General features: G+C 39.5%; 1 protein-coding gene and 1 pseudogene across 1 annotated transcript; both read right to left on the reverse strand.

Moving 5' to 3' along the window:
• Positions 1-3,546: 3,546 nt before the first annotated feature.
• LOC132043062 (ATP synthase subunit b', chloroplastic-like) lies at positions 3,547-4,475 on the reverse strand (annotated as a pseudogene).
• A 16,414-nt stretch (positions 4,476-20,889) lies between these two features.
• LOC132043063 (uncharacterized) lies at positions 20,890-26,394 on the reverse strand. Its single transcript, XM_059433545.1, has 5 exons — positions 25,867-26,394; positions 25,711-25,792; positions 24,848-24,947; positions 23,047-23,135; positions 20,890-21,541 (listed from the first exon to the last, which is right to left on the reverse strand). The coding sequence occupies exons 1-5, from the start codon at positions 26,027-26,029 to the stop codon at positions 21,337-21,339; spliced, it is 639 nt and encodes a 212-aa protein (XP_059289528.1). The 5' UTR covers positions 26,030-26,394; the 3' UTR covers positions 20,890-21,336.
• Positions 26,395-72,089: the final 45,695 nt, after the last annotated feature.

Here is a 72,089-nt window from a genome sequence, read left to right on the forward strand (position 1 = left end):
CTAGTTAGGTCGTGACAACCGAGCTTTGTCAAATTATAACTGAGCTCGGGCCGAGCCGATCCGAGAACGAGTCGGCTCTTTAATGTTTAGTTGTACATATGCTACACCATTAGAAAAAATAAATTTATAATAAATTGGTTGATTAAAAAAGATATAAGCATTACTACTATAAATTGGTAATTTGTACAATATTTGTTCTTTTTTTTTTTTTTTGAAATTTTAAATATAAGATATTAATTACATTTCGCCCCACCCATAAATTAGTCTTAAGTAACGATGTCTATGAAAAAATTATTTGCATCAAATTAGTTAAAGAAGTATAAAATTTAAGAATTCATTATAACAAATAATAATTACTAAATTGACATATTACTAACTTAATTAAGATTAATGGATGAATTTTAGTTTTGAAGTAGTCATAACATGACTAAAGCGAGCCAATCGAGCTGAATCGAGCCCGAGCTTTACCAAGCCGAGCTTTAACATAGTGGAGCTGAGCCGAGCCAAGCTCCGAGCCGGCCCGGCTTTGTGCCCAGGCCTAGCTACGAGTGAAAGGCTTTGAACAAGTTGTGCATTTGATATCGTATTACCGTAGCTCTAATACAAGTGTAGTATTTAACTGAAAATACTTGTTAGGAGACTTATGGGTTTCTTCTTAGTGAATGCGGATTTGCAACAACCACGACTTATGTCGTCAATGTTGGAAATTCTCACGAAGTGGGTGAATTCCCTTTGTCCACAGCCTAGACATCCTCTAGAAGATACAGACCATTTTTTTTTTTTTGTAAAACCTAGCCATTGTATTATGATGGAAAACTTATATTTCCAACATCTATAATGATGTATTTATACGTAATAGGTAGGATTTAGGAGAATGAAAATCCAATAAGTTAATAAGCATCCTTTATAGGTGAACTCAACAGCTATTTCCAACAATACATACAACTTTAAACTCTTTTCTTAACAGTGTGTGCGCCCACGTCGAGTATAAGCTTATGGGGAGTTTGAATCGTTCATTATTTATTCAACTGTCAACAACTTGAGTCTTGACGATGGTGCTACTTCTTGTTAAAGTAAACGTTAGAAGTTAACCATCAGCGAGTAGGAGATCAGTGACAAGTTAAGCACTTGCTTGTTTGGTTTGATAATTTAATTTGACTTATTCAGATAAGTGATTGTTAGGCAACTCCTAAAATGCAATACTAGTGACACAACGGCACTATCCTGTTAGTGAAATGCCAACAAGTTAAGATGGATCCAATCCAAAGGTGGATGTTTCTTTAATTAATTGTGAAACCCCGAAGGTCAATTGGCGCACGGTTCAAAATTCAGTGGATAATGGTTTATTCCTATATCCTTCTTCACTTAATATCAATCTTTTGTCAGTGTCAATGTTCGAACTCATAACGTGCACTCCTAACCCACATGCCATGTTGTGCTCCTACCAAGAGACCAAATTGGGCAAGCCCAAGGTGGAAAACGCCCAAGGTGGAAAACTTGTATCCTTCTTTTAGTTTTTTCTAATTTCAAATCAGATGAATATAGATTAATTCTTTTTATCAAATCAAGGAAAAGATGCAATTTGGGAAAAGAGAGAAAGCAATAGGACACTTGATGATAAAAAAAAATTGAGTGCACGTCACTGGCTATAATACTAATTTCAGCAATTAGAAACTCCTGCTCTGCAAGTAAACAAACACATGATATGGACTCCTCTTTAATAATGGTAAAGGCAAGAGTCCACAAGCAAAAACTCTTTAGTCCATTGACCACTACTTTAAGCGTTTACTTGCTTCAGTGCTAAAACACACATACTTTGCCTCACTCAAACTCCTTTAAACCACATACATTCATCTGTAAAACAATTATCTAGAAAGATCATATATTACGGTCCAGGAATGGAATTTCATATTTTTCCAATCTCTTGGAGCCAAGCTTATAGTCTTGATCTATATTACTAGGATCTTTCATTTACCTTAATGTGCCATGAGTGTAGATTCTTCGAGTAACACAAAATAGAAGAAATGAATGCATAGAATAGCCTTATATTAGTTGCATACTTGTAAACATATAGAATAGGCCATAACTAATTTTAACGCCTAATGCAACCATTGAGAGTGAAAGAACATTCAGCAATAGTCCATTCTGTTAAACTTGTTGGCTATGTTATCCTTCATTTTCTATATCTCAATCCTTTATACAACCATCAACATTTGTTCTCCTCGATTGATAATAGAAGCTGTCAAATTGTTTCTTTGTTCTATCATAGGAGAAGATTTACTATTAGAGTTATGGTATACCTTAATGCATCAGCAACACTAAAGTTATGGCTTGCCCAAAGTAATGCACATAATGTCAAGAAACAGTTGGTTTATCATTCCACAGTTTCCTTGAGTGCTATAACAAACATACATTGCTTCACTCAAACTCCTTCAAACAACATACATTCATTTGCACAACAATCATCTAGAAAAATCATATATTATGGTTCGGGAATTGAGTTTCAATATTTCCAATCTCTTGTAGCCAAGCTTATAGTCTTGATCTATATTAGTAGGATCCTTCATTTACCTTAACGTACCCTAGCCAAAGGGTGTGGGATGAGTATAGATTCTTCGAATAACACAAAATATAAGAAAAAAACTGCATAGCCTTATAGTAGATGCATACTTGTAAACATATAGCATAGGCCATGACTACTTTTAACCAGCTTAATACAACCATCGATAGTGAGAAACATTTAGCTATCGTCCATTCTGGTAAACTTTGTTGGCTATGTTACCCTCCATTTTCTATATCTCGATCAGTAATATAACCATCAACATTTGTTTTCCTCAATTGATCATAGAAGCTGTCAAATTGTTTACTGTTCTTTCATAGGAGAAGATTTACTACAAGAGTTATGGCATACCTTAATGCATTAGCAACACAAAACTTATGGCTTGCCCAAAGTAATACACAGAATGCACAAATGTCAAGAAACAGTGAAACAAAACAATAAGTATTCATCACAAATTGGTTTGCATTCTAACCTATTCAATAACACTCAAAAGTAAGACGCTGGAACAGACACCTGTGAACTATTATCTTAATTGCAGCTAAAGGAAGCAGCTCTTCCTATTTAACAGCTCAATATAAGAGAATAGTAAATCCAAGCAACTCCATTTATCTCCTCGACTAACCAATTTGAAATATCCACATTAGAAGTGTCAATGTGACCATTAATAAATAGTTCATTAGTATCCCACATCTTGACACATATCCGATGCATTTTCATCGCAGCTAAGATTAACTTAATTAAATAGAGAACCAGATGCCCTTGATGTAACATTTTCTAGATTTGAAGCTTGCACTTAACCTAAACATGTCTGTTTTTTTTCACCCTAAAATTTCCTTCTACTCCAATTTTTTTCCCTAGTTTTGAACTCCTTAATTGTCCACTACAATCTTGAGAAGTCAACCATAGACATAACACTACCAACTTTACATAACTTATTAAAAAATTTACCAATTTTAGCAGATCACAGCTAAAATAATATCAGAAGCTCCAATAAGATATACAACATTCAATAAAGATAAATTCACAATATAAGATATACCAAAGTATTTCACATTTATGCAAGTTTCAGCAAAATACAAATTTTCAAAGAAATGAATTACTCAGTTACTAACAGGAAGAACCTTCTTGACAATGTCATCACTAAGAGCAGCAATCTGAGAGTCAAGAGACTTAATAGTCTCTTCCTTTTGCTTATCCACACTAGCCAATGCTTCTTGCAACGCAGCCTCAACTTTCTTTCTCCCTTCACCAATCTTCTGTTCCACTTCCAACTATGTCTCTTTTTTCATCTTATTCAATGCTGCTGATATCTCTGCCCTTGCTGCCTTCATTATTGCTGCTGCTTGATCTTCAAGTTTCTTCACTTCAGATTAAGTGTCCTTCACACTGCTCAGTTTCTCCTTAATAGCACTATCTCTTTCATCCATGAATTTCCCTAATGGACTGAAGTAAATCTTGTCTAAAGCAAACATGAGTACAAGGAATTCAGTCATCATGATAGGGAGTGTCAAATTGAAGTCAAAGAGTGAAGCTTTTTCAATTTCTTCAACAAATGAAGGTGGTGCCATGGCAAAAGAAGTGGCAAGAATGACTGAAATGGACTTCAAATTTGATGGAGAGAAAGGGTTTGTGGGAATTTGGGGAGGGGTAGTTTTGCAATAGGGATTTATGGGAAGGAAAGTTTAGTTCTTGGTGATGAAGGAATAGTGGAAGAGGTGATTAGGGCTTTGGAGGAAGCCATGATCATGTTGGCCATGGCTAGTTTCTTGATTTTTTTTTATGCTATAGTATGAATACACTGGTTCTTTGATTTCTTTGGTTCAGTGAGAGAGAGGTTGTTGATATTTGATTTTTGTGGTGGAAGAAAGGAAGATCTCAGAAATGTTATCTCACTCCATGCCACACAGTCTTGATTGACACGGCTGAGATGGATTTCTTAATTCTCAGTTTCTTAGCAGAGGCAAGGGCGTGCAACTCACGTGTGCTCATTTAAAATAAAATAAATTTATAAAATAGGAAAATAATACTCCATCCGGTTTAAAAAAAGTGTCCACTTAGCCATTTGCGCACCCCTAAAGAAAATACTAACCCTTAGATAAACATAAATAATTTGACTAAACTGCCCCTAATTAAATAGGTATTGGATTTGGTACTTAACACTTAGTAAGGACAAATTTGAACAAGGTTAATTCTTTCTTGATTTAGTAAGTTAATACTTTTTTGGAATTAAAAAAATAAAGGCTAAGTGAACACTCTTTTTTGCGAGAGGGAGTAATTATATAGACCTGAATGAAAGGGGATGGATCCATCTTATATTTAGTGCTCCTATATGGAGCAACTTTCAATGGAGGCTTAATTAATTAATTTTTATGAAAATAGGAGAAATTATAGAATATACTTAAAAATGTGCTGATAAGATTCTAGACAGGAAACTCAAGAAATCAAATAAAATAAAGTGGAAATTAAAAGGATAGATTATAATTGGGGATGAGAGGATTAGATGATAGAAGCTAGACCCTTAGAGTAATGATTCTATGAACAAGATTGGGTATATGAAACCCAATCCCTTCCAATTAGAATTCAACCCTAGAACTAAACCATTTGAATTCAAAATAAGACTCAATTGATTCCACAAATGAGGTATCCTAGTATGAATTCAATGGAAATGCAATTCAATTAGCAACTAAGAAATCACACTTAGTAAGCAACCAAACTATATTAGATGACTAAACAATCTTGCAAACACTCAATTTTCATCAATATTCAATGTATGTATACTCTCCTTCCCACTCCTATTGGTCCTTGGATTGATATATCTATGGATTTCATATTGGGTCTTCCAAGAACCAAAAGGGGTCATGATAGCATCTTTGTTGTGGTAGATAGGTTCTCAAGAATGTCTCATTTCATATCATGATATAAATATGATGATGCATCTCATGCAGCTTCTATATTCGTGAATCATGTGCTTAAATTGCATGGAGTCCCCTACACTATTATTAGTGATAGGGATTCCAAGTTTCTTGGTCATTTTTGGAAGAGTCTTTGGGGTACACTTGGTACCAAGCTCATGTTCTCCACTTCTTACTACCCTCAAACGGATGGTAAAACTGAGGTAGTGAATAGGACTCTTGGGAGCATGCTTAGGTATATGATTAGAGGAAAACCCACTTCTTGGGAGGATCGTTTGCCTTTAATTGAGTTTGCTTATAATCGGTCCCTCCATCCCTCTATTGGCATGACCCCATTTGAGGTGTGTTATGGTTTTAACCCCTTGATTCCCTTAACCTTAACCCCTTTGTCTAGTGATGTTGTTGTGAGTTTATGATGAATTGAGAGTTGATATGAGTATCATAATTTGTTTGACTTACTAGTCTTAGTTGATGGAGTGTGATTCCATTGTGGGCTTTTGAACCCATTTTCCATTTATTTCATGAAGAATTGTTCATTTGTGGAGATCACTTGAATTTCTCTTGCCTTGATTTCAAATAATATAGGTTCTCTCTTAGGTTGAATTCAATTGGGAGGGTTTGGATTTCATATATCTAAGTTTACCTATAAATCCAATCCTAATTGGGTCTTATTTCTATCCTTCTATTCTCATCCCAATTTCTTCAATTCTCATCCCAATTTCTTGTTATTTTAGTTTTCGCGTATTTGTTGTTTGAATCTGTATCTTCCACAAGCCGGATCATTATCCTTTGGTATCAGAGCTTAGGCTAGAGTGTTGTTTCTACAATCCTCAATCCTAGGTTCTTCATAGTTGAACGGAAAAAAAATTCGAAAATTCCAAAAAAATCAAAAATTGTTCTTGTGATATTTATTGTTGGATTTGAAGGTATAATTGAGTTTGTTGATATCAAAAAACCCCTAAATCCAAAGTTTGAAGTTATTTGGTGAGTTTTGAAAAATCCACCATTGAAGGTTCATCCAAGCTTGAAGAACTCCAAATTGGGTTTAGTGATTAAGGGCAAATTGGAGCTAAATTGATAGTGGGCTTTGTTCTCTAAGTGAAGAGGAGCTTAGATCTGAAAATTGGAGCAAAAACAAGTTGATTTAGCCCTAGATTGCATTTGGGTGTTCTTGGTGTTCATAAGAACCTTCAAATATTCAAATTGGAGAAAAAGACCAAAAAAGAAGGTTTGATCCAAAAATGTTTCCAAGAATAAGTGGAAAGCTATTTGTCGGGCCAAAAAGGGTAAGTCCTAGGTCGTGTGGGCCCAAAAACGTCATTAGATCTAAGGAATTTAACCCAAACTTCAAGAAAAATGTGTGCAACACGAATTTACTAAAGAGAAGTACGCCTTCAAGTACGGGACGTACATTTTTGTACGCCACATACAATTGTCACGTACTTGGAAGCCAAAAATTGTGACATTCTATTTTTTGACAAACGAGATATGCCGTACAATTTTGTACGGGACGTATAATTTTGAAGACCAAGTCGTACAATTGGGCCTTGATCACATACATTTAGGGCGTACAACACACATACGGGACGTACTTTTCTAAGCTCAATCCGTACTTTTAAAGTACGGGATGTACAATCCAAGGTACTTGTGTTTTGATCTGAATTCGATTTCTTTCACCTCTAATTCACTTCTTTGATTCTCCTAACTAATTAGCAACTTGTAATCGATCTTACTTGTTGTTAACTAGTTCTTGAGTCCGTTAATTCGTTCGTGCTAATTCTTCTTAATTTTTTCCTTTTATTTCGTTGAAACATTATTGGCTTTTATCCGTTTGCTTTGAGTCATCCTTCATTCATTTGAACAAGAGTTCATTCTTCCACAAAGGATAAGAAACCGTGTGAATTTCAGAGGTCTAGTGATTCATCAACAACTTCGAAAGAGCACGGGAGTGTGGTAAGGATTGAGAGTTCAATACGAGTGACTTGAGGCTTTTATTACTGACGTCGTTTGCTAGTTTTGTACGTTATAATGTCTAATCAAGGAGATCGTACTCAAGAAGTGAAGGAACCGTCATACATGGACAGTTCATCGAACATGATCATTAGGCAATTGACGATATTGACCGTGAATGTGGGAGGGTTGAAGGAAAGGATAGAAAGTTTAGAGACGAAGGCGGTGCAAGTTGAGACCTCAAGTAGAATGGACACTCCCCATTCTCAAGTTGAAGGGGATTTAGGTAAGAACACGAAAACTACCCTGACTCTTACACCCAGGCAAGCACACGCCTTGTGCTATCCCCCTACTACATCTTCACCTACCCAAAAGGCTCTACAACACCAACCACCGGCCTTCCAAAACACCAACCGACAAACCTATCCCCAAGTATACCAAACAACCCAAAATGAGCCAACACCATAAAGAAATCCACAAAATATTCCACAAGCACGTACACAAAACAATCAACAAGATAATTTTCAAAACCAATACCAAAACTCATTGAATGAAGTGGAGTATAAGGAGATGCCACAAGAAAGGTGGTGGGATGAAACGCGTCAAGGAGGAGGACGCGGAGAGATGGCTAATCAGGGTAGAGGAAGACAAGGTGGCTTTGTAAGGTTCTAAGGCCATGAGGCTAGGTTCCAAGGTCATGAAGACCGAGAAAGATGGAAAGGCCATGAGGCGCGTGGGGATAATGATCGAAACTTGAATACCATCAAGGTAACACTTCCCAAGGCCAAGGGGGTAGTGATCCAGAAGAGTTCCTTGAATGGAAGTTGCAAAGTGAAAGGACATTCCTCACTAACAATGTGTCAGAGGCTTTGAAGACAAGGTATGCCCTCACCAAATTTGAGGGATATGCATCAACTTGGTGGGAGTCCAAGAAGCTAGAAAGAGCCCAACAACGTATCTTTGATCTTCCTACTTGGAATGACTTAATTGAGCTCATGGAGACGAGGTATTTGCCTTCTACATACTATCAAGAAGTCCTTAAGAAGGTGTATATGTTGAAACAAGGCTCCAATAGTGTTGAAGAGTACCTTAATGAATTTGAAAATTTTAGGATGAAGTCCAAAATATAAGAGCACTTGAACTATACTCTCATAAGATTTGTGGCTAACTTGAATCGAGAAATCTCCAAACCTATGAGGCTACAAACTTAAAGGAGTCTGGACGAAGCTTTTCATGATGTTTCCAAGGTTGAAGCGGATTTGAAAGAAGAGAGGGCATACAAGGCAAAGAACGCTACAACTTCAATATGAAGTAAAGGTAAAGAGAGAAATGGAAGAATTCCACTTGAGCTAAGCCCAAGTCCACCACTCAAACACCTCAAGCCAAGTTTGGCTACAAAGCCAAAAGAGGTTACAATGCTAAACCTAACTACCCTCATCCATCTACCGTTCAATGTTTCAAATACCAAGGTAGGGGACATATTGCAAGTGATTGTCCTAATAGAAGGAAGCTTGTGATCTTAGGAGGTGGGTACCAAACCAATGAGGAAAATGAGGGAAGGGTTGGTAGTGATGATGAGGAGAAAAAAAGTGAGCATGGGGGAGAATCCGAGAGTGATGTTGAAGAACGGATGGAGGAGAGGTTAAACTTTGCTATTGTATCTAGGATAGATATGGGGGCATTAGCTAGAGAAGAGAGTGACCAAAGGGAGAACCTATTTCATACTAGGTGTAAAATAATAGACAAGGTGTGCTCATTGATTATTGATGACAGGAGTTGTACCAATGCGGTAAGTCAATTCTTGGTTGAAGACATAAAACTCCCCACAAGAAAACATCCTAGTCCCTACAAACTCCAATGGTTCAATGAGTGTGGTGAAATGAGGGCAACCAAGCAAGCCATTATAAAGTTTAGCATTGGAAGGTATCAAGATGAGCTCTTGTGTGACGTGGTACCAATGCAAGCGTGTCACATTTTGCTTGGGAGACCTTGGAAATTTGATAGGGATGCTCAACATACTGTGAGATCCAACAAGTATACATTTGTACTTGGGGGTCGGAAATTTGTTCTTCCTCCATTAACCCCCTATCAAGTGAGTGAATATTATAGAATCATGAAGGAACTCCGAGAGAGGGTTCAATGAGAGAAAATGGAGAAGTGTGAGAAGGGAACATTGGTGGCTATTGGTGGAGAAGGGTCATCTCAAGATGGACCCAAGAGATGCATGTTGGCAAGGCCAAGCAATTATTTGAAAGTCATTGATGAGAGGCACTTCATGGTGTGACTTGTTAATAAAGATCTTCTTTTACATGCTAACCAAGCTATTAGCACTTTGCCTAGTATCATGTCTTCTCTTTTGCAGGAATATGATGATCTATTTCCGGAATAGATGCCCAAAGGATTGCCTCCATTGAGGGGTATTGAACATCAAATTGACTTTGTGCCGGGATCTCAAATTCCCAACAAACCGGCATATAGGAGCAATTCGGACAAAACAAAACAGTTGCAAAGGCAAGTGGAAGAGCTACTTGAGAATGGTCTAGCGAAGGAGAGTCTTAGTCCTTATGCCGCACCGGTGATTCTTGTTCCAAAGAAAGATGGCACTTGAAGGATGTGCATTGATTGTAGAGCCATCAACAAAATAATGGTAAAGTATTAACATCATATCCCTAGACTAGGTGATATGTTGGATGAGCTTTGTGGCTCAAGTGTCTTTTCGAAGGTTGACCTTAGAAGTGGCTATCACCAAATTCGAATGAACCCCGGTGATGAGTGAAAAACGGCCTTCAAAACCGATTTTGGCCTTTATGAGTGGCTTGTCATGCCATTCAGCCTAACTAATGCACCTAGCACAATTATTAGATTGATGAACCACGTCTTGAAGCCATTTATCAATAAATTTGTGGTTGTCTATTTTGATGATATTCTTGTGTATAGCAAAATAATTGAAGAGCATGTAGGCCATTTGAGGCAAGTATTTGATGTCTTGTTGCGTAAGAGGTTGTTTGCTAATCTTAAGAAATGCTCTTTTTGCATTGATAAAGTGGTTTTCTTAGGGTTTGTGGTGAGTGCAAATGGTGTGGAGGTTGATGAAGAAAAGGTGGAGTCTATTAGAACTTGGCCAACTCCTAAAAATGCAACCGATGTGAGGAGTTTCCACGAGTTGGAAAGTTTCTATAGAAGATTTGTGAAGGGATTTAGTACTATTGCTTCTCCTTTGACCGAATTGATAAAAAAGAATGTTCCTTTTGTTTGGGGAGATGAGCAAGAGAAAGCATTTCAAGAATTGAAGTCCATGTTGAGTTCGTCACCATTGTTGCTATTACTCAATTTTGAGAAAACTTTTAAAGTTGAGTGTGACGCTTCCGGGGTTGGCATAGGTGGGGTATTGATGCAAGAAGGCAAGCCTTGGGCCTACTTTAGTGAAAAGCTAAAAGGGGCTTCTTTGAACTATTCCAATTATGATAAAGAATTGTATGCACTTGTGAGGGTTTTAACCCATTGGCAACATTATTTGTGGCATAAGGAATTTGTAATTCGTTCGGACCATGAGTCTTTGAAGCATTTGAAAAGCCAATCCCAACTCAACAAGAGACATTCTAAATTGGTGGAACTTATTGAAGCATTTCCATATGTGATCCATTACAAGAAGGGTAAAGAAAATGTGGTTGCTGATGCATTATCTAGGAGGTATGTTTTGCTAAACACCATGACTTCTAGGATTATGGGCTTTGAAAGCCTTAAGGGAATTCTATTCTCAAGATCCTGATTTCAAAGAAAGTTTTTGTCACGCCCCGAACCTGGGCCTGGACGTAACACGGCACCCGGTGCCTGACTGCATGTGACCGAGCGAACCAATCGGTCGGGCCGAATCAACATGTGATATCAAAACATAACTAATTTATAAAATAAAACTAACACATGCCGATTAACTAAAAGCCTCACCGAAATATCATAATGCGGAAATACTTAGACAATCAACATATCCGAAAGTAGCCAACATGGCTAAACCAAACAATCGAACGACCGCCAACAAGGCTAACATAATAAATATCCGACCGTTCGAATCGTGTCTATGAAGCCTCTAAGAGTGCCGAATAATAGCCGTCTATAAACCGAATCGACCGGATAACTAACAACGCCCGAAGGAATTTGGGGGCTCACCAATACCGATACGTGCACTCCTAAATAGCTGAGTCGTCAACCTGTATATCGTTGCCTGCATCGCGAGATGCAGGCCCCCAAGCAATAAAAAGGGACATCAGCACATTTGAATTGTACTGGTATGTAAAGCAACTGAAGCAATAAAGTAATACATTGAAACTGAAACTGAAACTGATAACTGTAACTGCACTGTAATAGCAAGGAAGTAGAGATATGAATACCCTCGCTCCGTATCCGAATCATCCGTATTATCCGTGTTTGTATATGTGGGGCCTCGCCCAATAATAAACGCACGCTATGGCCTCGGCCTAAGTAGTGCGTTCAATGGCCTCGGCCATGTATACGTATACACAAGATCGCATCGTGCCCTCGGGCAAAATCACATATGTATAATTATGATTAATTTATAAGACCGAGACCATAACAACCATGAGCAATGCCGAATCGAAATAGACATACCGGACCGAAATCAAAACACCGACCGTTTACGAGCATACCGAATTTCTAGATCGAGACTCATGTGGTAACAATACATAAGTCTATAAAGATTACGTGTTGAGTTCATGATATTCAAATTGATAGCCATGAACGAATTCTGAACTGCAACCTTAGAAGATAACAGTTCTACAACATATCATAAAACTGGGCTAAATTGTATTCTGAGTCACATCACTTACAAGTATGAAGAATGAGGCGTAGGGAGAATCATGAACATTCCCTAACGTAGATAGTTAGCCTCACATACCTTAATTCCAGCCTTTGAGCGTAATACAATGTTCGTCAACCTTTTCAACTTTGATCTATATCAATACAAGTCAAAGGGATTCTATATTAGCAATAATATTCATGCTTTGGTCATCTAAGCATTTTATCAAACACTTAGTGGGCATGAAGCTCCATAATCTCCATTAATGGTGATTTCTTCACCCAATTCCCATTCTATTACTTCTAGGTGATTCTACAATCTCAATTAGGTGTAATCAACATCATTCTTCATCACCCACATGAATACAACAATCCCAAATCAACAAATCCAAAACTCTAGCATAATTCATATAATTTCCTTTATCAAACCCATTTGTTATTCTCCCAAGAATTCATCAATTCTCAACTATAAATGATTTGAGAGTAGGAATATTACCTTTTATGAGCATCCACCACGAAATCAACACCCCAAGTTTGATTTGTAGCTTAGAACGACGGCAAGAACTTGTACTACACTTTATCCTTCACGAGCCTTGGGATTCGGGGCCTTCAACTTGGTTGATTCTCTACTTTCTCTCTCTAATTCTCCTCTCTCTCCCTTTCTCTCTCTAAAATCTGAAAATATGGAGGAAATGGGGCTGCTAGGGTTAACATTTCCCTTAAATACCAAGGGGAAATGGGTTTGACCCAACTTGAAATCGGGTTGGGACCTTTCTGTCTTAAAACGTCCATATCTCCCTATCCCGATGTCACCTATGATCCCACGACCTATGGTTGGAAAGATATTTCAATTATATACAACTTTCGTTCTTTGAGTTTTCCCAAATTCCCAATTTATGATAGGGTTATGGCCTCCCGAAGTCAGGTGACCCGAAACGTATATACGGACCAAGATACGGTCACTGTTACGGTCCCGTAACACAAGGTACGGACCGTAACTTTGTACCGTACCTTGGTGAAAATTTCCAGTGAGCTTCTGGAAATTTTTGGGACGTTATGGCTCACTGTTACGGCCCGTAACACGAGTTACGGTCCGTAACGTCACCGTTACGCCAGGCAGAATTTCCAGCGAACATGCTTCAGTAAAATGGGCATAACTTTTTGCACAGATGTCCGTTTGACCCCCGTAAGATACCATTGGAAAGCTATTTCAAAGATCTACAATTTTCATCAAGGAAGTTTTCTCAAATTCCCAACGGATTTTCACGAAAATTTACTGGAAGGCAGACGTATCGAAAACTTAGCCGATTCTATAGGATTTCAAGTGCCTTACTCTTAGCCATATTGAGACGATCATATCTCCTTGCTCCGATCTCTGATTGGCTTGGTCCTTATATCGTTAGAAAGGTATTTCTACATACTACAGTCTCATTAAGGTTACTTTACCAAATTCCAAACCGATCAAGGAGTTATCGCTTGCCCGAAATAGGCCTATCAACCATTTTCGCAAAACGTTCAAACCTTCGGTGTTTCCACTAGAACTCTAATGATATGAGCGTAAAATCAGTTCCAAGATGCGGGGTGTTACAATATCTCCCCCTTGGGATCATTCGTCCTCGAATGATGGGTCATGGTTAAGAATATGGCTGGACATGGCTTAACTACATGAACGTGAAGAAACATGACATGAAACATGGAGACTGAACTAAGATTATTCATATCTCATAAATAACCCTCCGGATCTTCAATTACCTCACTGGACTTACTGACGATCTATGCATCTCCCCCTTAGACCAAGCCTAGCATCTTATACTTATAAATTCTTCTCTTTTGATGGGATCTAATTAACGTTCCTTATCCTCTGAAATTTTCTCGTACTGTACAAAACTGACTACTTTCATCTGAGCAATTTCTCATGGTGAAAAAAAAAAACTAAATTTATTTACATGAACCGGTTGCTATTGTATTCATAACTGGAATACTCCATCCTAATGGTTTGACTCTGCTAACATTGTAAATCTTAGGACAACCCCTATAGATACGCCTAGCTATAACTGATTCCCCAACCGGTGTGGGTACTTCGAAAAGGTTCATGCAACTTTTCAAATTCAATACCAAATTTCTTAGCAACATAAGGTAAGGTGGATCCTGGGTCAATAACGGCATATACTTCAACAGTGAAAACTGTGAGTGTACCTGTGACAACATCTGTACGAGCTTCTGTATCCTGACGGCCTGTCAATGCATACAAACGGTTTCGCCCACCGCTTGTGTTTCCGAACCTAGCTGCATTATTCCCCTGCTGGGCCTGATTATTTCGAGGGACTGCTGAATTCGTGGACTGGACTACATTACCCCCAGTATTCTGTCTTACGAATGGGCAATCCTTTAGATAGTGGCCCTGCTGACCGCACCCGAAACAACCATCCGCGCCCGAACGACATACCCCTGGGTGTTTTCTTCCACACTTGCTGCAAGGAGGATATGTAGTTGCTTCAAAATTTTGACTCTTCCGGCTAAAATTGGACCTCTGAAATGGGACACTAACTGTAGACTGAGCAGGTCCTGATGACCTATTCTTAAAGAATTGGCGGTTTCCTCCTTCCTGACTGAAATTTCCTGTAGACTTAGCCTTCTTACTAAATTCCCTATCTTCCTGCTTCTGCAGGGTTTCTTCTTCCTTCAGCCTAGTCTCGTTACCTTGGACGAATGCCAGTATCTTGGAAATAGTCATCTTGTCATTCTGAGCAGCTATATTGGCATCCCTGTGCAACTCGGGTTTAAGCCCAAGTACAAATCTTCTAACCACAGCTCTCATATCAGGAACCATGTGAGGAGCATGTCTGGACAATGACACAAACTTGAGGTAATAATCCTGAACAGTCATGTCCTTCTGCCTTAGATTCTCAAACTCTGTAGCCTTGGCTTCCCTGACCTCAATTGGCATGAAGTGCTCAATGAAAGCATCTGCAAATTCATCCCAAGTAGCAGAAGGTGCATCCTCCCCTCGGGACTGTTCCCATGACTCATACCAGATATGGGCCACATCTTGCAGCTGGAAAGCTCCGAGTTCTGCTGCCTCTGTATCCGTAGCATGCATCACACGAAATATTTTCTGGAGTCCATCAATGAAATTGTGGGCGTCTTCCTCCTTCTTTGACCCCCGTGAACACCGGCGGCTTCATCCGCAAAACTCTCGAGTCCTAGAACTATTTGACCCACTACTAGCACCTGAGCTGGGGGCTGATTCTTGTCGCTGTGCCTGGTTGGCAACGATCTGAGTAAGAAGCTGGATGGCTCCTCTCATATCCATGTCCGAAGTGTTAGGAGGTGTAGCTGTAGGAGTCGTGGGGACTGCTGTTTGAGTCGGAACAGTCTCTTCGTGAGCTGCTTCAGCGGCAGCTCTTTGACTGGTGGCTGTGTTCCTCTTGTTGTACTTTCTCTTATAAGGCATTTTCTGAAAATACGTACTCGCACGAATTAGAAGGAAATCCTAAGAGTAATGCTCTAACTGCACGATTTAAAGTATGAAAGAAGTGAGACAATCCTGAATGTCTTGGTGGTCAACTGTTTATATGTGTGGGGCCCTCACACATATAAAAGAGACCCCACTGGACACGGCTTCATAGACTCCCTAAGACACTTGAACCTAATGCTCTGATACCAAGCTTTGTCACGCCCCGAACCTGGGCCTGGACGTAACACGGCACCCGTGCTCGATCGTATGTGACCGAGCGAACCAATCGGCCGGCGTCGAATCAACATGTGATATCAAAACATAACTAATTTATAAAATAAAACTAACACATGCCGATTAACTAAAAGCCTCACCGAAATATCATAATGCGGAAATACTTAGACAATCTCGAACATATCCGAAAGTAGCCAACATGGCTAAACCAAACAATCGAACGATCGCCAACAAGGCTAACATAATAAATATCGATCGTTCGAACCGTGTCTATGAAGCCTCTAAGAGTGCTTGAATAATAAGCTGTCTATAAACCGAACCGACCGGATAACTAACAACGCCCGAAGGAATTTGGGCTCACCAATAGCCGATACGTGCACTCCTAAATAGCCGAGTCGTCAACCGTATATCGTTACTCGCATCGCGAGATGCAGCCCCAAGCTAAAAAAAGGGACATCAAGACATTTGAATTGTACCGGTATGTAAAGCAACCGAAGCAATAAAGTAATACATTGAAACCGAAACCGAAACCGATAATCAGAATCGCATCGTAATAGCAAGGAAGTAGAGATATGAATACTCGCTCTCGTATCTCGAATCATCCGTATTATCCGTGTTTGTATATGTGGGGCCCTCGGCCCAATAATAAATGCACGCTATGGCCTCGGCCTAGTAGTGCGTCACCAATGGCCTCGGCCATGTATACGTATACACAAGATCGTACCGTGCCCTCGGGCAAAATCACATATGTATAATTATGATTAATTTATAAGGACCGAGACCATAACAACCATGAGCAATGTCGAACCGAAATAGACATACTTTGGATCGAATCGAAAACACCGATCGTTTCGAGCATACCGAATTTCTAGCATCGAGACTCATGTGGTAACAATACATAAGTCTATAAAGATTACGTGTTGAGTTCATGATATTCAAATTGATAGCCATGAACGAATTCTCAGAATCGCAACCTTAGAAGATAACAGTTCTACAACATATCATAAAACCTGGGCTAAATTGTATTCGAGTCACATCACTTACAAGTATGAAGAATGAGGCGTAGGGAGAATCATGAACATTCCCTAACGTAGATAGTTAGCCTCACATACCTTAATTCCAGCCTTTGAGCGTAATACAATGTTCGTCAACCTTTTCAACTTTGATCTATATCAATACAAGTCAAAGGGATTCTATATTAGCAATAATATTCATGCTTTGGTCATCTAAGCATTTTATCAAACACTTAGTGGGCATGAAGCTCCATAATCTCCATTAATGGTGATTTCTTCACCCAATTCCCATTCTATTACTTCTAGGTGATTCTACAATCTCAATTAGGTGTAATCAACATCATTCTTCATCACCCACATGAATACAACAATCCCAAATCAACAAATCCAAAACTCTAGCATAATTCATATAATTTCCTTTATCAAACCCATTTGTTATTCTCCCAAGAATTCATCAATTCTCAACTATAAATGATTTGAGAGTAGGAATATTACCTTTTATGAGCATCCACCACGAAATCAACACCCCAAGTTTGATTTGTAGCTTAGAACGACGGCAAGAACTTGTACTACACTTTATCCTTCACGAGCCTTGGGATTCGGGGCCTTCAACTTGGTTGATTCTCTACTCTCTCTCTCTCTAATTCTCCTCTCTCTCCTTTTCTCTCTCTAAAATCTGAAAATATGGAGGAAATGGGGCTGCTAGGGTTAACATTTCCCTTAAATACCAAGGGGAAATGGGTTTGACCCAACTTGAAATCGGGTTGGGACCTTTCTGTCTTAAAACGTCCATATCTCCCTATCCCGATGTCACCTATGATCCCACGACCTATGGTTGGAAAGATATTTCAATTATCTACAACTTTCGTTCTTTGAGTTTTCCCAAATTCCCAATTTATGATAGGGTTATGGCCTCCGAAGTCAGGTGACCCGAAACGTATATACGGACCAAGATACGGTCACTGTTACGGTCCCGTAACACAAGGTACGGACCGTAACTTTGTACCGTACCTTGGTGAAAATTTCCAGTGAGCTTCTGGAAATTTTTGGGACGTTACGGTCCACTGTTACGGCCCGTAACACGAGTTACGGTCCGTAACGTCACCGTTACGCCAGGCAGAATTTCCAGCGAACATGCTTCAGTAAAATGGGCATAACTTTTTGCACAGATGTCCGTTTGACCCCCGTAAGATACCATTGGAAAGCTATTTCAAAGATCTACAATTTTCATCAAGGAAGTTTTCTCAAATTCCCAACGGATTTTCACGAAAATTTACTGGAAGGCAGACGTATCGAAAACTTAGCCGATTCTATAGGATTTCAAGTGCCTTACTCTTAGCCATATTGAGACGATCATATCTCCTTGCTCCGATCTCTCGATTGGCTTGGTCCTTATATCGTTAGAAAGGTATTTCTACATACTACAGTCTCATTAAGGTTACTTTACCAAATTCCAAACCGATCAAGGAGTTATCGCTGCCCGAAATAGGCCTATCAACCATTTTCGCAAAACGTTCAAACCTTCAGTGTTTCCACTAGAACTCTAATGATATGAGCGTAAACTCAGTTCCAAGATGCGGGGTGTTACAGTTTTAGTGAGTTGACTTAAGGGAAAAGGGTTGACCGGTTTCAACTTGTTGATGGGTTCTTGTTCGAGGATGGCAAGGTGTGTGTTCCTATAAGCTCTTGGAGAGAGTTGTTTGTAAAAAAAGTCCATAGTAGAGGTATGATGGGACACTTTGGAGTGGCCAAGACATTTGATATTGTACATAAATAATTCTATTGGCCCATGATAAGGCATAATGTGGAAAAGCTTTGTGGCAAATGCTTGGAGTGCAAATAAACCAAATCAAAGACTCGGCCTCAACGTATGTATGCTCCCCTTCCCGCTCCTATTGGTTCTTGGATTGATATTTCTATGGATTTCATAGTAGGTCTTCTAATAACCAAAAGGGGTCATGATATCATCTTTGTTGTGGTAGATAGGGTCTCAAAAATGTCGCATTTTATACCATGCCATAAATATGATGATGCATCTCATATAGCTTCTTTATTTGTGATTCATGTATTTAAATTGCATGGAGTCCCCCGCACTATTGTTAGTTATAGGGATTCCAAGTTTCTTAGTCATTTTTGGAAGAGTCTTTAGGGTACACTGAGTACCAAGCTCATGTTCTCTACTTCTTGCCACCCTCAAACAGATGATCAAACCAAGGTAGTGAATAGGACTCTTGGGAGCATGCTTAGGTGTATCATTAGAGGAAAACCCACTTCTTGGGAAGACCGTTTGCCTTTTATTGAGTTTGCTTATAATCGGTCTCTCCATTCCTCTATTGGCATGATCCCATTTGAAGTGTCTTATAGTTTTAACCCATTGATTCTCTTAACCTTAACCCTTTTGTCTAGTGATGTTGTTGTGAGTTTATGATGAATTGAGATTTAATATGAGTATCATAGTTTGTTTGGCTTACTAGCCTTACTTTTAGACTTAGTTGATGGAGAGTGATTCTATTGTTGGCTTTTGAACCCGTTATCCATTTATTTCATGATGAGTTGTTCATTTGTGGATATCAATTGAATTTCTCTTGCCTTGACTTCAAATAGTATAGGTTCTCTTAGGCTAAATTCAATTGGGAGGGTTTGGATTTCATATATCCAAGTTTGCCCATAAATCCAATCCTAATTGGATCTTGCTTCTATCCTTCTATTCTCATCCCAATTTCTTTAGTTCTCACCCCAATTTCTTGTTATTTTAGTTTCTGCGTATTTGTTGTTTGAATCCGTGTCTTCCACAAGCCGGATCGTTATCACGTGCATAACGTTTTAAAACAACAAATGTTAAGAACAAAAATTGATTAACTATGTAAGCATAATATATCTACAATACTTCAAGTCCCAAAGTTTCAATTCAGTCTTTAAAATAGAAAAAACTACACAAAATTCCCATTGGAGAGAAACTACTTACCCGCCCATGCCCGTTCCTAAACTAATATCGGAAAAATATTTATCCGGATACTCCCTCGCCCAAAAACCTTTCCTCTATGATACCATCTCAGTATATTTATATGCCATAATGATATCGTGGAGGACTGAGAGAGTGTCTCATTGAAGGACTGAAGTAGTCCTTGATGATACTATCTCAGTATATGGTATATACCAAGATGGTATCATGAGGGACTGAGGAGTGTCTCATTGAAGAACTGAAAGAGTCTTCCACGATACTATCACAGTCAGTATATGTATATAAGATGATGGTATCATAGAGGTTTTTTTTAGGAGAGTGTTTTTTTATAATAAATGAATATGATCCTCTATGATACTGTGTCAGTATATTATATACATCATATGTGTTTCATAGAGGGTTGATGAGTGTTTTTGAAGAAATGAAAGAAGTCTTATGTGATACCAGTCCATCATGATATATAAGACAAGGCGATGCCATATTGATATCATAATTTTGGGAGCATCCGGTTAAATAATTTTGGAGACGTGAAAGTAAAGGGGCATGAGCGGCTAATTATTTTGGGTTTAGGGGACATCTACATTCTTTTCCCTTTAAAACATTGATTGCTCACTTGCGTTTTTGAGTTACTTCAAGAATCCGATAGTGGACATTTATGATTACCATTCTACCCTATGTTTGCTACTTAACAAACACCTAATCCTATACAACGGAAAGGACTATAAACGGCTAAAATAGAATGTTTCCTAACATACAACGGCTAAAATAGAATGTTTCCTAACATACACAGAGATATTATAAAGTCAAGAGTCTAAAAGTGAGAAAATAAGCAAGCTCTGAAATGGAATGTTTTTGTCAAAACTTAGATGGATCTTGCTTCTTCCAATACCTCAAATAGTGCTTTTGTTTTGTATATCTGTTTTTCTACCAAAAGATTTTTTTTTTTTTTTTTTTTTTTTTTTAAATTGAATGCGAAATGGAGCGCATCAAAATGAACAACGGTCATGCCCAGGAAGATCCTTTTAGACAATAACCAGATGTTTGCAAACCTGCACACCATGCATGAGGTTTCTAGTACAAAACCATTGTAAGCAATTTAACAAGCTATCTTGCTGCTCTAGCTTATAAAGACTTGCTCTCAACGCTGACAGAGCCTCAAATGATTGTGTCATTCGGAAAAAGGTAATCATAGAGTCAATAGCGTTGATATCACTTTCTCTACAAAAGCAGCTTGGCCCATTGAAATTATTGAAAGGTGACAAGTCTAGAGCTCCGATCAGAGTTGATTACAGTAGATGTTCAACTTGATTCATATCCTAGACTGCAAAATGTGCTGGTTTTGTTTCCACCTCTCTTTGAAAGTTATAAGTACTTATTATTGTGCAGTGCACAACAAATTTTTGGAACTCCCTAAGTAACCATGGGGTGATCTTGATGCATTACTCTGACTTCTGTTCCACTCTCCTTTCTGCGTTCGCCAGTTTCTGGTACGAGAACAATCCTCTAAATAAATGAAACAACCTGTATTGGCAACTGCCAAGAACACCCCCATTACTCTCATCCTCAGAATTGCTGTCTTCATCATTCTCTGAATCATTATCCTCTTCTTCACCTTTCAGCTCTTCTTCATCAAAGACATTGGACCTGCAGATGGAGTATTCCAAGAATATTAGCTCAAGTGCTCCAACATAAATGGTAGAGGTATTCATGAACATAGAAACATTTCGGACACGCAGTCTCAAAAAAATATGCAACTCAGATAATGTGAAGCTAAAGTGAAATAAGCAAAGCTTACATTAGGAAAAAAAATGAAGTTGTGATTCAAACATCTAGACAAGCAAGGTCCAACTATTTCCCACTGAGTGTTTCAATAAGCGCTTGGCTATAACGTTAAACATGCTTCCACAAATCTCTTGACTTCACTGGTAGATTAAGAAAGCTAACTTTAAAAAAAAAAAAAAAAGGCCTCTTCCCACGATTCCTGAACAATTGCCAGAGGATAAAGAACCAACCGAAAGGTAGGAAAAAAAGAAAAGAAAGAAAAGAGAACTTCTTCCCCCTGGAAAGGCTGCAAAGTCTAGTAGCCTCTCCAAGTTTTCATGTATAGAAGTAATTACAAGTATCCTCACATGAAGTTCCTTGTCCATTAACCCTTTACTATAAACTCTGTAATCAGGTCCTTATTAGCATCAAGTAGATGAATATACTTTGGTTTTTGGTTTGAACTAAAAATTTAGTCTATGTTGCTCGGATCCTCCAAAAATGCCGCCGCACCCCTGACAAATTCTCCAAAACAGGCACTATTGTTTGGAGGATCCCACACGAGGCGGCATTTTTGGAGGATCCGAACAACATAGAATTCAGGAGTAGTATTTTTCCCTTTACAACATAGAATCAGGAGTAGTAGAGCATGTCTCTGTAGTTAGAATCGGAGTAGTAGAGCATGTCTCTGTAGTTTTTCCTTTTCCTGGTATGGAGGTCGAGGACTAGGGTAGAAGGGTAGTAGGTAGCTGAGTGTTGTCGTGGGAGAGGCGGGGGGGGGGGGGGTGGAGGAGTTTCCTCTACGCATATTCTCCTTATTTAGTAGTATTATTTAGTATTTATGTAGTTCTTATTCTTCATTTCTTAAGACTATTGTTACTTTATTTGCTTTGTTTATCTGGTTTTTTGTTGTCGTTATTTTCCTTTCACTACTGCTTTGATTACTTCTTTTGAGCTAAAGGTCTATCGGAAACAGCCTCTCTACCCCACAAAGGGATGGGTAAGGTCCGCGTACATCCTACCCTCCCCGGATCCCATTTGTGGCATTTCACTGGCATATTGTTATTTTTGTACACCCAAAAAATTGAAAGAAGTCATATGAGCCGAGATGTTAATGTTTTCCTTTTCCAAGCCAGGGACTCTTTATTCCTTCAACACATGAAAGGCTGAAAATGCTTGAAGAGGTTGGAAATCTCTCTATGCTACCCACAAGGTAGACAATCCTGCTTCCTCCCATTTACTCAAATACTACCTAGCTCAAGAAAGATCTAAGGTGTGGTACCAAAGCAATCGATAAACAGCTTGTGCATTGCAAAATAGCTGAATTTATGAAGAACAACTACATCCACAGAAAATGATGAGGATTAAATCAATATTACAGAACTTACACTCTGGGTTCATCAAACTGATGGTCCTCCCCTTCTGACTGCTTCTTTTCCGGATTGTAACCAACGGATACATGTCTCACAAAACTAAGCTGCAAAAGGAACAAAAAAGGATCTATGTCAGAGTATCAAAGAAATATTCAAATAGTTCAGTTGCACTAACACATAAGAAAACATTATTTTCGAAAAGCAAAATTGTGTCTCATTATGACAAGATAAGACTTCATCGATGAACTCCAAAGAAAGGTTGGCTTGTAATGAACGAAACGCTCTGCTTTCTTCCTCAGTTGGTCCTTGATCTGTTTCAAGTTTTACTTAATTAGAGGTTCAAATACACCCCAGGGAGGAAATTAAATTGCTTAAATATCCAATGCCAGAAATTCAAGTGGAATCTTAGATCAATAAGCAGTCTAAGTAAAAGTTATCACAGCTACTGGAAAGGATATGCATATTTGTATACCTTGTATCCTCACTGTCTACCATTTTGATTTCTTCATTTTCCCTTCTTTTTTTCTTATTAGGAGAATTCACATGAACCAGGATCTCCCTGCACACTTTGGGGTCATAAGGACAACCAAACAACTTGTTCACAAACCAAACTAGACCTTAGTGTTGACAATCTTCTTTATCAACATAATGTGGTCCACATTCTGAATCGATAATCACAGCTGCATAAGTGCACATAACCAATGTGGTACATCGGAAATCAACTCAAAGATGTATGCAGGATGATAGCCACCTATTTTACCAAATCAAATTAGTTGGAGAGGTTATATCTATACAGGATCTCAGGCGAGAACTATGCATATATCTATAGATCCCAGTCTGATAGACAGTGGCGGACCCTGGGTTTTAAGACGGCGGGGGCACCATTATTTTAACATAAACGCCAACAAAATTTTTAATGACGATTGAGCGATAATACCGTGTCGGACCGGTCACTAGTGGCGTAGCAGTGACGAAAATACAAGTATATAGGTCAAATATGTGTAATAAATAAAATTTAACACAGTGAAGCAAATGATAGATCTGAACGAGCTCATTTAACACTTATTGTTTTCCTAAAAATAGGCTCAAAAAAATAATTAAAAGTGACATTCGGGTTCAATCCGGGATGACATGTAAGGGAAGCAGCAGTTGCAACCAACGTGGCCCAAAGACACTTTCATTTGTTAGAGTGCACAATTAAATATATACTAATTTCTCAAGGTATATACACATATATATACATAATTTTTTTCGAAGGGTGGAAGTGCCGGTGCACTCCGACCCTTCCATTTGGGTCTGCCTCTACTGACAGAAGGAGCTATTCCCTTCGGCCAGTAGTCCAACATAACTGCTTACTAAAATTCTCATAGATCACGAATCTTAAGGTGTTTGAGTAATCCAGGGTTATGCTGTGTGGCTGTTTTCTATGCTTAGAATTTATGCTAGATATGTCTATCTCCATGGTTCATCGTCACAGATTTATTAGGTTGAAAGATTAGGAGATCAGAGATCCTTTTCCCGTAATGAAAAAGGGAGTTAATCAACCAGATGGATAGTGAATGAAACTATGTGGGCTAGTGAAAACACATTTAGCTGCAGAAGGTGAAGATCCTAGAATCATAAAACCTACGGATTCTCCAATGCCTGGAATTCGACAAATTGAATAATTTGAACCTCGTTTTCAGTCTGATCCTGTATCATCCCCTTTTCCAGACTGCAAATACCAATGTAATTAAAACAAGCATACAACCATCAAGCAGTATAAGATTATATAAATATAGTTTTTCTTGAAAACATCCTATGACTGAGAATAAACCTCATCGCCATCCTTGATCCCGTATGTTCCTATCAAATCATCATCTGTAAGTAGCTTCTGTCCGCAATAACTCAGGCAAAAATGTCCCCATACATGTAACCTGCAATAGCGTCAGACTCAAATTAGGAGTCGTAAAAAGCTAGTCCAAGTAATATTTAATGAAAAGGCTGGCCACTCTGTTTGGTCTTATAAACTGGTACTATTTCTTAACTGTTCAAAAGGAAATGAACAAGTCTTGACCAAGCTAGCACGAAAGTTGTTCATCTTTAGGACTCCATATAAAATAAGTGGGACAGTAAGCTGGACATGGTAATCAATAGTCTGTGATGCAGTCTAAGGAACAATTGATTAGCTAATAAGACATTTCACCTAATTGTGGAGAGTTTTGATGATCACACGCTAGTAGCTGCTGCTTTTAAGAAGGGGAACATGGAATGGTATTTAAAATTGATTGTCAACAATAGCTTGAATGACTGAGAAGAAGAATAATCACAACATCCTTTAAGACTTTTTATATTTTTTCTTCTAAATTGCCCCATTCTCATAGCTAGGTGAACAAAAAACATATGGATTGAGAACCAGAACGATGCGTCACAAATTATTTGCCCCTTCAATGTGTAGAATTAGGAACTCGGTTAGGGTTTGGTCCTTCAGGGATTTCTCAAGTAATGCATCAGGCACACAAACCCTAATCTATGTGGAATTGCAAGAAACGCCCAATAGTTCATTTCTTATCAAACTCCTTGAGGGTTTCCACGTAAAATTGTGTGTTGTTTTTTTTTTTCGTTGTTATTGCTTTCATATATTGTTGTCTCATAACAATTTTGCATTTGCAATTTGCAATGTACATATATGGTACATACCATGAAACCTTGCAATGGCTGAAGGACTCTACCACTGCGCGTTTGAGATCTTCCACGCTCCCATTTCTAGCCACTTCAATATCTACAAATCGGTAAAATTCATCAATACATGAAGCCCTGAATTAAGAAAACAAAAGCATAGGTATATAATATTACCGAAAGAAGAGCCATCCAATTTTAGGATGGTAAGCTTAAGCGGTTCCTCAGGTAATTTATCATACAAGAATGGTGCTGCTACACAAATAAATGATCCATTCCTTTTTAATGAAACTTTAGGACTACCATCATCTTCTTCGGTCTGCATCACTAATACTAGCATGCAAACCCTCAATAATTAACCTTCTTCTTATTTCCGACACAAACATTTATTCATTAATACCATTTTTGGGCTTTTTAAAAAAAAAAAAAAAAAAAAAGAATCCCCCCTTCTGTTTCAAAGGGGTTTGGTTTATTGTGTGATTCTTTGTTGAAGAATTAGAGTTTGTTTTAATTGGAGGAGATCATTAAACAGAAAGAATGAAAGAGAGAGGACAACAGTTTTTTTTGGTTGTTTTAAGGTTTTGTTTAGAATTGGACGATGAGAAGGAAATAATTGGACAACGGTTATTTTGGTTACCCGAATTAACTGTCTAAATCACGCGCCAAAAAGAGCGCACGTTAGGCAGATTTTGTCTTTTTTCTTTATTTTTTACTGAGACTGTAATATACATGAAAGATTTGGTTGGTTACCATTTGGATGCAGGGATTTTGTAAATTGTGGACAATTTAAATTGACTGTGGTGTGCATGTAACTACATGTGTAGCAGTTGATTGATGGGAACTTTAGTCCTCCCATTGTGCACTGTAGTTGATTTGACCAAAGAAAGCTCCATCTATATGAAATTTTTTAGTATGTGCCTCACATATAATAAGTTGATTGATGGTAACATTAATCGAGTGAGATTGCTTTTTGTGAGACAAAAAAGTGAACACTTCTAGATTCACAAAAAAATTTAAGTGCAAGTTTTTATATCACAAAACTAATGCAGCACTGTGAGACACATTAACAATTTTCTTCTATGATTGAACTAATACTGGTTCACGGTAAAATGTGTGTTCCAAAGCCTAAATGAATGGTTTCATTAGGGATTATTTGGCGACTAAAGCGGGAAAAATAAGGTGCTTTGATTAAACCATTAGGTGGCGCTCCTTGCTTTAACTACATCCATGAGCTGGTTGTTAGGATTTTAAGGTGTGAATGCGAAATGAGAAAAAAAATCTTTGGAGTGCACTCAAAAGGCACCTTTTGGGTTGCACCTTTCCATCTCACTTTTTTTATTGTCCATAAATTCAAAGGCTTTGCCTCAAAATTAAAAACACCAAAAAAAAAAAAAAACAGAAATCTTTCTCCCTCTAAACTGTTCTTTGCATTTGTTTTCAAAACAAAATTATAATAGAGTCGTGTGATTTGTTGCCGAATTTGTGTTCGACGAAGTAGGTGGGGTTTGAGGTGTTGGAAATATTACGGAAATCACAGAAACTCTTGTAGCTGGAGGCGTGTCAAAAGACACTGTCCTTAAGGATAATTCACCTGGTGTAGGTGTATCCCCCAGGATTCAACAAGCTCTTCTAGTATAAACTAGGAGCACAGAAACTGACAAAGATTATCTTTTTGTATCCAGCACTAAACGAAGAAAAAGTGTTCAAAAGTTTTTACTTTGTTTCCTTTCTAAAGTAGATATATAGAACTATATATATAGGTAATAGTTGAAAACCATTGTTGAAGATCTGCCAACGTTCTCATTTTAATTTAAATGAATATAAGCCAAAGATAACCATTTAAGAGGTCAAATACGTTATCATTTGAATTGCAATGAATTCAAATTATATGTTACAAAATGACAACTTATTGCTCATTAAAAATCAATATGTGACAATCAATAGTTTGAAGAAAACCTTCTGGCAACGGATCAAGTATTCCCATAATAAATGCCATTAAGGCAATTCAATTTTTGTACCAATTGATTGTTGAAATTGTAAATAGAAATATTAGAAACTAATAATTCTTTTTGAGATAATAAAATAATTATTTTTCCAACAATCCCCCGCTTATCTCAAAAAGAATATTAAAAAAAAAGAAGAAGTTTTGCTGGATTTTTCACATATGAGTCTAATGCGTTGAATCTGGTGTCTCGTAGACTATGAACCAGACATAGATAAAATAAGATTAAACTCACAGAATAATTGGTGAAGCTTAGAACTTCTATGAACCAAGAATTCTTTTGTAAGCTTAGGGTCTTATTCCATCACATTATACTCGCACAATCTTTGTCGTTATAGCGGTTTTGCGCTATGAGGCCGTGCACGTGTCCTGGTATTCATGAGTGCTCTAGAAATCTGTCACAATTTCATAGGAGCGGCACCACCCCACACTCATATAGTTCCAATCATCAAGTGTATTCTGCAGAGCAATACACCACCTATAAAGGATATGAATTGGATTAAGAGTCTAACTCAACCTCACTTTGCCTTGCAGAATTGCACTATATTCACACATCATAGGAGGGACATAGTTTAATAGTGCATACTTGATCAACTAATGACTTGTTATTACCCATATGAACCTAATTCATGGGATCTCCAATCACATAGGTTGGGTTACCATCATTGTTGGTCTTCTCAATTGACAAAAAAAAATATTCTCACTCCCCTCGATGTTTCTAATAGTCCGTGAATTGATCAAGTTCACCTCTGACTACACATAATTTATTTACGTAAATATTTCATCTCACAACAGCTGGTTTATCACTTTATGTCTTAAACAAAAGATTTGTCTTCGTACTACAGCTAACGCTGCTTGACAACTATAATATATAGACGCGTTGATTTTATCTCAACCCGAATACTTGCTAAGAAGTTTCTTAGCCTTATTATCAGCCAATACCAAAATAACAAACTTTATTTATCAGCCAATACCAAAATAACAAACTGTATTTAGCTGATTTTATGTTTTACATCCCTGCAAGGATGACACATGATTACAAGTGAATTTTAATATCCAATCATCTGTACCTCTTTAGTAAAATAAGACAAATTCACAATATTTAGTATCAAAAGTATGATACCTTTCAAATATATATAATTTTTCTCCTTAAACTCTTGTAGCACATTCCAATTCAAACTTTAAAGCCGTCAATTATGGCAAACAGTTGCAAAGTTTAAAAACTACCAACCATCAAGCCAAGCACTAATAACGATCCAACATTTATTTCACTGTTCATCACTATGATTTTATTAAGGCCAGTCAAATTCATTTAAAGCTATTTCAATAACATATAATATTTGTATTGAAATTTGTAATAAAGAATACTGCCCTAAAAATGTAACTTTCTCCAAAACACTAAACCACATTTCACACCATCAAAATAAGTAGTACAAACCAGAAAAGGAAAAACGAGAATTCAACTAATTATCACATTGAAGCAATAAATTAACATTAATTAAGAAGGAACGGACTCAAATAATTGCAGATTGAATATCCTATAACGTTAAGACCCATGTGCCAATAATATAGCAATTGACTTTAGTGATTTTAATGGATGAAATGATTTAAAAATTTATTTGAAAACAAATAAACAATTTCTAAGTCATAACATATAATTCTCCAACATTTTGTTACTATTATATGAAAGCCATCCACTTGGTCAAATATAATTTCCAAAATCCAAAGTCAGTATAGTTTGAAATAAACTAATATAGTAAAAATCCAATCACATATTAAACCATAAAGATAGATAATAATGAAATTTCTTATTTATTCCATAAGTTTCCAATTCTAGCATGCCTTAAAACAAACAACTTATTTATTCCATAAGTTTCCAACTCTAGCATGCCTTAGAACAAACAACTTATTTACTAGCATTTTCACTCATAACTTGAGAAACATTGAGTGCGAATAAACCATGATTACAATACCCTTTGCCCACAAACACGTTGTTCTTGGTTAACACAACCTTATCAGATTCAAATGACACTTTCACCCCCACTTTTCCTAATAATCCCACTGAAACCAAATTGGTTCGGATATTAGGGACATGCAGCACTTCAGTTAAGGCCAAAGTCTTTCCAGATGTGAGTTTGAGAAGAACTTTTCCTTTTCCAAGAACTTGAGCAGTCCTTGAGTCACCAAGATACACCACTTCTTCTCCTTCATTGACTTGGGTGTAAGACACAAAATCAGTTTTATTGGCACAAATATGCCTAGTAGCACCAGAGTCTATCACCCAGTCACACACATTAGCCACAATGTTCACTTGGGAAATGACTGCCACAATAATATCATCTGCTTCAGCCAGATTTACTCTTGGCTTAGCAGGATTGTCATTATTCCCAACTCTGTTTCTACACTGAGCTGCATGATGGCCTGGTTTGCCACACACATAACAATTGCCTTTTTTCTTGAAAGTTTGATTCTTGGCTTTGAGATTGTAACCATGTTCCTTTTCATACCTGGTATTTTTGTTGCGAGACTTATTGTCTTCCACAAGATTGGCTTTTGTAGTGATTTCTTTTCCTTTGGCAAAAATTGATTGCTTCCGATTGGTATCTTCTATGATGATGTGTTTCACCAAATCATCAAGAGATAGTTGCTTTTGTTTGTGCTTCAAATTTTGTTTGTAATCACTCCAAGATTGCGGTAGTTTTTCAATCAACATACCAGCGACGAACTGCTCCGGCAAAATAATTTTCTCCGACTTAAGATCTTCAACTAGTTTGTGGAACTCATTGATTTGTATCTTCACGTCTTTGTCCTCGGTCATCTCCCATTTGTAGAAATTACCAATAACAAACTTTTGTTTGGTAGCATCTTCAGCAGTATACTTAGCATCCAGCGAGTCCCAAATTTCCTTTGCTTCTTTATTAGAACAATACACATCGAACAACTCGTTAGAAAGAGTACTTAGTATAGTGTGCTTACATACCTTGTTTGCATAAACCCATTGGTTTTGTTCCGCAGAAGAAGATTCATCAGGTTTTGAATCTGTTAGTGCAAACGCCACACCATACATGTCAAGAGCAGAAAAAAATACGTTCCTGCCATCTCTTAAAATTTTGTCCACCAAAAACATCCACCTTTGAAACATCTGGGAAGTGTTTAGCAAAGTTGTGTGGAGACACAACAGGAACAACAAACGGGGAGGTGTTTGTGCAACGGGAACACCATCAGTATTATCGGTAATGGTAGCAGTTTGATCTTTTCCGTGATCCATGACAATAAAATAGTAATTATCCTTAAGATTGTTGGAAATATTACGGAAATCACAGAAACTCTTGTAGCTTGAGGCGTGTCAAAAGACACTGTCCTTAAGGATAATTCACCTGGTGTAGGTGTATCCCCTAGGATTGAACAAGCTCTTTTAGTATAAACTAGGAGCACAGAAACTGACAAAGATTATCTTTTTGTATCCAGCACTAAACGAAGAAAAAGTGTTCAAAAGTTTTTACTTTGTTTCCTTTCTAAAGTAGATATATAGAACTATATATATAGGTAGTAGTTGGAAACCATTGTTGAAGATCTGCCAACGTTCTCATTTTAATTTAAATGAATATAAGCCAAAGATAACCATTTAAGAGGTCAAATACGTTATCATTTGAATTGCAATGAATTCAAATTATATGTTACAAAATGACAACTTATTGCTCATTAAAAATCAATATGTGACAATCAATAGTTTGAAGAAAACCTTCTGGCAACGGATCAAATATTCCCATAATAAATGCCATTAAGGCCATTCAATTTTTGTACCAATTGATTGTTGAAATTGTAAATAGAAATATTAGAAACTAATAATTCTTTTTGAGATAATAAAATAATTATTTTTCCAACATGAGGCACCGCTACGTCATCAACAGGTATATCCGTTTTATCCTGGGAGGAAGCAATCCATTACTTCGGTGCTTAAGGGGATTAAATTCCTTAAGACACACAGTGAATTCTGTGGACTTGGATTTTGTGTTTATCATTTTCTTTTCTCGATTTTGTTGAAATATTAGTTCGTTGTTTGAACATTGTTTTACTAACGACGTTCATTGTTTTGAGCACAGTTTGATTGATAATCTTAAGGAATTTAATATTTTGTTCTGTTATTATTTTTCTGTGTTCTGCTTTGTTGGTGAAAAAACGAGAAAGAGAATTATTTACGAATTATTTAGCAGATAATAGAAGAAATTGGGAGTGAACAGTAAGGTGGTGATCAACTACTGATTTGTAAAGTCGGTTGCAATTCGGAAAGTTGTTGGCAAATCCGAAAAGCCGGGTGCGGTGTCTGCTCTCTTTTTCTGCTTCTTTGATGACAAAGTTATGCAGAATTTTCGTAAAGGTTTACGAGGAGAATTTGTTGTTCTCGTGAAAGAAAAAAATTAGTATATATTATAGATCCGTAAGAACTCATGCAGAAAAAGCAGACCATGATGGGTTTCTTAGTCTCATCCCTACGGATGAGCAAGATCTTGGAAGAAGAAGTGTAAATGAACACTTCCTATAAAGACTAAAAGCAAGTGATGCAGCAACTTTGCCCCATTTCTTCTTTTTGATTGATATCAAATAGGAAAAGTGCTTTACATCAAAGAGAGGAAAAGCACAACATTTTTCCATGTAAAGAGATGGCTAAACAGACAACAGCTAAACAATGAACTGAGACGGAAGTACTCTTTTGGGAGGTTAAAAAAAAAAAAAATACTCTTTTCAGAAGATAGAAAGGTATTATTTTCATAAATAAATAAAATACTCTTTTTAGAGACTAAAACCTTTATAGTTTTCCACTCCGCAGTTTGGAGATTAAAAGCTGTATGATTTTCTACTCTAAATTACTATTCTGTTTAAAGAATATAAAAACTTTACCGCTTTAGTAACGTTCATTGGTTTGAAGATTAAACACTTCACTGGTTTATTAAATTTTGTTATTCTGAAAGGTTAGAAGATATAAAAACTTCACCATTTTATCGAATTTGATTTTGTGTTTGGTTTGAAGATATAAAAACTTTACCGAGTAAATCTGTTTGTTTTACATTCGGTTTGAAGATATAAAAACTTCGCCGTTTATAGAAAAATTGGAGTGAAAAATATTTTTCCTCTATGACATATGGAAAAAATGGAAATCTATCACTGGTGAACTGCCACAGAAATAAGAGACACATTTTGGCAGTAAAATTCAGGAAGTTGAAATGCAAAAAGAAAAAAATTTGATTCTGTGACTTAAGATTTCGACTTGGTGGCAGAGGCAGAGCCAGGATTCAAAGCTTGGTTCGGGGTTCTAATTCTTTAGAGTTACTGGGTTCTTAATTAATAATTTGTACATATTTGACAAAAAATTTAATACAAATATATGATTCGGACAAAAGCTACTAGGTTCGACCGAACCCACACTCGAAGGGCTGGCTCCACCCCTGCTTGGTGGTGCATATCTTTACTGTCACCAGACACAGTAATTACAACAACCACATGCGGCGTTTGACAACGAGAAATTTGTCTTGCATTGCATCATTGCTGGAAGATTGGAATAGCTCGATGGAAATAAAAATTGGGTTCTACTTTCGTCACTCTTCGTCGTTAATTTTATACCCTTTATGATTTACGAAATTCAGTTTTATAAATGTTAGGGTAGACGTTTATTATTTAATGATCTCAAAGATGTATTCTATTTGTGTGTCATAAAATTAACTAGTTAGGGGTTGTTTGGTAGGAAGGATAGGATGGGCTGGATTATTAATCCAATGGGATTGGGATTAATCCTATGTTTGGTTGGTGGGATAACTTCTTTGATATCGCATCTAATCCCATCTACATGGGATAAAAGGTGGGATAAGTTATCCCACATAAAAGGTGGGATTAGTAATCCTATCTTATCCCACCCAATCCCATCTACATGGGATAACTTATCCTCCTACCAAACGACCCCTTAGTATACAATTTGATAGCATGCATAAAATATGTGAAAAATTATCTTCAAGATAGTAAGACATGAGTTACACTTACGTTAATACTTGAAAATTATTCTTGAGATCTTGAAAATAATATGTATATATAATTTCATATTTCGGAGTGGAGTTAAAACCGTTATCTGTTGCGAGAAACGATGTAAAGCCTAAAGGCACCGTTTTGTATGAAACGGTGTATTTAGTGGATCATGTGCTAATTATATTAGATTAGCTCCGAGCACAATTCTTTCATTAGTAATTAATAACATTAGTTTGCTAAAGGGACAAGTTACATGAAGTCTGTTTGTTGCATAAGGTTTGGCTTAGTATAGTCCTCGTCAAAAATAAATGTGAAACTTTTGGGTGTGGAGGATCCATATATTACTACTTAATATAAGAGGGAATCAGAACTTTTTTGTAGTCCTCACAGGGTTACATCTGTAATTTCACTTTTTTTCTCATTCAATAAATGCATTGCACGTATTGTCCTTTGCTGTGATGAGTCATCAAAAATAAAGTCGGTTTCAACTTTTTTAAAGTTTCCATGGTTTCCATTTGTTTTCCAGCATCTTCCACGATCTGAGGCCAAGGTAAAATTTCTTTTCCTCCTTGTTAATGTCTTTTGATCAATTAAAGGGTTTTAGCTTTTGTTTCTAATTTATTTGCAGACCAACCTTCTTCATCTCCATATCTTTCACTCCTAATCAATTTCATTGTATCCTATATTAAATCCATATATTGAAATCAAGAAATAGTTGGAGTGTTTGTGTGTGCTGGTAACTGAGTTATGAATATTAGGGGTAGATGGAGGAACCACTTCGATTTGTATTGAACTGTCGAGTAACCTCTTTGGTTAAAAGTTCAAACTCATATTTTTTTCCGGTTGTTTTATGTATTTTTTTCTTTTGTTTTTGGTGCAAGGTGTGGGTGGCCGGGGAGGAGGGGGGGTGTTGGGTGAGTTAGAATAGGAAAGGCAAAAATGGAGAAGATATTGAGACTATTCCTTGGCTCTAACACTAACCCTAAAACTAACTTACCCAATTCCCATCTTTTTTCCTTCTGTATCTCTATCAAAAAATCTCTATCAACCCTTTTACTCCCTCTTTATCAAATTGCTCTAACCCTATTATCTCTACCTTTCCTTTATTTCACTCTTTTTGTTTGCCACTGCTTCTTTTCGGTTCACAAGGTATTTGCTTTCACCTTACTTTTGGTTCATGGGTATGTCCTGCTTCATTAATTTGCTTGTTAATTGATTTTGTCAATTTCTTTTTTTTTACGCACCATATATGAGTTGGATACGTATATGGGTCTACTATGATTTAATACTTAATCGTAATTCCTCTGTAGTGTATGTTTTGGGTCCGTCTAATGGGTCTAATCCAGTTAACCCCAAGTTTTCAGCAGGCCATTAATTCAATTAAACAATCTGCTAATTCGGTTTTGATTTTGTTGGTATTTTCGATATGAATCCTCAGTATCTATTCAAGTGTGGGAACTTTTCAACTACATTTTTATTTAGAGGATTTGGCTATTTTAAGATAATCGTTAATCTACTGCAAGGCGGAGTTACTTAAGGCCATTAATACATTATTGAAAATCCTATGATATCTTGTTGATGAATTTTCTTTGCACATAGGCAGAGTTATTTATGGATGTTAGTACATTCCTCAAAGCTTTATATGATGTGACATAATATTTTGCATCTGTCGAGGATACATTCATTCCCCGTGTTGTGGAAATTGTGGATAGCCATATTGATTTCAGTATCATGTTTCTTAGTTGTTGTTAAAGGCATGGTGCAATATTGTATCAAGATGATAGTTTTCCTTACCGTTTTTGGTTGTTGTTTGATTTGTTGGGTTTCGTGTGATGTTATAAAAAGTGATAGTGCGATGGTCTAGATAGCGAGTTCATGTATACTTGCGTATACGGGTGTTGCATCCCCTGGATGCATCTTTAAATAAATTAATTGCTAATGAAAGGAACATTAATATGTTGCTGTCTGTTTTGATTTAGAAAACTAGAACGTTATAGTATTAAAGGAAACCCCCCCCCCCGAGATCCTTGTAAGACCTTATGAGACTAGTTTAACATTCGAGGACGAATGTTCTAAAGGGGGGAAGGATGTTATATCCCGTATTTTGTACGTTAGAATATTTTAAGTTAGTTGCGACAAGTTAAGGACAAGGCTATTTTTCGATTCGGTGTAATGCACAAGTTGCTTATGAATTTTATTGGTGTGAAAATATTAAGGAAAATTTGGGGCTAAAGTTGGAATTTTTTTTTCATGAAATGGCCAAAGGGCCATGTGGCCATGTGGACTCCCACCCATGGTTGGCCAATTACCTTATGCCATGAGATGTACATGTGTTAACCTTATGTTTGAGGAGATATATATATATATATACAAGAGATGACAAAGCAAGACACAATTCATCTTTTAGACAACTTAAGAAAATTCAAGAAACTTGGAGAAAGAAAGAAGGAACCATTCGGCCATGGCTTGGCCGAATTTGGTCCTTGAAAAATTGATCAAGAAAAATTATTTTCTTCTAGCTTCTCTACCAATTGGAAGGTCCTCTATAACATGGAGTAGTTGTTGGAGCAAGCAAAGCGTTCATTCTTGCGAAACAAACTCTAGCCGAGGGAAGAAGTTAAGTGGAAAAGGTAAGATTTAATCTCCTTTTGCATATGTTGTGGATGGTTCGAGCATGTTGTGATGTGTAGGTATGTATAAAAGTCGTGTATGTTGATGTTGAAAAACTGTCCAAGCCGTGAGTGGGCTGTTTTGGGATGACAAGGAATGAACTAAATTTACTTAGTGTTTTGGTTGTTGATTGTTGTGGATTCTATGATGCAAATGAGGGTTTGATGCTTCAAGTTGAAGTTGTAAACGTTTGTGGGCTGTTTTAGTAGCTAATGTGATTTTAATATAGTTTCTTGAATTTATGAAAATAGTGTTGTGAACGTGTGGATTATTGGTGTGGTTCATGAATTTGGAAGAAAAAGAATGTGTTGTTGTGATTCTTGTTGAACTTGAAAGATTTCGGGTTGTGTTGTATGTTGGTTGGACCATTTGAATATTGTGCGGATTGTTTGAAATGTTCTTGAATCTTGTTTGAATGGTTTCGTATTAGTAGTTGAACGGGTGATCATTGGTGTTGGTTTGATCGTATGTGGGTGAATTGAATATAAATGGAATGTTGTCGAATCATGTAGAAAAGAGTTATTAACGTTAGAATGCGTTTTGAATTAATCGTTGATGTTGTTAGTATGGTTGTTGGTATGGTTGTTGATGATTTGGCCGAGTTGAATTCTCGGGGTTGTTGAATTTATAGGGAAAATGCTGCCCGAATTTCTGTAAATAAAGTGCTAGCTTAGAATTGAATTCTTAAGTGCCTATGGCTAATGTTTGGTGCCTAATGACGTTGTTGTAGATCTTGAGAAGCCGAGACTTAAGTTTGGATTAGCTTAGAAAGCGGACGAGGTATGTAAAGCCTAACTTTTCTTTCTTTTGGCATGTCTTAGTTGTAAGTAGGCTATGATACGAGCCTCGGGGTAACTCTATTCTTACGATCCAAGCATGTCTACGATTCTTATTCACCTCTTGATGTTGGCATTCTTAATGTAGTAGAATTATGGTCCTTATGTCCTTTGTATGATTGAATAATAAATGTTGCATAAAGAATTTTGTTCTTAAAGGATTCTGTAACTACGAACGACCGTAACTTTCACAGAAGGGCTCGGATCGCTTCGAAACGATCGTAGGAGATTCTATAACGAATAATATCTCCAACCTTCATAGGCGGGCATCGGACTGGTTTGATACTTGTCCGTAGGCCCCCGAGACTTTTCTATGTTTGGTTCTAACGACTTTCTGAAAGAACTTAATGTGACTATCGTCTTAACCCCCGAGTATGATTACTTACTTATCTATTGAGTTCGTAATGATGTCTTATATGCATATGGTTACTCACGATTCTGCTCGTGCATTCTGTTGTTACATCTTTTGCCGAGTCCCGGGCCGGTTATGTCATCGTGCGCACTATGCTATATTCTGAAGTATGATGTGTTTTCCGAAGTATGATGTGATACGAAGTATGATGTGTTACGAAGTATGATGTGATACGGAGCATGATGTGTTCGGAGATATGCAATATTCTGAAGTATGATGTGTTGTGGCGCCAAAGATGGGGTGGCGACCACGTTCTGTCCGCCGGGTCCCATTACGGACCGCATGTGATATATGATATATATATATGATGGCATGATGATATGATGATTTTACTTACCGAGTCCCTCACTAGAGGGCCGGGTACGGTATCTATATGACTATTTCACCGAGTCCCTCACTAGAGGGCCAGGTACGGTATATATATGATGATTATCTGATCTCATCTACCGAGTCCCTCACTGGAGGGCCGGGACACGTTATATATGCATATGTACAGGATGATGATTTACTTATGTTTCTAAGTCCCATAATGAATTGGATATGATATTGACAAGCATGATTTATGTTCCAAAGGCAAGCCTTATGATTTTCTGGTTATTGTACTGACTTTCTATACTCCTTATTTCAGTATGATCCCGTTTCGTATTTCATGCTTTACATGCTCGCATATTCCGTACCGACCCCCTTTCTTCGGGGGCTGCGTTTTCATGCCACGCGGTATATATACGGATGAGTAGAGGATATTAGCGAGAAAGATGTTCCGGCTGGATTGCGTAGCTCCGCTCCTTTCCGGAGTGCTGCCGAGTCAGAGTATCTATGTTATGGCATCTTGAGTTATGTTAGAGACTTTGCAGACAGAGTTATGTATGTAACAAGTCAGTTTGTAAGCGGCTCTGTAAGCCGATGTATCATTATGCATTATATTACAGTTTTCATATGTTCACCGATTTTGCTTGAATTGAGAAAGACGAAAAGCATGTTATTCTTTGAAAAGCTTTCCTTTATGCACTCACTTCAAATTCGTTTCTACTTCTTTCCATTACCTTCCCGATATGCCAATACGCCTCGAACTTTATTCCCGAGCTAGTAAATTTCTTCTTTTGGAGCTTGAGACTATCGTAACTCTTTGCAAGTCCAACTCGTTCTTCCCCCCCCTTATTAAGGGGACCCTTATACGCCAATAGTTCCCAAACGTCCATTATCTCCAATAATTATGTGCCGCCCTTCATGACTTTCTTAAAAGCGGAAGTTCCTTCATCACATGGTCCGACGTATCTATCTTCTCGCTTCTTCTACACTTCTCGTATTTAACCGGAATACTCATAAGGTATCCAATTCCGATGCTTTCTTTTCGTATTGTCTTTCATGACTAACGGCGTCCGGACTCGCAAGTTAATGGGGACGTCGAGATTCACTACGTCCTTTATGAAGTTTTCGGTTATACCTAAATCCTTATCTGTCTTTCGATGCTACGGCGGCGATCTTCTCTTCCATGCACGTTCCTTATATTTCATTCCACTTCCACTATGACCCAATCTCCCAGTCTTCACATGGATTCCTATTCTATGTCATCAATTTACCCAAATAGTCTCGTGCTTTGGATCGAGGGAAATGATCTTGGAAAGGAACTGGAAGGAATATCTTAGCGAACACAGCCATTATGCCTACTAGCGATAAAGTCGTGTTGAATAAACACTTACAGTGTAGGGGTAGGAGAGATAGTGACAAGGATGTGCAGACTGATAAATCTGCCCGATAAACTATAAGGGTCAGTGCGGTGCATATCTAAGGCCGACAGACATTAAAAAAGAGTAGGCCGAGAAGGTCCCGAGAGGATAAATGCGAGAAAGGGCACCGTGTACGAGAAAAGTAGTGGGTCACTAGCAAGCGAACAAGGAAAGAAAAAAGAGAGATACTTACGGGATAATAAATAGTCAAGGCACACCATGTCAAGACTACACTGCTTGAGACAAAACAAGAGCGAAGTGCTAGCCAATTTCTGACCGTGTACGTGAGGGCAAAGAAGTGGAAAAAAAAAAGGTTAAGAAATGAAGTCTAGGTACCCGTATCTATTTCAGCCCCCAAAGGATATGCAAACAGAGCCCTCAGGTATGTAATGCTTTATTTAAAGCGATTTCTTGGTCGTGTGTGGGCCAGTATGGATGTTGATGTTGTAGCCCGGTGGGGCGATCATATGTTTTGGGTTGTTGTGACAAGATGATAGTGGTACAATTACAAGGGAAACTCTGGTAAAATTTTCGTAGAAATCCCTAAGAACTTAACATTCGAGGACGAATGTTTCTAAGGGGGGAAGGATGTTACACCTTGGAAAATTTCGCGTTATCAAGACTGTGGACGGCTTAGTATGAGCTCAGGGGAGAGCAGAGTTACACAAGGATTATGGATAAAGATTATGTTATCTGAGCATAAGAACATATATATGACATTTGGAGAGTGTATGGGGTAAATCGGTTAACATGATCACTCGATGATAGCCCTCGAAACCATGAGTAAGGTGGGGCCCACATGTCGAGATTTTGTAAAGGATATATTAAAAGTGGTACAAGTAGTACATGGAAAGTTGAGCAAGTCCTAAGAAGGACCCATAAGCCAAATATGGACATAAGCCCTCCAAAAGGACGATTTAAGGAAACGTTTTCGGGTGATCTGACTTGGAGGGGCAAAAACGGCATTATAAGTTTGGAATTTGGAAAAACACCAAGAATAAAAGTTGTATATAATTGAAAGATATTTCCAACCATATGTCGTGGGCCCTCACACGATGTCGGAATCAAGAGTTATGGCCATTTTAAGAGCAAGACCCCAAGCTGTCAAATGGTTCCGCGGGCCCCACATGAATAAGTCGGTGGAACCGACCTAGGGGGGCTATAAATACCCCATCAGCCCATTTTTTTCAGCATATTAACATTCCAAAGAGTCCTAGAAGCCTCTCAAAACATCTCCCAAATATTATAGTTCGATAAATCAAGAATTTGACAAGATTACGCCAAACTAGTCCGTGAAAGGCGATTGTTCTTGCTTCTACTTAAGCTTGGTATTGGAAAAGGTTGATGTGGCTGAGTTTTTTTCAAGCATAAGGTATGTTATTCATCCCATCTTTTATGTTGAGTTTATTTGAAGGTCTAGCAAGCCTTAAAAATGAAACTAGTCATCGAGAAAAGTTCATAGAGTGTTGTATTGTAGTTGTTGCGTTTATGGGCTGTTTTGGACGTGTTGTGGCCGTGTGGATGGACTGATTTACGCATATAAAAATGGTATCTAACATGGTTGGCGTATTGATGAGATTGTACTCCCTGATTGGGATGGAAGAAAGTGCATATTGTTGTTGTATGTTGAAAAACGTCGTGCGGGACGTTTATGGAAAATGTTGGTATGAATAATAGTGTTGTTGATGTTGGTATTATTGTTGTTGTTGATTGGTTGCTGAATTGTAATTTTGGGCTAGGCATATAAACGGGGAGATGCGCCCGATTTTCGGCAGAATATAGAGTAGTTTGATTTGAAATTTGGAACAAGTGTGCAATAAAGAGTCTAACGTTAGTGTGAATCCTTTTAAGTGTAGGCTTACAAGCTTGGACGAATAAGCGTAGCTAATAAGAGGTGGAACAGGTATGTAAAGCCTATCCTTTCTTTCTTTTGGCATGTCCTAGATGTAAGTATGATACGATACGAGCCTTGGGGTAACTCTACTCTTAAGATCCGAGCATGTCTATGATTCTTATTCACTTCTTGACATTCACACTCTTAATGTAGTCGAGCTATTGCCCTCGAGTCTTTTGTATATCTGGATAATGAATGTTGCATAAAGAGTTTTTATTCCTAAAGTGTTCTATAACGTATAATGTCCCTAACTTTCATATATGGTCTCGGATTGCTATGATATGTTCGTAGAGGATTCTATAATGAATAATGCCCGTAACTTTCATAGGCGGGCTCGGATTGGCTTGATACATGTTTATGATCCCTGAGACGTTATGTGACATATTTCGTAATGATATTTCAAGAGTCCTGAGCGTGACGGTTATTCGGATACTCGAGCGTTGATTTGTCTACTTACCTATTGAGTCCTAAAAGATGATTTATGTGCATATGGTTTCTCACTATTCTGCTCGTGCGAGCTGTTGTTACATCTTTCACCGAGTCCCGGGCCGGGTATGTATTCGTGCACAGTTCACTGCATTGTTCACCGAGTCCCTCACTAGAGGGCCGGGTACGGTATATATATATGATGATGTGATGATGGCGCCAGCCCACAGGATGGGCCGAGTATGATGTACACATGATGGAGACAGGATCTCCTCCACCGAGTCCCTCGCTAGGGCGGGACACGTTATTCACCGAGTCCCTCACTAGAGTGGCCGTATATATATATATATATATATATATGATGATATGATGATTCTATTCACCGAGTCCCTCACTAGAGGGCCGGACACGTTATATATACATGATGGTTATATGATATATATGATACATGTATACATGATGGTGATATGATCTTACTTACCGAGCCCCTCACTAGAGGGCCGGGACACGTTATACATACACATGTACAGGATGATTATTTGATTATGTCACTAAATCCCATAACGATTTGGATATGATATGGATATGCATGATTTGTGTTTTAAAAGCGAGCATTATGGTATCCTGTGCGTATTCGTTTCTGTACTTTTATCTTCACCACTCTAGAAAGCTCAAGAGAAAGAGAAGAGAGGAGAAGACATTCGGCCATGGCTGGCCGAATGGGTGCCCTTGGATATTGATCAAAAAAATATATTTTCTTCTAGCTTTTCTACCAATTGGAAGGTCCTCTATAACGTGGAGTGGTTATTGGAGCAAGCAAGCATTCATTTTTGCAAGTTACAAACCCTAGCCAAGTTGAGAAGTGAAGTGGAAAAGGTAAGGTTTAATCTCCTCTTTCACGTATTGTGGATGGTTGTGCATGTTGTTGGGTGTAGAAATAGATGAAATTCATGAAATTATGTGTGTTGGTGTTGTATGTTGGTTGGGCTGTTTTGAACATTGCGCGAATTGTTTGAAGTGTTCTTGAATCTAGAGGGACTCGGTGAATAACATGTCCCGGCCCTCTAGCGAGGGACTCGGTGGAGGAGATCCTGTCTCCATCATGTGTACATCATACTCGGCCCATCTTGTGGGCTGGCGCCATCATCACATCATCATATATATATACCGTACCCGGCCCTCTAGTGAGGGACTCGATGAACAATGCAGTGAAGCTGTGCACGAATACATACCCGGCCCGGGACTCGGTGAAAGATGTAACAACAGCTAGCACGAGCAGAGTAGTGAGAAACCATATGCACATAAATCATCTTTTAAGACTCGATAGGTAAGTAGACAAATCAACGCTCGAGTATCCGAATAATAGTCACACTTAGGACTCTTGAAATATCATTACGAAATATGTCACATAACGTCTCAGGGATCATAAACATGTATCAAGTCAATCCGAGCCCGCCTATGAAAGTTACAGGCATTATTCATTATAGAATTCTCTACGAACATATCATAGCAATCCGAGACCATATATGAAAGTTAGGGACATTTTCATCATAGGACCTTTTAGGAATAGGATTTCTTTATGCATCATTTACTATCCAATCATACAAAAGACTCGAGGGCAATAGCTCGACTATATTAGGAATGCTAACATCAAGAAGTGAATAAGAATCGTAGACATGCTCGGATCTTACGAATAGAGTTACCCCAAGGCTCGTATCGTATCATACTTACATCTAAGACATGCCAAAAGAAAGAAAGGTTAGGCTTTACATACCTGTTCCACCTCTTATTAGCTACGCTTATTAGTCCAAGCTCGTAAGCCTACACTTAAAAGGATTCACACTAATGTTAGACTCTTTATTGCACACTTGTTCCAAATTTCAAATCAAACTACTCTATATTCTGCCGAAAATCGGGCAGCATCTCCCCTGTTTATATGCCTAGCCCAAAATTACAATTCAGCAACCAATCAACAACAACAATAATACCAACATCAACAACACTATTATTCATACCAACATATTCCATAAACGTCCCACACGACGTTTTTCAACATACAACAACAATATGCACTTTCTTCCATCCCAATCAGGGAGTATAATCTCATCAATACGCCAACCATGTTAGATACCATTTTTATATGCGTAAATCAGTCCATCCACACGGCCACAACACATCCGAAACAGCCCATAAACACAACAACTACAATACAACACTCTATGACCTTTTCTCCATGACTAGTTTCATTTTTAAGGCTTGCTAGACCTTCAAATAAACTCAACATAAAAGATGGGATAAATAACATACCTTATGCTTGAAAAACAATCAGCCACATCAACCTTTTCCAATACCAAGCTTAAGTAGAAGCAAGAACAATCGCCTTTCACGGACTAGTTTAGCGTAATCTTGTCAAATTCTTGATTTATCGGACTATAATATTTGGGAGATGTTTTGAGAGGCTTCTAGGACTCTTTGGAATGTTAATATGCTGAAAAAATGGGCTGATGGGGTATTTATAGCCCCCCTAGGTCGGTTCCACCGACTTATTCATGTGGGGCCCGCGGAACCATTCGGCAGCTTGGGGTCTTGCTCTTAAAATGGCCATAACTCTTGATTCCGACATTGTGTGTGGCCCCACAACCTATGGTTGGAAATATCTTTCAATTATATACAACTTTTATTCTTGGTGTTTTTCCAAATTCCAAACTTATAATGCCGTTTTTGCCCCTCCAAGTCAGATCACCCGAAAACGTTTCCTTAAATCGTCCTTTTGGAGGGCTTATATCCATATTTGGCTTATGGGTCCTTCTTAGGACTTGCTCAACTTTCCATGTACTACTTGTATCACTTTTAATATATCCTTTACAAAATCCCGACATGTGGGCCCCACCTTAACTCATGGTTTCGAGGGCTATCATCGAGTGTTCATGTTAACCGATTTACTCCATACACTCTCCAAATGTCATATATATGTTCTTATGCTCGATAACATAATCTTCATCCATAATCCTTGTGTAACTACGCTCTCCCCTAAGCTCATACTAAGCGTATTCACGGTCTTGATAACGCGAAATTTTCCAAGGTGTAACATCCTTCCCCCTTAGAAACATTCGTCCTCGAATGTTAAGTTCTTAGGGATTTCTATGAAAATTTTACGTAGTTTCCCCGTAATCGTACCACTATCATCCTATCACAACAACCTAAAACATATGATCCCCCACCGGGCTACAACATCAACATCCATACTGGCCCACACACGACCAAGAAGTCGCTTTAGATAAAGCATTACATACCTGAGGGCTCTGTTTGCATATCCTTTGGGGGCTGAAATAGATACGGGTACCTAGACTTCATTTCTTAACCCCTTTTTTTTCCCACTTCTTAGCCCTCACGTACACGGTCAGAAATTGGCTAGCACCTCGCTCTTGTTTAATCTCAAGCAGTGTAGTCTTGACATGGTGTGCCTTGACTATTTATTATCCCGTAAGTAACTCTCTTTTTCTCTTTCCTTGTTTGCTTGCTAGTGACCCACTACATTTCTCGTACACGGTGCCCTTTCTGCGTTTATCCTCTCGGTACCTTCTCGGCCTACTCTTTTTAATGTCTGTCGGCCTTAGATATGCACCGCACTGACTCCTTATAGTTTATCGGGCAGATTCATCGATGCACATCCTTGTCATTATCTCTCCTACCCCTACACTGTAAGTGTTTATTCAACACGACTTTATCGCTTGTGGGCATAATGGCTGTGTTCATTAAGATATTCCTCCCAGTTCCTTTCCAAGACCACTTCGATCGATCCCAAGTACGTATATACATAATGGTTATTCACCCTTTACTATCCTTCACAGCATAGTTACACTTATGGCAATTCATAACCCGAGTTCGATTAAATTTGTAACTTGCCACCCACTTTCCAATGTCATGTCATTCAGGATCTCTACAATTAATTCTCAGCACTATCTCAATTGTCATCCTGACTTCTACCCCTTTATTGCTGGCTTTTAGATCTTACTAACTTGTCTCAGCAAGGAATCTTACCTGTAGCCCAAGCATCCGTATCAAATATATTGTAGTGTTGATTGTCTCCATCTTGCACTTGCATCTCTCATACTCGCTTCCCCCCTTAAGGGTGTACTTATACTATTACCCAATCATACTTTGCCCTATGTCTGTATTTTCGATCTCAATTTGGCGGCACTTTGATTCCGACATTTTGATCCCCTTACCTTCCACCTACTCACTTTCTTTCTTTTCCAGATATCATTATATCGGAACTTTCCAAGCTTAACCTGTAGTGAAACAGCATCAGCTTGCCTTGTAACATTTGTGCCATCTATATATTGTTTCTCACTTGAACTTCGTTACCCTGTCTGATTAATGCCTTCCATATGCCGCCACGTTGGTTGCCGGAATACACATATCCGCTGATATAGCCATGTACGGGATATCTTGTGCATACCTATATATATATACATAATTGCTACTATCCTGCTCACAAAATATTTCCAAACGCTATTCAACTTACCCAAATTTTAGCCGTGATGCACCTTCTTTCTCTTCTTCACCGGTTCGATGCTCGCCTCGTCTGTGTGACCTCCCGAGGGTTCCGCCCACTCTGTATACTCTAATTTCCCTTAGGCCACTCTGGCTTCCCATTTGGTTCTCCTGTGTCTGACTTCATAAGACTTTTGGTACACTTCCCAGGGGGTCACCCATCCTAAAATTTCTCTCACTCCAGCACGCTTAACCTTGGAACTCTGATGAAATACGATGCTTTAATACTAGTATGATAGCGTCCACCTCACCGCATGCCCTTCATCACATAATCTGGAGTAAGTTGAAGTCTTAACCGATTTCGAAACGTTCTCATAACACATCTCCCTTCGAATTAGAAAGGGTCTCTTACTCTTCTGACTCCACAATTACTACTTTAGCCCTCTTTCAATCCTCGATATTCACTTTTCACCTATGGATACGACTACTTTCCGTCCTAGACTTCTAGATTCCCAATGGTGATGAACACACCTTAATCGCCGTTACTTATAAATACTTGGTTATCGGCCTTTGGATTTCTGCTCTCATTTTACCTCGTTCCTCATCCTTTCTACAAAGGTCTTTCACGGTCCGTCACTTATAGTACTCGTATCCTTGGCTACATATGTCATGGTCTATTACTACTGCTTGTTATCTCGCTTTCTTCTTATTTCCTTCTTCCAATTACCCTTTCTTTTCTTACACTCGCTATCATTTCCGTTATTATATAACCCTTATTCCAAAATTCCCCTACAGAACTTGATAAGCCTTCCTTATTCGTTCTATAGCTCGCTAGTCCGTGAAAGGCGATTGTTCTTGCTTCTACTTAAGCTTGGTATTGTAAAAGGTTGATGTGGCTGAGTTTTTTTCAAGCATAAGGTATGTTATTTATCCCATCTTTTATGTTGAGTTTATTTGAAGGTCTAGCAAGCCTTAAAAATGAAACTAGTCATGGAGAAAAGGTCATAGAGTGTTGTATTGTAGTTGTTGTGTTTATGGGCTGTTTTGGACGTGTTGTGGCCGTGTGGATGGACTGATTTATGCATACAAAAACGGTATCTAACATTGTTGGCATGTTGATGAGATTATACTCCTTGATTGGGATGGAAGAAAGTGCGTATTGTTGTTGTATGATGAAAAAAACGTCGTGTGGGATGTTTATGGAATATGTTGGTATGAATAATAGTGTTGTTGATGTTGGTATTATTGTTGTTGTTGATTGGTTGCTGAATCGTAATTTTGGGCTAGGCATATAAACAGGGGAGATGCTGCCCGATTTTCGGCAAAATATAGAGTAGTTTGATTTGAAATTTGGAACAAGTGTGCAATAAAGAGTCTAACGTTAGTGTGAATCCTTTTAAGTGTAGGCTTACGAGCTGGGACGAATAAGCGTAGCTAATAAGAGGTGGAACAGGTATGTAAAGCTTACCCTTTCTTTCTTTTGGCATGTCTTAGAGGTAAGTAAGATATGATATGATACGAGCCTTGGGGTAACTCTATTCTTACGATCCGAGCATGTCTACAATTCTTATTCACTTCTTGATGTTAGCATTCCTAATAAAGTCGAGCTATGGTCCTTGTGTCTTTTGTATGATTGGATAGTAAATGTTGCATAAAGAGTTTTTGTTCCTAAAGGATTGTATGTCGAATAAAGTCCCTAACTTTCATAGACGGGCTCGGATCGCTTCGATACGTTCGTAGAGGGTCCTAATGCGAATAAAGTCCGTAACTTTCATAGGCGGGCTCGGATTGGCTTGATACATGTTTATGATCCCTGAGACGTTATGTGACATATTTCGTAATGATATTTCAAGAGTCCTAAGTGTGACTATTATTCGGATACTCGAGCGTTGATTTGTCTACTTACCTATCGAGTCCTAAAAGATGATTTATGTGCATATGATTTCTCACTACTCTGATCGTGCTAGCTGTAATTATATCTTTCACCGAGTCCCGGGCCGGGTATGTATTCGTGCACAGCTTCACTACATTGTTCACCAAGTCCCTCACTAGAGGGCCGGGCGACAAAGAATCTTACTGTTATATCCCGTATTTCGTACGTCGGGATAATCCGAGTCGACCTTGATAAGTTAAGGACAAGACCATTCCGAGATATGAAATAGAGACTTTTGTTGTCTTAAAAGCATAAGTTGTGTATGATTTTATTGGCATGGAAAATGTTAAGGAAGCAATTGGCGTAAATTCCATTTTTGGAAAGTATTCTATTTTTGGAAAGTTGAAAACTCAACAAAAAAAAAAGGAGAAATAAAGGGCCATGTGGCCGGCCACATGGAGTGTGGGCCATGGCCACATGGTTGGTTAATATGTGTAAATAAAAGGATGACAAGGGATCATTTTCATCACTTCATCTCTAGAAATTTCAAGAAAAAAAAGTTGGCGAGGAGCTTAAGGGGCTGTTCGGCCATGGAGTTCAAAAATTGAAGATCAAAAATCTTCATCCCAAAAATAATTTCTTTTAGTTTTCCTACCAATTGAAGGGTGCGCTTTAACGTGAGATAGTTGTAAGAACAAGGCTAGCCGAGTGAAAGAAGTTGGGAGAAGAAGGTATGCTTTAATCTTCTCTTTTATATGTTACGCATGGTTTATGTATGTTGTTAAGTGTGGAAATGAATGAAAATCATGAAAATATGGATGTTGGTGTTGGACCGAATGGGTGTGTGTTTGGCCGCGTGTGTGTAGTGGTGTAGGAGTGATGAATTAATTGTGTTTAGCATGCTTTTGTATTGTTGTAATGTGTAGAAATGGATGGAAATCATGGAAGAGGTGTATTGATGTTGTTGCCGAAAATGGGTGTCTTGTATGCCAAGAATAAATTAATTTTATTTAGTGTTTTGGTTGTTGTTGTTATGTGGATTCTATGTTGATAATGAAAGTTTAATGAATCAATTTAAAGTTATGATGGTTGTGGGCTGATTTGGAAGGCAATGTAATCCTTATGTAATTTTTGTATTTATGGTAATGACACTATTAACTTATAGATTGTTGGTGTAGTTTATGAGTTTTGGAGGAAGGAAGTATGTTGGTGTTGTTTTCGGGTTTGGGGAGGATTTCGGGTGGATTGGAGTGTTGGTTGGATTGTTGGAAATATTGTGTGAATTGTTTAAAGTATTCTTGAATATTGTTTGAATGGTTTTGGATTAGTAATCGAATGTGTAAACGTTGATATTGGTTTGAATGTGAGTAGTTGAATGGAAAATAATGAATGTTGTTGAATTATATAAAGAAGTGTATTTAATGTTAGAATGCGTTGGAATTGAATATTAATGTTGCTAGTTTGGTTGTTGGTGTTGTTGTTGATGAATTGGACCGAGTTGAAACCTCGGGGTGGTGTATTTACAGGGGAAATGCTGCCGAAATTTCGGTAGAATTTGATGTTCGTTTGGAATAGGATTCCTAAATGTCTTCAACTAATGTTCGATATCTATTGACGTTGTGTAGACCTTGGAGAGCCGAGACTTGAGTTGGATTCGCTTAGGGAGCGACCGAGGTATGTAAAGCTCACCCTTTCTTTCTTTGGCATGTCTTAGATGTAAGGGAAATATCCTACGAGCCTCGGGGTAAATTCTATTCTTGCGATCCGAGCGTGTTCACGACCTTTTATTCGCTTCTTAATATTAAATTCATAATGTAAGTCATATTATGTCCCTTGTGTCCTTTGTATGATTAAATTGCAAGTGTTACCTAAAGAAGTTGTTCTTAAAAAGGATCCCAAAACTACGAACGACCATAACTTTCACAGACGGGCTCGGATCGCCTCGATATGCTCGTAGGAGGTTCCGTAGCGTATGATGATCCTAGCTTCCATAGGCGGGCCCGGATCGGTTTGATACTTGTCCGTGGGCCCCGAGACATTTCCTTGTATAGTACTAAAGGTTGTTGGAAAGAACCTAACATGCTTTGTATTCCGAGCCCCCGAGTATGACTATTTATTATTTGCCAAGTTTAAAATAAGGATTGTTATGTATATGTTTCCGACACGTGGTTATGATTTCTAAAGTCGGTTTGACATGTTCGAGGTAATGTCCGAAAGCTATTTGATATAACTAATGTCTGGATTTTTAAATGACGCTTCGATTTGCTTACTTCATCGAGTCTATGGAATGATTTATGTGCATATGGTTTCCCACTACTCCGCTCGTGCAAGCTCAATATGTCATTCACCGAGTCCCGGGCCGGGTACGTATTCGTGCACAGTCTCATTGCATTATTCACCGAGTCCCTCACTAGAGGGCCGGGTACGCTATATATACAAATATATGATGATATAATTGTTATATCCCGTGTTTTCGCCCATTCGGAAATTTTGAAATGATTGTGACTTGTATGACCTAAGTCATTATTTTGATTCTAGTTACTATGTCCATGTTGTTTATGAAGAATATTGGTGTGGAAATATGGAGGGAGGCCAAGGGCAAAGCTGGAATTTCAGAAATTAGATTCGGAAATTACAAAATAAGATTTATTATGGATTGGGCTAAAAAAAAATAAGGAAAATTGAGGCCCAAACCATAGGGGGTGGCCGGCCATATCTTTGGCCCAAACCCATAATAAGTTGTCATGTGATCAACATGTGATAACTTAATTAAGAGAGTATTATATATATATTGCTAGCCATGGAACATTCAAGAAAAGAAAGCAAAACAAAAAAAATTGGAAGAACACCTCCAAAGAGGCTCTCGGCCGAACCCCCTTAGGAAAGAAAAAAAAATTTCCAAGCCTTCTACTTTGATCCAAAAATCTTATTCTTGTTGGATTCTTGTCAAGTTTAGGACGCTCTCCGACGTGATATAATTGGTTTAGCGAAAGAGCGACGTTTGCGGCAAAGTTGAAATTGAAGAAAAAGGTAAGAATTCCATTTCTTGTGTTATGGAATAAGTTTGCATGTTATTATGATTAGAAGTGGATGAGAACTATGGAAGTGTGGTGTGTGTGTGCATGGCGTGTGTGTGTGTAAATAACATGTTTGGCCGTGAGCCATGTTGGTGTGGAGGAAGGATGAATTCAAGTTCAATTAGTTTGTTAGTTGTGTTGTTGTGACCTTAGTAATGCAAATAAAGGTTTAATGACTTGAATTGGCATTGGAATTGCTTGTATGTAATTATGAGAAATTATGTGAATTTATATGATTTTTATATAAGTATGGAATTAAAGTCCTAAATGTGAATTATGGTTGTTGTTGATGAGTTTGGAAGGAAAACAATGTGATTTGAAAGCGTTGTTGCATTTGTAGAAGCTTTGGATAGAATATGGAAATTGGCGGGAATGCTTGAATTTGTGAATATTGTTTGGAACGTTATTGGAATGTATTCGAATGACATTGAATTAGTTAATGAATATGGAAAATGTTGATATTAGTTTGATAATGTGAAGTTTGGATGGAAATTATTGAACTATGTAGAAAGGAGACTATTTGTGCCATAATGTAGTTTGTGATGATTATTGATGTTGTTGGGTTGTTGTTGTTGATATTTTTAGCCGAGATGATTCTCGGGGATGCTATATATATAGGGGAGGTGCTGCCGAAATTTCGGTAGACAAATATGACCTTAAGTTGAATTCTTAGAATCTATAACTCACAATTGGTAAATATGACCATTTGTAGATTCTGGGCGAAACGGGAATTGAGTTTAAGCGAGCGTAAGGCGCGTGTAAGGTATGTAAAGCCTACCTTTCCTTCTTTTGGCATGTCCTAGTCATACTAGGTTAAAATCGGAACCTCGGGAATAATTCTGCTCTTGGAAATCCGAGTTTGATTTTGCATACTATTCATTCAGCGCGATTGAACTATAATCCTTATATTTGATCAAAAGAATGTTTAAACCTTTGTAACTGTTGCAAACGTATCTGGATCGCTCCGAAACTGTTATGGATGGATTTAGGGAGCCTAATGTTTGTAATTTATGTCCGCCGCCTCGACTCGTCCCGAGGTGGGCCCGCAAGCCCCGAGAATTCCCTTATTTGGTTTGTTTGTCTCATTTTCGTATGATATGAAGAGGAAACGTTTGCCTATGACTCTAAGGTCCGTTTGAAATATCCTATAATGTTATTTGAACGTTCTTCACTATGAATGACACTGAATTTTCCGAGAATGATCTACGATGTATTTTTCGAAAAATGGATAACTTAAAAGTCCGCAATTTTCGTATGCTAATTACGATTAACTCGATACTCATTTTGAGCCTTCTGATACTAATGTATATGTATATGAATATGAAATTAAGTGTCGAGTCCTGAAATTTATTTTTGGATATGCATATGGTTTCTGCACTACTCCGCTCGTGCCAATGATTATGATTTCGTTCGCCGGTACCCGGGCCGGCTTTGTAATCGTGCGCCTTATGATAAATTCGGCAGTATGTTGTGTTTCGGTTTCCGAGACCTCGCCATAGGGCCGGTTACCGTATATGAAGTTATGCTGTGATATGGCTGATGATATGATTTGTTCCGCTGACGTGACATGTTGCGATATGATATGTATGACCTAAGTCAATATTTTGATTCTAGTTACTATGTCCATGTTGTTTATGAAGAATATTGGTGTGGAAATATGGAGGGAGGCCGAAGGGAACGGAATTTCAAAAAATTGTTTCGAAATTACAAAACAAGATTTATTATGGATTGGGCTCAAAAAATTAGGAAAATTGAGGCCCAAACCATGGGGGTGGCCGGCCATACGTTTGGCCCAAACCCATAATAAGTTGTCATGTGATCAACATGTGATAACTTAATTAAGAGAGTATTATATATATATTGCTAGCCATGGAACATTCAAGAAAAGAAAGCAAAACAAAAAAAATTGGAAGAACACCTCCAAAGAGGCTCTCGGCCGAACCCCCTTAGGAAAGAAAAAAAAATTTCCAAGCCTTCTACTTTGATCCAAAATCTTATTCTTGTTGGATTCTTGTCAAGTTTAGGACGCTCTCCGACGTGATATAATTAGCGAAAGAGCGACGTTTGCGGTCCGACTTTGAAAAGTTGAAATTGAAGAAAAGGTAAGAATTTATTTCTTGTGTTATGGAATAAGTTTGCATGTTATTATGATTAGAAGTGGATGAGAACTATGGAAGTGTGGTGTGTGTGTGCATGGCGTGTGTGTGTGTGTAAATAACATGTTTGGCCGTGAGCCATGGTTTGGTGTGGAGGAAGGATGAATTCAAGTTCAATTAGTTTGTCTATTGTGTTGTTGTGACCTTAGTAATGCAAATAAAGGTTTAAGGGACTTGAATTGGCATTGAGAATTGCTTGTATGTAATTATGAGAAATTATGTGAATTTATATGATTTTTATATAAGTATGGAATTAAAGTCCTAAATGTGAATTATGGTTGTTGTTGATGAGTTTGGAAGGAAAACAATATTTGTGTTGCATTTGTGCTTTGGATAGAATATGGAAATTGGCTCCGAGGAAATTTGTGAATATTGTTTGGAACGTTATTGGAATGTATTCGAATGACATTGAATTAGTTAATGAATATGGAAAATGTTGATATTAGTTTGATAATGTGAAGTTTGGATGGAAATTATTGAACTATGTAGAAAGGAGACTATTTGTGCCATAATGTAGTTTGTGATATGTTGATGTTGTTGGAGTTGTTGTTGTTGATATTTTTAGCCAAGATGATTCTCAGGGATGCTATATATATTTCGGAATTTCGGAGACAAATATGACCTTAAGTTGAATTATAGAATCTATAACTCACAATTGGATGGAGGATATGACCATTTGTAGATTGAGGCGAAACGGGAATTAGAACGGGCGAGCGTAAGGCGTGTAAGGTATGTAAAGCCTACCTTTCCTTCTTTTGGCATGTCCTAGTCATACTAGGTTAAAATCGGAACCTCGGGCCGGCCGAAATCCGAGTTTGATTTTGCATACATTATTATATGAACTATAATCCTTATATTTGATCAAAAGAATGTTTAAACCTTTGTAAGCCCATTTCGCAAACCGGATCGCTCCGAAGTGACTGTTATGGATGGATTTAGGGAGCCTAATGTTTGTAATTTTATGTCCGCCGCCTACGACGTAGGTGGGCCCGCGCCCCGAGAATTCCCTTATTTGGTTTGTTTGTCTATTTATGAAGCATACGTTTGCCTATGACTCTAAGGTCCGTTTGATATCCTATAATGTTATTTGAACGTTCTTCACTACTTTAATTTTCCGAGAATGATCTACGATGTATTTTTCGAAAAATGGATAACTTAAAAGTATTTGGTGAATTTAATTACGATTAACTATATGATGAATGTATATGTATATGAATATGAAATTCGGGATATGCATATGGTTACGACTACTAAAAGCTCGTGCCAATGATTATGGCTGGGGCGGCTTTGTAATCGTGCGCCTTATGATAACATCGGCGATATGTTGTGTTTCGGTAAATTTATTTCGAGACCTAGCCATAGGGCCGATTCTGATATGAAGTTATGTTCGTGATATGGCTGATGATATGATTTGTTGTACTCATATTTCATCGGGATAGTTTGATTTCTGTACTCTTGTGCTTTACATACTCGGCAACTTTTGCACTACCCGCTTCCCCTACGAATCGCACGCAGAAAGGATACGTCCAAGGGTGATCCGTTGGACAGTAGGCTACACACTCCGGCTATCTTGTTTATTTGTAAGAGCCCATCTTTTGGTATATATGTTTTTTTGCGGTGTGTATATGCTTCGTATATTTGGCGTTAAACATTTTTCGAAGATAGATCGGGGCTCCGTTATCTCCCGTGCGATATGTTCCGATATTCCGAAGACTACTAGAGGCTCGTAGGGGGTCATATATGTGGGTCGAGGGTCCTAATGCGTGTGTTTGTTTCCTGTGATTTGTATCTTAATGTTCGTGGTCCCATTTGTCCGGTCTATTCAGATAAGCCCATATGTCACGCATATGTGTATATAGCGATGTACATTAAATGTGAATTCTTCCGATTTTGATATGGCATTTTATATCTGCGACCAAGATTAAGTTGGTATTTATTTTTCCTACCAAAATGATGACTATGATCCCGAGTTAGGGTAAGTTATGATGATTTGATATGAAACGGTTCTGGGTGTCCAAATAGGCGCCGATGCGAGGCCTACTGGCCGGATCGTGACAAAAGTGATATCTAGCGGTTTGCCCTCGGAATGTCTACAGGCCGTGTCTCAGAGAGTCTCGTTTATCGGTGTGTTGTGCACCACATCTATAAACGGGAGGCTAGAGACATCCCACTAGGGTGTTACTTTTCCTTAAATCTTAGATCGTGCGATAGAACCGTGCTATTGATGACTCTTTTCGAGATGGCTCGAATGTTATATTTTTCGGTGATGCCTCCTAGAAGAAGGCAACGCGCCCCGAAGGGCAAGGCGGTGGCGGGGAGAGACTAGTCGGGCGCCGAGTTACACGGGCTCGTGCTCGGACTACGCCGTGTTCCGGTCGGAAGGTTCGGCCACTCCATCCATTCGGAGGAGGGCCGGAAGGTCCCTCGGCGGCTGGCGGTTAAAGGCGCCCGCCTCCGGCTCCCGGCCGGGGCGGAGGATAGGACGGCGGGGAGCGGTGCGGTTATTGACGACTTTGGTGGCGGGGCGGGCTCGTGGACGCGGGCGAGGGGTGATGATAATGACGGACAGTGTGTGATGCGAGGGTCCGCGATTTCATGACATGCGGTCCCCCGAAGTTTCGGGACCGGGCACTGAGGAGGACCCCCCATTGACTTTATCAGACGGATGCGGGATTCGTTGAGATTGGCCGGGGCTTCGGCGGCCGAGTACGTATCTATTATAACCGACAAGAGGTTACGGGATGTTGCTCTTGGTGGTATGAGTCTGGGGAGCTATCCGGGGGTGAGGTGCTCCCCGGCCACGTGGGACGAGTTTCGAGCGCTTTTCTCCGTCACTTTTTGCCCGGAGGTTGCGGAAGCGAGGGTTGACAGATTTTTGCTTAGATACGACGAGAGGGGTCGGAGTGTTCGTGAGTATAATTTGAGTTCGATTCTCGCTCGTATGCAAACTATAGTGGCGGATATGGCCGATCGGATGCGTCGATATGTGATAGGGTTGGACGCTGTGATTGATAGTTGCATGGCGATGGCGTCGCGACCGTGATATGGACGTCGCCGGGTTACGAGCTTACGCCCGGGGGATGGAGGGCCGGCCGTCGTAAGCTTAGTCCACGATCTTCGCATCGGAGATCGTGACGAGGAGGCGCCCGGGCCTATGAGTTGCGGGGGGCAGTTCGGAGATGTATCCAGATGTGTGGACAGCCCCGATCACGGCGGTCGGACGGATATCCTCCCCGTCGAGGGTCGGGGTACACGATCCGCGGTGGCGATTTGATGGTGCGGGACCATACGGAAGCCGGCCCGAGTTCCGAGTGCGGGGTTCGCGGATAAATTTGCCGCTTTGATTGGGGTTCCGCCCGATCCGGACCACCCGTGCCCGTTGTTCTTGTGTGGAGGAGATCACGTCCGAAGGGGGGGTGCTACCGAGGAGCACGGAAATTTTGTTTTTCTTGTGGCCCGTCGGGGGCCATATTATGCGTGATTGTCCCGATGGTGAGTGGTTACGGTAGTACGGTTCGGCCGACGAAGATCGATCGGCCCCCGGTTCATCCTCTACTTCTTCGAAAACACGTCTGCGGGACGAGCGCGCGCCGCCGGCGGGTCGCGGTCGAGGCCGTGGCGGGGCTTAATAATTCTAGCGGTCCTTCGAACCGCATATATGCACGTGGCTACCCGCCGGGACCGGGGAGGCTTCGCCGAATGTTGTCACGGGTACATTCTTGGTTTTCTCTCGATCTGTGTATGCTTTAATTGATCCTGGTTCTACTTTATCATATATCTCCCCGCTCGTCGCTAATAAAATTGGAATAATTCCCGAACCTATCGAACCATTTGAAGTAGCTACACCAGTTGGTGAATTTATTATAGCCAGGCAGGTGTATAAAGATTGTTCGGTGATTATATGTGGTCGTTGCACTAAAGCTGATCTGGTGGAATTAGATATGACTGAATTTGATGTCATTATGGGTATGGTATGATTTTTATGGTTAGCTTCTTGTGTTACGCTAATGTTGATTTGCGAAAAAAAGGTAGTTCGTTTCCAGTTTCCAGGGGAACCAGTCATAGAATGGGCAGGCAACACAGCGTCGCCAAAGGGTAAATTTATTTCGTACCTTAAGGCCAGAAAGATGATCCAGAAAGGGTATATTTATCATTTGGTCCGTGTGCATGATACTAAAGCAGAGACGCCCTCTCTCCAGTCAGTTCCGGTTGTAAATGAATTCCCTGATGTATTTCCAGATGAACTTTCAGGTCTTCCCCCTGAACGGGAGATAGAATTCACAATAGATTTGTTGCCAGACACGCAGCCCATATCTATTCCCCCGTACAGAATGGCACCGGCAGAGTTGAAAGAATTGAAGGAGCAGTCCTTCTAAAAGATCTATTGGACAAAGGCTTTATCGGACCCGACATCGCCCTGGGGAGCGCCGGTGTTATTTGTAAGAAAGAAAGACGGTTCGCTGCGAATGTGTATCGACTACAGATAGCTGAATAAGGTGACTATTAAGAATAAATATCCCCTCCCCCGGATTGATGATTTATTTGATCAGTTGCAGGGTGCTAAACATTTTTCGAAGATAGATCTACGCTCTGGTTATCATCGATGTACGGGTGCGAGAGTCCGATATTCGAAAGACTTTCAGGACCCGGTACGGGCATTATGAATTCAGAGTAATGTCTTTTGGGCTAACAAATGCTCCCGCGGTATTCATGGATTTAATGAATCGGGTATTTCGGCCATTCCTTGATATGTTCGTGATTGTGTTTATTGACGATATTTTGGTCTATTCACGATCAGCAGAAGAACATTCAGATCACTTAAGAACAGTCCTAGGCACACTTCGGCAGCAGAAATTATATGCTAAATTCTCTAAATGTGAATTTTGGTTGACCTCTGTGGCATTCTTGGGGCATATTGTCGGAGCAGATGGTATTCGGGTCGATACACAGAAGATTGAAGCTGTACAGAATTGGCCCAGGCCTACCACACCGACAGAGGTACGTAGTTTTTTGGGGTTAGCCGGATATTATAGAAGATTTGTGGAGAATTTTGCTTCTATTGCGGCACCACTAACGAAGTTAACTCAGAAAGCAGCAAAATTTCAGTGGACTGATGCTTGTGAGCGCAGTTTTCAGACGCTGAAGGAGAAATTAATCACAGCTCCAGTCTTAGCCCTTCCGGAAGGATCAGACGGGTATGTTGTTTACTGTGATGCTTCTGGCATTGGGATAGGTTGTGTGTTGATGCAGCACGGTCGAGTCATAGCCTATGCTTCCCGGCAGCTCAGACCGCATGAGAGAAATTATCCCACTCACGACCTGGAATTAGCTGCGGTAATTCAAGCCTTGAAAATATGGCGGCATTATTTATATGGGGTTCATGTTGACATTTATACCGATCATAAAAGCCTCCAATATATTTTTAAACAAAAGGAGTTGAATCTACGGCAACGGAGATGGCTCGAGTTGCTAAAAGACTATGACGTTGATATTCGTATCATCCGGAAAAGCCAACGTCGTAGCCGATGCACTTAGCCGTAAGTCCATGGGCGGTTGACCGATGTGCAGCCACGACAAGAGAGAATTGGTTCGTGAAATTCATCGGTTAGCTTGACCTTGAGTCCGTTTAGCGATTCCGGAAATCTTTGGGGTTTCTGTTCGAGAAATTGCTGAATCATCCATTATGGAAGAAGTAAAACAGCGCCAGTTCGAAGATCCCATTCTGGTTCAGTATAGAGATGTGGCTCTTAATAAAGAAAAGACTCAGTTCGAGATTTCTCCGGATGGGGTATTATTATATGAAGGCAGAATATGTGTACCCGACGTTGCTGGGCTGCGGCGGCAAATTATGGGTGAAGCGCATAATGCTCGGTATTCTATTCATCCTGGCTCCACTAAAATGTATCATGATCTTAAATGTTTATATTGGTGGGACGGCATGAAAAGAGACATTGCAGAATTTGTCGGTCAGTGTCCAAATTGCCGCCAAGTTAAGATTGAGCATCAAAAGCCGGCGGGTTATTACAGGAGATGCAAATTCCGGCTGGAAATGGGAGATGATTAATATGGATTTCGTCATAGGTTTACCGCGCACTCCGCGCAGGTATGATTCTATTTGGGTTATTGTTGACAGGTTGACGAAATCGGCCCATTTTCTTCCGGTTAGGACTACGTATTCGGCTGAGGATTATGCTAGATTGTATATCAAAGAAATAGTAAGACTTCACGGAGTTCCCGTATCTATTATAACCGACAGAGGTGCCCAGTTTACGGCTAACTTCTGGAGGTCGTTCCAGGAAGGATTGGGGACTCAGGTGAGTCTTAGTACAAAGCATTTCATCCTCAGACCGACGGACGGCCGAGCGCACTATTCGGACGCTGGAAGATATGTTGCGGGCCTGTGTTATGGATTTTAAAGGTAGCTGGGATGACCATTTACCGCTTATTGAATTTGCTTATAATAATAGTTATCATTCCAGCATTCAGATGGCACCATATGAAGCTCTATACGGCAGAAAGTGCAGATCTCCAATTGGTTGGTTCGACGTGGGCGAAACTAAATTAATTGGGCCGGATGTAGTTCAGCAAGCCGTTGATAAAGTGAAACTTATCCGGGAGCGGCTATTGGCTGCCCAGAGTCGACAGAAATCTTATCTTTGATAAACGACGCCGACCGTTGGCATTTAAAATTGGTGACTGGGTATTTCTGAAGGTATCGCCTATGAAGGGTGTAATGAGATTTGGTAAAAAGGGTAAGCTTAGCCCACGGTATATCGGGCCGTACCAGATTACTCGAAAGATAGGCGAGGTCGCCTATGAGTTAGATTTACCATCCGATCTGGAGGCGGTACACCCGGTATTTCATGTATCCATGCTCCGTAAATGTGTTGGTGATCCTTCCAGAATATTTCCAGCCGATGATATTCAGGTGACGGAGGATTTGTCTTATGAAGAGCAACCTGTAGCTATCCTGGATCGACGGATAAGGAAGACTGCGCACTAAGGATGTGCCTTCTGTAAAAGTCCTGTGGCGGAATAATAACCGGGAAGAAATAACCTGGGAGGCGGAGAATGAAATGAAAAAGAAATATCCTCACTTATTCCTCGGACGCACAGGTAATCTGGATTCTTAAATTTGTTATTTTGATTGGGAAATGATTTATATGTGCTAACCATAAAAAGAAACTCCCCCGTTATGCCTATAAGACCTCATAACTAACATTCGAGGACGAATGTTTTTAAGGGGGGGAGGATGTTATATCCCGTGTTTTCGCCTATTCGGAAATTTTGAAATGATTGTGACTTGTATGACATAAGTCAATATTTTGATTCTAGTTACTATGTCCATGTTGTTTATGAAAAATATTGGTGTGGAAATATGGAGGAAGGCCAAGGGCAAAACTGGAATTTCGAAAATTAGTTTCGGAAATTACAAAACAAGATTTATTATGGATTGGGCTAAAAAAAATAAGGAAAATTGAGGCCCAAACCATAGGGGGTGGCCGGCCATATCTTTGGCCCAAACCCATAATAAGTTGTCATGTGATCAACATGTGATAACTTAATTAAGAGAGTATTATATATATATTGCTAGCCATGGAACATTCAAGAAAAGAAAGCAAAACAAAAAATTTGAAGAACACCTCCAAAGAGGCTCTCTGCCGAACCCCCTCCCTTAGAAAAAAAAAATTTCTTAGCCTTCTACTTTGATCCAAAAATCTTATTCTTGTTGAATTCTTGTCAAGTTTAGGACGCTCTCCGACGTGATATAATTGGTTTAGCGAAAGAGCGACGTTTGCGGCAAAGTTGAAATTGAAGAAAAAGGTAAGAATTCCATTTCTTGTGTTATGGAATAAGTTTGCATGTTATAATGATTAGAAGTAGATGAGAATTATGGAAGTGTGGTGTGTGTGTGCATGGCGTGTGTGTGTGTGAATAACATGTTTGGCCGTGAGCCATGTTGGTGTGGAGGAAGAATGAATTCAAGTTCAATTAGTTTGTTAGTTGTGTTGTTGTGACCTTAGTAATGCAAATAAAGGTTTAATGACTTGAATTGGCATTGGAATTGCTTGTATGTAATTATGAGAAATTATGTGAATTTATATGATTTTTATATAAGTATGGAATTAAAGTCCTAAATGTGAATTATGGTTGTTGTTGATGAGTTTGGAAGGAAAACAATGTGATTTGGAAGCGTTGTTGCATTTGTAGAAGCTTTGGATAGAATATGGAAATTGGCGGGAATGCTTGAATTTGTGAATATTGTTTGGAACGTTATTGGAATGTATTCGAATGATATTGAATTAGTTAATGAATATGGAAAATGTTGATATTAGTTTGATAATGTGAAGTTTGGATGGAAATTATTGAACTATGTAGAAAGGAGACTATTTGTGCCATAATGTAGTTTGTGATGATTGTTGATGTTGTTGGGTTGTTGTTGTTGATATTTTTAGCCAAGATGATTCTCGGGGATGCTATATATATAGGGGAGTGTCTTTTGCGAAATTTCGGTAGACAAACATGACCTTAAGTTGAATTCTTAGAATCTATAACTCACAATTGGTAAATGTGACCATTTGTAGATTCTGGGCGAAACGGGAATTGAGTTTAAGCGAGCGTAAGGCGCGCGTAAGGTATGTAAAGCCTACCTTTCCTTCTTTTGGCATGTCCTAGTCATACTAGGTTAAAATCGGAACCTCGGGAATAATTCTGCTCTTGGAAATCCGAGTTTGATTTTGCATACTATTCATTCAGCGCGATTGAACTATAATCCTTATATTTGATCAAAAGAATGTTTAAACCCGTAACCTTTCCCAAACGTATCCGGATCGCTCCGAAACTTTTATGGATGGATTTAGGGAGCCTAATGTTTGTAATTTATGTCCGCCGCCTCGACTTCCCGAGGTGGGCCCGCAAGTCCCGAGAATTCCCTTATTTGGTTTGTTTGTCTCATTTTCGTATGATATGAAAAGAGAACATTTGCTTATGACTCTAAGGTCCGTTTGAAATATCCTATAATGTTATTTGAACGTTCTTCACTATGAATGATACTGAATTTTCCGAGAATGATCTACGATGTATTTTTTCGAAAAATGGATAACTTAAAAGTCCGCAATTTTCGTATACTAATTCCGATTAACTCGATACTCATTTTGAGCCTTTTGATACTAATGTATATGTATATGAATATGAAATTAAGTGTCGAGTCCTGAAATTTATTTTTGATATGCATATGGTTTCTCTCACTACTCCGCTCGTGCCAATGATTATGATTTCGTTCGCCGGTCCGGCCGGCTTTGTAATCGTGCGCCTTATGATAAATTCGGCGGTATGTTGTGTTTCGGTTTCCGAGACCTCGCCATAGGGCCGGTTACCGTATATGGAGTTATCTTTGTGATATGGCCGATGATATGATTTGTTCCGCCGCTGACGTGACATGTCGCGATATGATATGTATGATATGATATGTTTGGGGTTTGTACGGAGATTTGAAACCTTCTGAGTATGTTGTGTTGTGGCACCAGCGTCGGGTGGTAGCCACGTTCCTGAGCGTTATGCACGATTTTGATTTGTACTATTTGCATATGTTTTAACACAGGTTTGATACTTGATTTGGTATTTTCTCTTTGTACTCATATTTCACTTGCGGTTTGGATTTCTGTACTCTGTGCTTTATATACTCAGTACTTCCTTCGTACTGACCCCCTTTCTTCGGGGGCTGCGTTTCATGCCCGCAGGTACCGATATACGTCCAGGTGATCCGCCAGTGTAGGCTACACACTCTGCTATCTTGGACTGCTCCTTTTGATCCGGAGCCCATCTTTTGGTATATATGTTTTTTTGCTATGTATATGCTTCTGTATATTTGGACGATTTGGGTACGGCGGGGCCCTGTCCCGTCATATGTTCTGTTCTGAGTCTGTAGAGGCCTGTAGTCATATATGTGGGTCGAGGGTCCTAAGTGTGTTTGTTTCGGTTGTGATTTGTATCTTAATGCGGTCCCGTTTGGTCTGGAGGCCGTAGTGGCCCATATGTCCGCATATGTGTATATATGTTCGGCGATGTACATTTCGCCGCCCTTCTGACTTTGATATGGCATTTTATATCTGCGACCGCTTAAGTTGGTATTTATTTTTACTTCTGTTTAAAATGATGACTATGATATCTGAGTTAGGGTAAGTTATGATGATTTGATATGAAAGTCCGTTTGGGTGTCCAAATAGGGCGCCAGTCGCGGCCTACGGGGCTGGGTCGTGACAATAATGATGTGATGACATGGGGATGGCGGCCAGGATGGCATTTGATGATCCTATTCACCGAGTCCCTCACTAGAGGGCCGGGTACGCCATATGCATATGGTTACGTGATTACTATACATGATGTTTATATGGTTTTATTTACCGAGTCCCTCACAGAACTTCGGGTATCTTATACTATATGTACATAATGATTTGAGAATAAGATATGGACATGCATGATATATGATTCACAGGCAAGTTTTTGATTTTCCGATTACTATACTTATTTCGATATATTCCAGTTCGGTTATGGTTCTATTTATTGTATTCCGTGCTTTACATGCTCAGTACATATTCCATCTTTCCTTCGGAGGTCGCTTCATGCCGCGCGGTACGGCATACTTGTTTGGGTGAGCCGCCGGCTTACAAGGATCCACACACTCGGCTATTGTGGAGAGCTCCCTTGTCCGAGCTCCGCATTTTGGTACACTCTTTTGCTACATATGTATATATTTATTCGGTGTATGGCGGGGCCCTATCCCGTCATATGGTTCTCGTTATTACTATTCCGTAGACATAAACGTGGGTTGTGGGTAACCTTTGTTCGGTTGCGTTTGTGTTTCGTGGATCTCGAGTGCCGTTTATATGATATATGCCCCTCTATATATATATATGTGTGCGCCGTGTCGTGCCTTTACGTACGTATAAGTTTTCATTATATTTGCTATGATCCGATTATAATTGATAGGTGGGTACGAGTGCCCGCTCGGGCACTAGTCACGGCTTCCACGGGGGCCGGGTCGTGACAAAAGTGGTATCGAGCGGTTAGTCCTCGGAATGTCTACGACTAGTGCCGTGTCTAGTAAGTCCTCGTTTATCGGTGTGTCGTGCACCACATCTATAAACGGAGGCTACGGGACATTTAGGATGTTACCTTTCCTTCCGATCTTAGATCGTGCGATAGAGCGGTATTATCGGGATGACTGGCTGTATGTTTTCAGCGATGCCTCCGAGAAAGGCAACAGCTGCTCAGAAGGGCAAGTCCACAGCAGCGGGGGAGACCGGTCGAGGGCCAAGAGAGTTACTAGGGCCCATGCTGCCGGTTGAGGGTCGTGCCCTGGGCCGGCGGCCCGCCACCCCATCACCATCGGGAGGGGCACGGAGCAACGTGCCACCGGCGGGACGGAGAGGTGGCTCCACCGCCCGCCCCTGAGGTTTGAGTGCCCGAGCCTCCAGCTCCTTAGCCAGGGGCGGAGGACAGGGATATGAGGGACGCCGTTCAGTTGCTTACCGCGGATCGGGTAGGGGCAAGTTCGCAGGCACGGAGTAGGGGATGACCGTGCTGACAGGCGTGACAGTGAGAGGGCTCGTTATTTCTTGACCTGTAATCCGCCAGAGTTCTTCGGGTCAAAGCCCGAGGAGGACCCCCAGGAGTTCATCAGACAGATGCGGCGTACGCTGCGGCTTATCAGGGCTTCCGAGACTGAGTCTGTTGAGTTGGCGTCATATCGGTTGCATGACATAGCAGCTAATTGGTACGAGTCTTGGGAGCTGTCCAGAGGTGAGGGTGCCCCTCCAGCCGTATGGGATGAGTTTGTGGAGGCCTTTCTTGGCCATTTTCTACCCCCAGAGACGAGACGAGCCAGGGTCGCGATTTTTTTACGTACGTCACGAGGGCGGCGGAGGAGTGTCGGGAGTATAGCCTCGAGTTTGATTCTCGGCGAGATACGCGCCTCATATTGTGGCCGATATGGTCGACCGGGTACATCGCATGTGATGGGGGGACGATTACTTGATTGATAGTTGTATGGCGATGGCTTCCCAGCCAGGGGTGGATATTGCCCGGGTACAGGCGTATGCCCAGGGTATGGAGGAGCGACATAGGGGGCGTCAGCCCGATAGAGACTACGACAGGGGCCAGCCCAAGAGGGCTAGATCGGCTGTATTCGGGGAGTTTCGAGGCGGGCGACCTCGGCGACGTACCGGGTATTCTTCGGTACCGGCACGGAGTGCACCCCACGGTTCCCCGGCAGGGAGATTTGATAGCATAGGGTATTCGGGAGCCGGTCGAGCTCCGAGTTTCAGGGCCACAGGTGGACAGAGGTTCCGGTCAGACGAGGCCCCCATTGCCCCAGTGTTCCCGTTGTGGTAAACCTCATTTTGGGGAGTGTCGTCGTGGCACAGGTGCTTGCTTTACTTGCGGCCGTCAGGGCCATGTTATGAGGGAGTGCCCGTATAGGGGTGGTTCGAGTGATGCGATCCGACCCTCTCTGGGTCGGTTGCTGGTTCGTCCTCTTCAGCAGCTATGCGCCCCATGGGGCAGGGTACACCGGCACCAGCGGGCCGTGGTAGAGGTCGCGGCGGGGCCTCCAGTCTTAGCGGTCCATCGAACCGCCTATACGCGTTGGCCAGTAGACAGGATCAGGAGGCACTACCAGATGCGGCTACAGGTACATGAATCCTTACTAGAATTTATATTCTTATATGTGCGTATTTGTTGTATAACTGTTGCCTAATAGCGGTAGAGGGAAATCCGAGGGTTGATAACCAAGCATTTATAAATAACGGTAATTAAGGCGTGTTCATTGTTATTACGGACCCGGGAGTCTAGGATGGAAAGTAGTAATATCCATAGGTGACAGTGAATAGGTAAAATCGAGAGAGGGGCAAAACGGTAATTGTGTTACGAGGGCGTCCGGAAACCTGTCAAGACCTTATTTTGCTCCAAATTACGTGACGAAGGTCATGCGGTGAGGAGAACGCGATTATACTAGCGTTAGAGCATCGTATTTCATCGAAGTTCCGAAGTTAAGCGTCTTTAGAGTGAGGGAAATTTCAGGATGGGTGACCCCCTGGAAGTTTCTGAAAGTTTTACAACTTCAGCCATAAGAAGCAAATGGGAAGCTACAGAGTGGTCTAAAGGGACGAGAATATCTTGTGCGAGGTGGAAATCTTAAGAGGTCTCGTAGGCCGGAGCGGACTAGATCGGCAAAGAAAAAGAAGGTGTATCACGGCGCTAGAGTTGGGTCGGTTTGAGAGGTGTTTGGGAGATCTTTTGTGAGTGAGATGTTGGCAATTATATATGTGTGCAGGTAAGCGGGTGATGCCTCGTGCATGGCTATACTAGCGGGTGTACGTATTCCGGCCACCAATGTGACGGTATACGAAAGGCATTAATCGGACAGAACAACAAAGTTCAAGTGAAAAGAAAAATGAGTGGCATGAATGTCATAAGACAATTTGGTATCATTTTGCTATAGGGTAGACTTGGGAAGTACTGGCGTAAGGATGTTAGGAAGGGAAAGGAAGTGAGCAGATAAATAGTAAGGGGAAACCGGAGTGTTGAAACAAAAGTACAGTCTGACCGAGAATGAAAATGCAGGCGAATATAATCAGGTAATAATATAAGTACACCCCAAAAGGGGGGAGCGGATGCGAGGAACGCAAGTGCAAGATAAAGACAATTAATGCCACGACGCGATTGATACGGATGCCCAACCTGTTGGTAAGGTTCTTTATCGAGACAAGTTGGTAAGACCCAAAAGCCAACAAAAAATTAGGATAGCAATTAGGGATAAATTAATGGTGGAGATCGGGGGTTAGAGAGAAAGAATAAGACAAAAGAACGATAATGAGTAGGTTATAGAGACATCGTGAAGGGAAAATACAACCGTTAGGTTGGATCAAGAATTAAGATGTGAGCAATAGGGTTACTCGTTGATAATACCGTGACTTATGAGTGGTAAGGGAGAAAAAAAAATAGAAAGCCTCCATAGTAGGAAGGAAAAATCGAAAGTAAAGAAGGATAGAATAGGTTATAAAGAGATAAAGTGAATATTAGCCGGGAGGAATATGTGAAGCAGGATGAACCAGCAGAAACAAAGATCGGGACTAAGATTGAATATACTCTACACAAGTTGTACGAGAGTAGTTAATGAGAAAAGTTGGGATTCGGCAATAACAATTCGGTGATAGTAGTTTGGGTGCATTAAGGAAAGGTGTAAAAAAATGATTTGAATTAGGTTACCAAGGTAGAATTTGAACTAAGGACAAATAGGATATAGTTATGGTTGGACCAAAGATTTGTTCCGATACCGGTCATAAGGAAAGGAAGATGTAGACAAGTAAGACAAACATAGGGATTAATGAAGCTGTGCTAAGGCACATCAGATTAAATTGAGCACCTTCGCTTATTTTTGTAAAGATTACGACGTAATGCGTGTCGAAAGTTAAGAGCAAGACTCGGGCAAAGGACAATAGAAGGGTTGAATTAAAGATAAAGAGATAACCCGAGGTAATGTGTTTAGGGTATTACAAGTTGAGTATAAGATGGTTTGAGCAAGATGATCGGAGCTAGTTGGCTACCAAAAGAGGGCGAATTTATGTGTTCCACGAAAGGTGTAATAAGATTCGGCAAGGAGGAGAAGTCCAACTCAAGTTATGCCTCGGACCTTGTTATATTGTTGTAAGACAAGAATGTTGCGTATTGAAGACATGGCTGGTGTTAAGATATTGTGACAAAGTAATAACAGAAAGGAGATGACTTGAGGAGTTAAGGAGAAAATGAAAAAGAAATATAATCAGTAGATGGGATTGCATGTTATGGTGATAAGGGAAACCCCCGAGATCCCTATAAGACCCTACGGAACCAGTTGAACATTCGAGGACGAATGTTCTAAAGGAGGGAAGGATGTTATATCCCGTATTTCGTACGTCGGGATAATCCGAGTCAACCTTGATAAGTTAAGGACAAGACTATTCCGAGATATGAAATAGAGACTTTTGTTGTCTTAAAAGCATAAGTTGTGTATGATTTTATTGGCATGGAAAATGTTAAGGAAGCAATTGGGGTTAAAATTCCATTTTTGGAAAGTATTCTATTTTTGGAAAGTTGAAAATTCAACAAAAAAAAAGGGGAAATAGGAGAAATAAAGGGCCATGTGGCCGGCCACATGGAGTGTGGGCCATGGCCACATGGTTGGCTAATATGGGTAAATAAAAAGGATGACAAGGGATCATTTTCATCACTTCATCTCTAGAAATTTCAAGAAAAAAAATTGGAGAGGAGCTTAAGGGGCTGTTCGGCCATGGAGTTCAAAAATTGAAGATCAAAAATCTTCATCCCAAAAATAATTTCTTCTAGTTTTTCTACCAATTGAAGGGTGCTCTTTAGTTGTGAGATAGTTATAAGAACAAGGCTAGCCAAGTGAAAGAAGTTGGGAGAAGAAGGTATGTTTTAATCTTCTTTTATATGTTATGAATGGTTTATGTATGTTGTTAAGTGTGGAAATGAATGAAAATCATGAAAATATGGATGTTGGTGTTGGACCGAATGGGTGTGTGTTTGGCCGTGTGTGTGTAGTAATGTGTAGGAGTGATGAATTAATTGTGTTTAGCATGCTTTTGTATTGTTGTAATGTGTAGAAATGGATGGAAATCATGGAAGTGGTGTATTGATGTTGTAGCCGAAAATGGGTGTCTTGTATGCCAAGAATGAATTAATTTTATTTAGTGTTTTGGTTGTTGTTGTTATGTGGATTCTATGTTGATAATGAAAGTTTAATGAATCAATTTAAAGTTGTGATGGTTGTGGGATGATTTGGAAGGTAATGTAATCCTTATGTAATTTTTGTATTTATGGTAATGACACTATTAACTTATAGATTGTTGGTGTAGTTTATGAGTTTTGGAGGAAGGAAGTATGTTGGTGTTGTTCTCGGGTTTGGGGAGGATTTCGGGTGGATTGGAGTGTTGGTTGGATTGTTGGAAATATTGTGTGAATTGTTTAAAGTATTCTTGAATATTGTTTGAATGGTTTTGGATTAGTAATCGAATGTATAAACGTTGATATTGGTTGGAATGTAAGTAGTTGAATGGAAAATAATGAATGTTGTTGAATTATATAGAAAAGTGTATTTAATGTTAGAATGTATTTTGAATTGATTATTAATGTTGCTAGTTTGGTGGTTGGTATTGTTGTTGAAGAATTGGCCGAGTTGAATTCTCGGGGTGTTGAATTTATAGGGGAAATGCTGCCGAAATTTCTGTAGAATTTGTTGTTCGTTTGGAATTGAATTCCTAAATGTCTTCAACTAATGTTTGATATCTATTGACATTATGTAGACCTTGGAGAGCCGAGACTTGAGTTGGGTTAGCTTAGGGAGCGACCGAGGTATGTAAAGCTTACCTTTTCTTTCTTTGGCATGTCTTAGATGTAAGTGAAATATCCTACGAGCCTCGGGTAATTCTATTCTTGCGATCCGAGCGTGTTCACGACCTTTTATTCGCTTCTTAATATTACATTCATAATGTAAGTCATGTTATGTCCCTTGTGTCCTTTGTATGATTAAATTGCAAGTGTTACCTAAAGAAGTTGTTCTTAAAAAAGGATCCCGAAACTACGAACGACCATAACTTTTGCATACAAGCTCGGATCGCCTCGATATGCTCGTAGGAGGTTCCGTAGCGTATGATGATCCTAGCTTCCATAGGCGGGCCGGATCGGTTTGATACCCGTCCGTGGGCCCCGAGACATTTCTTGTATAGTACTAAAGGTTGTTGGAAAGAACCTAACATGCTTTGTATTACCCCGAGTATGACTATTTATTATTTGCCAAGTTTAAAATAAGGATTGCTATGTATATGTTTCACACACGTGGTTATGATTTCTAAAGTTTGGTTTGACATGTTCCGAGTAATGTCCGAAAGCTATTTGATATAACTAATGTCCGGACTTTCAAATGACGCTTCGATTTGATTACTTCATCGAGTCTATGGAATGATTTATGTGCATATGGTTTCTCACTACTCTGCTCGTGCAAGCTCAATATGTCATTCACCGAGTCCCGGGCGGTACGTATTCGTGCACGATCTCGTTGCATTATTCACCGAGTCCCTCACTAGAGGGCCGGGTACGCTATATATACATATATATGATGATATAATGATGTGATGACATGGGGATGGCGGCCAGGATGGCATTTGATGATCCTATTCACCGAGTCCCTCACTAGAGGGCCGGGTACGCCATATGCATATGGTTACGTGATTACTATACATGATGTTTATATGGTTTTATTTACCGAGTCCCTCACTGGAGGGCCGGGTACGCTATATGTACATAATGATTTGAGAATAAGATATGGACATGCATGATATATGATTCACAGGCAAGTTTTTGATTTTCCGATTACTATACTTATTTCGATATATTCCAGTTCGGTTATGGTTCTATTTATTGTATTCCGTGCTTTACATGCTCAGTACATATTCCCATCGACCCCCCCTTCGGGCTGCGTTTCATGCCGCGCGGTACGGATACTTGTTTGGGTGAGCCGCGGCTTAGGATCCCTACTCGGCTATTGTGGAGAGCTCCCTTGTCCGGAGCCCGATTTTGGTACGGACTCTTTTGCTACATATGTATATATTTATTCAGGGTATGACGGGGCCCTGTCCCGTCATATGGTTCTGTTATTACTGTTAGAGGCCTGTAGACATAAACGTGGGTTGTGGGTAGCACTGTTCGGTTGCGTTTGTGTTCTGTGGATCTCCAGGCTGTTTATATGATATATGTATATGTATGTGTGCGCTGTGTCGTGCCTTTCTGTACGTATAAGTTTTCATTATATTTGCTATGATCTGATTATAATTGATAGGTGGGTACGAGTGCCCAGCTCGGGCACTAGTCACGGCCTACGGGGCTGGGTCGTGACACTTACCTGTAGCCCAAGCATCCGTATCAAATATATTGTAGTGTCGATTGTTTCCATCTTACACTTGCATCTCTCGCACCCGCTTCCTCCCTTAAGGGTGTACTTATACTATTATCCGATTATACGTTGCCCTATGCCCGTATTTCCAATCTCAATTAGGCGGCACTTTTTTTTTCCCGACATTTTGATCCCCTTGCCTTCCATCTACTCACTTTCTTTCTTTTCCAAATATCATTGTATTGGAACTTCCCAAGCTTAACCTGTAGTGAAAACAGCATCAGCTTGCCTTGTAACATTTATGCCGTCTATATATTGTTTCTCACTTGAACTTCGTTACCCTGTCCAATTAATGCCTTCCTTATACCGCCACATTGGTTACCGGAACACACATACCCGCTGATATGGCCATGTACGGGATATCTTGTGCGTACCTATATACATATATATATTCTACCATCCTGCTAACAAAATATTTCCAAACGCTATTTAACTTACCCTGCTTCTAGAGCTGTGATGCATCTTCTTCCTCTTCACTGGTTCAGTCTGCCTCGTCCTATGTGACCTCTTTAAGGTTTCCGCCTACTCTGTATACTCTAATTTCCCTTTGGCTACTCTAGCTTCTCATTTTCTTCTTACGTCTGAAATTGGTAAGACTTTCAGAAAACTTCCCAGGGGGGTCACCCATCCTAAAATTGCTCTCACTCCAGCACGCTTAACCTTGGAACTCTGACGAAATACGATGCTTTAATGCTAGTATGATTGCGTCCACCTCATCGCATGACCTTCGTCACATAATCTGGAGTAAGTTGAAGTCTTAACAGATTTCAAAACGTTCTCGTAACACATCTCTCTCCAAATTAGA

The sequence above is a fragment of the Lycium ferocissimum genome, unplaced genomic scaffold (assembly GCF_029784015.1).
Source record: "Lycium ferocissimum isolate CSIRO_LF1 unplaced genomic scaffold, AGI_CSIRO_Lferr_CH_V1 ctg2066, whole genome shotgun sequence".
Classification (NCBI taxonomy): Eukaryota; Viridiplantae; Streptophyta; class Magnoliopsida; order Solanales; family Solanaceae; genus Lycium; species Lycium ferocissimum.

Coding starts and splice junctions, on each gene's coding strand:
- LOC132043063 (XM_059433545.1), bottom strand. CDS start 26,029: ATGCTAGTATTAGTGATGCAGACCGAAGAAGATGATGGTAGTCCTAAA. Junction 25,793..25,866: donor ATTGGATGGCTCTTCTTTCG/GTAATATTATAT, acceptor ACCGATTTGTAG/ATATTGAAGTGGCTAGAAAT. Junction 24,948..25,710: donor AGCCATTGCAAGGTTTCATG/GTATGTACCATA, acceptor ACGCTATTGCAG/GTTACATGTATGGGGACATT.